Source organism: Pseudorca crassidens, chromosome 6 (assembly GCF_039906515.1).
Source record: "Pseudorca crassidens isolate mPseCra1 chromosome 6, mPseCra1.hap1, whole genome shotgun sequence".
Lineage (NCBI taxonomy): Eukaryota > Metazoa > Chordata > Mammalia > Artiodactyla > Delphinidae > Pseudorca > Pseudorca crassidens.
Window position 1 is genome coordinate 107,469,419 of NC_090301.1, and position 72,089 is coordinate 107,541,507.

Consider the following 72,089-nt stretch of genomic DNA (forward strand, 5'->3'; position numbering starts at 1 on the left):
ATGAAATCTATGTCATCAGGCCCATAGCAGCATAATGAGTGGATTCAGGTACGATGATTCTAACTGAAATAAGTCACACAGAAAAAGAAACATCATAAGATATCAGTAATACACGGAATGTAAACTTGGCTACACAGGAACTGAATTACAGAACAGAACAGGGTCTCAAATTTAGAAAACCAACTTATGCTTGTTTAAGGGGAAAGGTGATTTGGGGTGCTGCATGAATCCAGAGATTGAAATGAGCACAGATAAAGTTCCTTAAGCCAAATATGGAATAGACAAGAGCTACTCCTTGCTCAACGAAATGGACTCAACACCCCATATTAAACGCCTAAGAATGTACCTGACTAGTAAGTATCTTAAAACCTATGGATTGCTATGTCTCCGAAAGAGAATCAAGCATGTGTACAGGGGCATAAACGCAGCAGTGATAGGATTGGAGAGGTTCGGTGAGCAAATGAAGACCCTTTGAAGTCATATTGCATGGTACCCATTCCACGGGTTTCAACTACCCAGGTTTAAGGTATTCTTCCTTCAGCTAAAACATGCATGTGGAACCTAGAGTATGATCAACCGTGTGATCGGGAGACGTGTTCAAATATGTCTCAGTTTTCGTACCCTGGTACTCGGGTGCAACATTCCAGACGCTTTACTAACACTCTCCCGACATGGAGAGTCAGTCCCTTTAACCTCCTGTTTGGCCCAGTTTGCAATTTCTGCGGAAGATGAACAGGAATAGCGAGAACCAATGAGAGACTAGCTGGAGGTGTCTGGACGGGCAAATTTAACTCTCATTTCCCACCAGGAAGACGAAATAACCAAAGGTTCAGCGAGCCGTGCCGGAACCAGATTAGGGCCTGAAGCCATCCTGCGGTGTTGCGGCCAGCTCACAAGAAAGCGAGTTGAAGAAAGGAGCTCAGGGGCACTGTAATTCACAAACCTGCAGAGTTATAAATGACAGCTATCGTCCAAAAATATACTGAAGTAAGGCTGCCAAGAGGACTTGAAAGCGGGGCAGAATTGCAGGAAACCGATTTCAGGAGGTAGACTGGAATTGCATTGAAAGCATAGGAAAAGAGACAGAACGTCCACAATGATGCACTTGGCCAAAAAGGGTGTATGCGTTTTTTCCTGAATATATTCAGGAAAAAACGCATACGCCCTTTTTGGCCAACCAAGCAAGCTTGCAAAGGAAATCTGCACTACAATGAAGTCTCACTTCCCCCCGGTCAAAAGGGCCATCTGAAAAAAGTGTAAACTCCAGAAAGGCATTACTGGCCATGGAGAACTGGGAGGCTTGTTATGCTGACGGGCGGGATGTAAATTGCCAACAGACACTCAGGAGAAGTGTATGGTGTTTCCTGAAACATCTAAAAAACAAAGCAACAGAGCCTAGGGCACTTCCACTTATGGTCCTATAGCTTAGGGAAATTAAAATCAAAAAGACACAGCCACCCCCAAGTTTGGAATGGCTCTGTTTACAAGAACCTCATTTACAGTACAAGTTCAACATCGCAGAAATTGAAAAATGGATAAAGAAGTTGTGGTATTTACTTACAAAGCAATATCACTCAGCAATGAAATCTATGTCATCAGGCCCTTAGCAGCCCAATGCGTGGATTCAGGTATGATGATTCTAACGGAAATAAGTCACACAGAAAAAGAAACATCATAAGATATCACTAATACACGGAATGTAAACTTGGCTACACAGGAACTGAATTACAGAACAGAACAGGGTCTCAAATTTAGAAAACCAACTTATGCTTGCTTAAGGGTAAAGGTGAGTTGGGGTGCTGCATAAAACCAGAGATTGAAATGAGCACAGATAAAGTTCCTTAAGCCAAATATGGAATAGACAAGAGCTACTCCTTGCTCAATGAAATGGACTCAACACCCCATATTAAACGCCTAAGAATGTACCTGACTAGTAAGTATCTTAAAACCTATGGATTGCTATGTCTCCGAAAGAGAATCAAGCATGTGTACAGGGGCATAAACGCAGCAGTGATAGGATTGGAGAGGTTCGGTGAGCTAATGAAGACCCTTTGAAGTCATATTGCATGGTACCCATTCCACGGGTTTCAACTACCCAGGTTTAAGGTATTCTTCCTGCAGCTAAAACATGCATGTGGAACCTAGAGTATGATCAACCATGTGATCGGGAGATGTGTTCAAATATGTCTCAGTTTTCGTACCCTGGTACTCGGGTGCAACATTCCAGACGCTTTACTAACACTCTCCCGACTTGGAGAGTCAGTCCCTTTAACCTCCTGTTTGGCCCAGTTTCCAATTTCTGTGGAAGATGAACAGGAATAGCGAGAACCAATGAGAGACTAGCTGGAGGTGTCTGGACGGGCAAATTTAACTCTCATTTCCCACCAGGAAGAGGAATTAACCAAAGGCTCAGCGTGCCGTGCCGGAACCAGATTAGGGCCTGAAGCCATCCTGCGGTGTTGCGGCCAGCTCACAAGAAAGCGAGTTGAAGAAAGGAGCTCAGGGGTACTGTAATTCACAAACCTGCAGAGTTATAAATGACAGCTATCGTCCAAAAATATACTGAAGTAAGGCTGCCAAGAGGACTTGAAAGCGGGGCAGAATTGCAGGAAACCGATTTCAGGAGGTAGACTGGAATTGCATTGAAAGCATAGGAAAAGAGGCAGAACGTCCACAATGATGCACTTGGCCAAAAAGGGCGTATGCGTTTTTTCCTTAATATATTCAGGAAAAAACGCATACGCCCTTTTTGGCCAACCAAGCAAGCTTGCAAAGGAAATCTGCACTACAATGAAGTCTCACTTCCTCCCGGTCAAAAGGGCCATCTGAAAAAAGTGTAAAATCCAGAAAGGCAGGACAGGCCATGGAGAACTGGGAGCATTGTTATGCTGATGGGCGGGATGTAAATTGCCAACAGACACTCGGGAGAAGTGTATGGTGTTTCCTGAAACATCTAAAAAACAAAGCAACAGAGCCTAGGGCACTTCCACTTATGGTCCTATAGCTTAGGGAAATTAAAATCAAAAAGACACAGCCACCCCAAAGTTTGGAATGGCTCTGTTTACAAGAACCTCGTTTACAGTACAAGTTCAACATCGCAGAAAGTGAAAAATGGATAAAGAAGTTGTGGTATTTACTTACAAAGCAATATCACTCAGCAATGAAATCTATGTCATCAGGCCCTTAGCAGCACAATGAGTGGATTCAGGTATGATGATTCTAACGGAAATAAGTCAGACAGAAAAAGAAACATCATAAGATATCAGTAATACACGGAATGTAAACTTGGTTACACAGGAACTGAATTACAGAACAGAACAGGGTCTCAAATTTAGAAAACCAACTTATGCTTGCTTAAGGGTAAAGGTGAGTTGGGGTGCTGCATAAAACCAGAGATTGAAATGAGCACAGATAAAGTTCCTTAAGCCAAATATGGAATAGACAAGAGCTACTCCTTGCTCAACGAAATGGACTCAACACCCCATATTAAACGCCTAAGAATGTACCTGACTAGTAAGTATCTTAAAACCTATGGATTGCTATGTCTCCGAAAGAGAATCAAGCATGTGTACAGGGGCATAAACGCAGCAGTGATAGGATTGGAGAGGTTCGGTGAGCAAATGAAGACCCTTTGAAGTCATATTGCATGGTACCCATTCCACGGGTTTCAACTACCCAGGTTTAAGGTATTCTTCCTTCAGCTAAAACATGCATGTGGAACCTAGAGTATGATCAACCGTGTGATCGGGAGACGTGTTCAAATATGTCTCAGTTTTCGTACCCTGGTACTCGGGTGCAACATTCCAGACGCTTTACTAACACTCTCCCGACATGGAGAGTCAGTCCCTTTAACCTCCTGTTTGGCCCAGTTTGCAATTTCTGCGGAAGATGAACAGGAATAGCGAGAACCAATGAGAGACTAGCTGGAGGTGTCTGGACGGGCAAATTTAACTCTCATTTCCCACCAGGAAGACGAAATAACCAAAGGTTCAGCGAGCCGTGCCGGAACCAGATTAGGGCCTGAAGCCATCCTGCGGTGTTGCGGCCAGCTCACAAGAAAGCGAGTTGAAGAAAGGAGCTCAGGGGCACTGTAATTCACAAACCTGCAGAGTTATAAATGACAGCTATCGTCCAAAAATATACTGAAGTAAGGCTGCCAAGAGGACTTGAAAGCGGGGCAGAATTGCAGGAAACCGATTTCAGGAGGTAGACTGGAATTGCATTGAAAGCATAGGAAAAGAGACAGAACGTCCACAATGATGCACTTGGCCAAAAAGGGCGTATGCGTTTTTTCCTGAATATATTCAGGAAAAAACGCATACGCCCTTTTTGGCCAACCAAGCAAGCTTGCAAAGGAAATCTGCACTACAATGAAGTCTCACTTCCCCCCGGTCAATAGGGCCATCTGAAAAAAGTGTAAAATCCAGAAAGGCATTACTGGCCATGGAGAACTGGGAGGCTTGTTATGCTGACGGGCGGGATGTAAATTGCCAACAGACACTCAGGAGAAGTGTATGGTGTTTCCTGAAACATCTAAAAAACAAAGCAACAGAGCCTAGGGCACTTCCACTTATGGTCCTATAGCTTAGGGAAATTAAAATCAAAAAGACACAGCCACCCCCAAGTTTGGAATGGCTCTGTTTACAAGAACCTCATTTACAGTACAAGTTCAACATCGCAGAAATTGAAAAATGGATAAAGAAGTTGTGGTATTTACTTACAAAGCAATATCACTCAGCAATGAAATCTATGTCATCAGGCCCTTAGCAGCCCAATGCGTGGATTCAGGTATGATGATTCTAACGGAAATAAGTCACACAGAAAAAGAAACATCATAAGATATCACTAATACACGGAATGTAAACTTGGCTACACAGGAACTGAATTACAGAACAGAACAGGGTCTCAAATTTAGAAAACCAACTTATGCTTGCTTAAGGGTAAAGGTGAGTTGGGGTGCTGCATAAAACCAGAGATTGAAATGAGCACAGATAAAGTTCCTTAAGCCAAATATGGAATAGACAAGAGCTACTCCTTGCTCAATGAAATGGACTCAACACCCCATATTAAACGCCTAAGAATGTACCTGACTAGTAAGTATCTTAAAACCTATGGATTGCTATGTCTCCGAAAGAGAATCAAGCATGTGTACAGGGGCATAAACGCAGCAGTGATAGGATTGGAGAGGTTCGGTGAGCTAATGAAGACCCTTTGAAGTCATATTGCATGGTACGCATTCCACGGGTTTCAACTACCCAAGTTTAAGGTATTCTTCCTGCAGATAAAACATGCATGTGGAACCTAGAGTATGATCAACCATGTGATCGGGAGACGTGTTCAAATATGTCTCAGTTTTCGTACCTGGTACTCGGGTGCAACATTCCAGACGCTTTACTAACACTCTCCCCACTTGGAGAGTCAGTCCCTTTAACCTCCTGTTTGGCCCAGTTTGCAATTTCTGCGGAAGATGAACAGGAATAGGGAGAACCAATGAGAGACTAGCTGGAGGAGTCTGGACGGGCAAATTTAACTCTCATTTCCCACCAGGAAGAGGAATTAACCAAAGGCTCAGCGTGCCGTGCCGGAACCAGATTAGGGCCTGAAGCCATCCTGCGGTGCTGTGGCCAGCTCACAAGAAAGCGAGTTGAAGAAAGGAGCTCAGGGGCACTGTAATTCACAAACCTGCAGAGTTATAAATGACAGCTATCGTCCAAAAATATACCGAAGTAAGGCTGCCAAGAGGACTTGAAAGCGGGGCAGAATTGCAGGAAACCCATTTCAGGAGGTAGACTGGAATTGCGATGAAAGAATAGGAAAAGAGGCAGAACGTCCTCAATGATGCACTTGGCCAAAAAGGGCGTATGCGTTTTTTCCTGAATATATTCAGGAAAAAACGCATACGCCCTTTTTGGTCAACCAAGCAAACTTGCAAAGGAAATCTGCACTACAATGAAGTCTCACTTCCCCCCGGTCAAAAGGGCCATCTGAAAAAAGTGTAAAATCCAGAAAGGCAGGACAGGCCATGGAGAACTGGGAGCCTTGTTATGCTGATGGGCGGGATGTAAATTGCCAACAGACACTCGGGAGAAGTGTATGGTGTTTCCTGAAACATCTAAAAAACAAAGCAACAGAGCCTAGGGCACTTCCACTTATGGTCCTATAGCTTAGGGAAATTAAAATCAAAAAGACACAGCCACCCCAAAGTTTGGGACGCCTCTGTTTACAAGAACCTCGTTTACCGTACAAGTTCAGTATCACAGAAAGTGAAAAATGGATAAAGAACTTGTGGTACTTACGTACAATGCAGTATCACTCAGCAATGAAATCTATGTCATCAGGCCCATAGCAGCATAATGAGTGGATTCAGGTACGATGATTCTAACTGAAATAAGTCACACAGAAAAAGAAACATCATAAGATATCAGTAATACACGGAATGTAAACTTGGCTACACAGGAACTGAATTACAGAACAGAACAGGGTCTCAAATTTAGAAAACCAACTTATGCTTGTTTAAGGGGAAAGGTGATTTGGGGTGCTGCATGAATCCAGAGATTGAAATGAGCACAGATAAAGTTCCTTAAGCCAAATATGGAATAGACAAGAGCTACTCCTTGCTCAACGAAATGGACTCAACACCCCATATTAAACGCCTAAGAATGTACCTGACTAGTAAGTATCTTAAAACCTATGGATTGCTATGTCTCCGAAAGAGAATCAAGCATGTGTACAGGGGCATAAACGCAGCAGTGATAGGATTGGAGAGGTTCGGTGAGCAAATGAAGACCCTTTGAAGTCATATTGCATGGTACCCATTCCACGGGTTTCAACTACCCAGGTTTAAGGTATTCTTCCTTCAGCTAAAACATGCATGTGGAACCTAGAGTATGATCAACCGTGTGATCGGGAGACGTGTTCAAATATGTCTCAGTTTTCGTACCCTGGTACTCGGGTGCAACATTCCAGACGCTTTACTAACACTCTCCCGACATGGAGAGTCAGTCCCTTTAACCTCCTGTTTGGCCCAGTTTGCAATTTCTGCGGAAGATGAACAGGAATAGCGAGAACCAATGAGAGACTAGCTGGAGGTGTCTGGACGGGCAAATTTAACTCTCATTTCCCACCAGGAAGACGAAATAACCAAAGGTTCAGCGAGCCGTGCCGGAACCAGATTAGGGCCTGAAGCCATCCTGCGGTGTTGCGGCCAGCTCACAAGAAAGCGAGTTGAAGAAAGGAGCTCAGGGGCACTGTAATTCACAAACCTGCAGAGTTATAAATGACAGCTATCGTCCAAAAATATACTGAAGTAAGGCTGCCAAGAGGACTTGAAAGCGGGGCAGAATTGCAGGAAACCGATTTCAGGAGGTAGACTGGAATTGCATTGAAAGCATAGGAAAAGAGACAGAACGTCCACAATGATGCACTTGGCCAAAAAGGGCGTATGCGTTTTTTCCTGAATATATTCAGGAAAAAACGCATACGCCCTTTTTGGCCAACCAAGCAAGCTTGCAAAGGAAATCTGCACTACAATGAAGTCTCACTTCCCCTCAGTCAAAAGGGCCATCTGAAAAAAGTGTAAAATCCAGAAAGGCAGGACAGGCCATGGAGAACTGGGAGCCTTGTTATGCTGATGGGCGGGATGTAAATTGCCAACAGACACTCGGGAGAAGTGTATGGTGTTTCCTGAAACATCTAAAAAACAAAGCAACAGAGCCTAGGGCACTTCCACTTATGGTCCTATAGCTTAGGGAAATTAAAATCAAAAAGACACAGCCACCCCAAAGTTTGGGACGCCTCTGTTTACAAGAACCTCGTTTACCGTACAAGTTCAGTATCACAGAAAGTGAAAAATGGATAAAGAACTTGTGGTACTTATGTACAATGCAGTATCACTCAGCAATGAAATCTATGTCATCAGGCCCGTAGCAGCATAATGAGTGGATTCAGGTACGATGATTCTAACTGAAATAAGTCACACAGAAAAAGAAACATCATAAGATATCACTAATACATGGAATGTAAACTTGGCTACACAGGAACTGAATTCCAAAACAGAACAGGGTCTCAAATTTAGAAAACCAACTTATGCTTGCTTAAGGGGAAAGGTGAGTTGGGGTGCTGCATAAAACCAGAGATTGAAATGAGCACAGATAAAGTTCCTTAAGCCAAATATGGAATAGAAAAGAGCTACTCCTTGCTCAACGAAATGGACTCAACACCCCATATTAAACGCCTAAGAATGTACCTGACTAGTAAGTATCTTAAAACCTATGGATTGCTATGTCTCCAAAAGAGAATCAAGCGTGTGTACAGGGGCATAAACGCAGCAGTGATAGGATTGGAGAGGTTCGGTGAGCAAATGAAGACCCTTTGAAGTCATATTGCATGGTACCCATTCCACGGGTCTCAACTACCCAGGTTTAAGGTATTCTTCCTTCAGCAAAAACATGCATGTGGAACCCAGAGTATGATCAACCGTGTGAACGGGAGACGTGTTCAAATATGTCTCAGTTTTCCTCCCCTGGTACTCGGGTGCAACATTCCAGGCGCTTTACTAACACTCTCCCCACTTGGAGAGTCAGCGCCTTTAACCTCCTGTTTGGCCCAGTTTGCAATTTCTGCGGAAGATGAACAGGAATAGGGAGAACCAATGAGAGACTAGCTGGATGTGTCTGGACGGGCAAATTTAACTCTCATTTCCCACCAGGAAGAGGAAATAACCAAAGGCTCAGCGTGCCGTGCCGGAACCAGATTAGGGCCTGAAGCCATCCTGCGGTGTTGCGGCCAGCTCACAAGAAAGCGAGTTGAAGAAAGGAGCTCAGGGGCACTGTAATTCACAAACCTGCAGAGTTATAAATGACAGCTATCGTCCAAAAATATACTGAAGTAAGGCTGCCAAGAGGACTTGAAAGCGGGGCAGAATTGCAGGAAACTGGTTTCAGGAGGTAGAGTGGAATTGCATTGAAAGCATAGGAAAAGAGGCAGAACGTCCACAATGATGCACTTGGCCAAAAAGGGCGTATGCGTTTTTTCCTGAATATATTCAGGAAAAAACGCATACGCCCTTTTTGGCCAACCAAGCAAGCTTGCAAAGGAAATCTGCACTACAATGAAGTCTCACTTCCCCCTGGTCAAAAGGGCCATCTGAAAAAAGTGTAAAATCCAGAAAGGCAGGACAGGCCATGGAGAACTGGGAGCCTTGTTATGCTGATGGGCGGGATATAAATTGCCAACAGACACTCGGGACAAGTGTATGGTGTTTCCTGAAACATCTAAAAAACAAAGCAACAGAGCCTAGGGCACTTCCACTTATGGTCCTATAGCTTAGGGAAATTAAAATCAAAAAGACACAGCCACCCCAAAGTTTGGGACGGCTCTGTTTACAAGAACCTCGTTTACAGTACAAGTTCCCCATTGCAGAAAGTGAAAAATGGATAAAGAAGTTGTGGTATTTACTTACAAAGAAATATCACTCAGCAATGAAATCTATGTCATCAGGCCCTTAGCCGCACAATGAGTGGATTCAGGTATGATGATTCTAACTGAAATAAGTCACACAGAAAAAGAAACATCATAAGATATCAGTAATACACGGAATATAAACTTGGCTACACAGGAACTGAATTACAGAACAGAACAGTGTCTCAAATTTAGAAAACCAACTTATGCTTGCTTAAGGGGAAAGGTGATTTGGGGTGCTGCATGAATCCAGAGATTGAAATGAGCACAGATAAAGTTCCTTAAGCCAAATATGGAATAGACAAGAGCTACTCCTTGCTCAACGAAATGGACTCAACACCCCATATTAAACGCCTAAGAATGTACCTGACTAGTAAGTATCTTAAAACCTATGGATTGCTATGTCTCCAAAAGAGAATCAAGCATGTGTACAGGGGCATAAACGCAGCAGTGATAGGATTGGAGAGGTTCGGTGAGCAAATGAAGACCCTTTGAAGTCATATTGCATGGTACCCATTCCACGGGTTTCAACTACCCAGGTTTAAGGTATTCTTCCTTCAGCTAAAACATGCATGTGGAACCTAGAGTATGATCAACCGTGTGATCGGGAGACGTGTTCAAATATGTCTCAGTTTTCGTACCCTGGTACTCGGGTGCAACATTCCAGACGCTTTACTAACACTCTCCCGACTTGGAGAGTCAGTCCCTTTAACCTCCTGTTTGGCCCAGTTTGCAATTTCTGCGGAAGATGAACAGGAATAGCGAGAACCAATGAGAGACTAGCTGGAGGTGTCTGGACGGGCAAATTTAACTCTCATTTCCCACCAGGAAGAGGAATTAACCAAAGGCTCAGCGTGCCGTGCCGGAACCAGATTAGGGCCTGAAGCCATCCTGCGGTGTTGCGGCCAGCTCACAAGAAAGCGAGTTGAAGAAAGGAGCTCAGGGGCACTGTAATGCACAAACCTGCAGAGTTATAAATGACAGCTATCGTCCAAAAATATACTGAAGTAAGGCTGCCAAGAGGACTTGAAAGCGGGGCAGAATTGCAGGAAACCGATTTCAGGAGGTAGAGTGGAATTGCATTGAAAGCATAGGAAAAGAGGCAGAACGTCCACAATGATGCACTTGGCCAAAAAGGGCGTATGCGTTTTTTCCTGAATATATTCAGGAAAAAACGCATACGCCCTTTTTGGCCAACCAAGCAAGCTTGCAAAGGAAATCTGCACTACAATGAAGTCTCACTTCCCCCCGGTCAAAAGGGCCATCTGAAAAAAGTGTAAAATCCAGAAAGGCAGGACAGGCCATGGAGAACTGGGAGCCTTGTTATGCTGATGGGCGGGATGTAAATTGCCAACAGACACTCGGGAGAAGTGTATGGTGTTTCCTGAAACATCTAAAAAACAAAGCAACAGAGCCTAGGGCACTTCCACTTATGGTCCTATAGCTTAGGGAAATTAAAATCAAAAAGACACAGCCACCCCAAAGTTTGGGATGCCTCTGTTTACAGGAACCTCGTTTACAGTACAAGTTCAACATCGCAGAAAGTGAAAAATGGATAAAGAAGTTGTGGTATTTACTTACAAAGCAATATCACTCAGCAATGAAATCTATGTCATCAGGCCATTAGTAGCACAATGAGTGAATTCAGGTATGATGATTCTAACTGAAATAAGTCACACAGAAAAAGAAACATCATAAGATATCAGTAATACACGGAATGTAAACTTGGCTACACAGGAACTGAATTACAGAACAGAACAGGGTCTCAAATTTAGAAAACCAACTTATGCTTGCTTAAGGGGAAAGGTGAGTTGGGGTGCTGCATAAAACCAGAGATTGAAATGAGCACAGATAAAGTTCCTTAAGCCAAATATGGAATAGAAAAGAGCTACTCCTTGCTCAACGAAATGGACTCAACACCCCATATTAAACGCCTAAGAATGTACCTGACTAGTAAGTATCTTAAAACCTATGGATTGCTATGTCTCCAAAAGAGAATCAAGCGTGTGTACAGGGGCATAAACGCAGCAGTGATACGATTGGAGCGGTTCGCTGAGCAAATGAAGACCCTTTGAAGTCATATTGCATGGTACCCATTCCACGGGTCTCAAATCTCAAGGTTTAAGGTATTCTTCCTTCAGCAAAAACATGCATGTGGAACCCAGAGTATGATCAACCGTGTGAACGGGAGACGTGTTCAAATATGTCTCAGTTTTCCTCCCCTGGTACTCGGGTGCAACATTCCAGACGCTTAACTAACACTCTCCCCACTTGGAGAGTCAGCGCCTTTAACCTCCTGTTTGGCCCAGTTTGCAATTTCTGTGCAAGATGAACAGGAATAGGGAGAACCAATGAGAGACTAGCTGGAGGTGTCTGGACGGGCAAATTTAACTCTCATTTCCCACCAGGAAGAGGAAATAACCAAGGGCTCAGCGAGCCATGCCGGAACCAGATTAGGGCCTGAAGCCATCCTGCGGTGTTGCGGCCAGCTCACAAGAAAGCGAGTTGAAGAAAGGAGCTCAGGGGCACTGTAATTCACAAACCTGCAGAGTTATAAATGACAGCTATCGTCAAAAGAAATATACTGAAGTAAGGCTGCCAAGAGGACTTGAAAGCGGGGCAGAATTGCAGGAAACCGATTTCAGGAGGTAGACTGGAATTGCATTGAAAGCATAGGAAAAGAGGCAGAACGTCCACAATGATGCACTTGGCCAAAAAGGGCGTATGCGTTTTTTCCTGAATATATTCAGGAAAAAACGCATACGCCCTTTTTGGCCAACCAAGCAAGCTTGCAAAGGAAATCTGCACTACAATGAAGTCTCACTTCTCCCCGGTCAAAAGGGCCATCTGAAAAAAGTGTAAAATCCAGAAAGGCAGGACAGGCCATGGAGAACTGGGAGCCTTGTTATGCTGATGGGCGGGATGTAAATTGCCAACAGACACTCGGGAGAAGTGTATGTTGTTTCCTGAAACATCTAAAATACAAAGCAACAGAGCCTAGGGCACTTCCACTTATGGTCCTATAGCTTAGGGAAATTAAAATCAAAAAGAAACAGCCACCCCAAAGTATGGAATGGCTCTGTTTACAACAACCTAGTTTACAGTACAAGTTCAACATCGCAGAAAGTGAAAAATGGATAAAGAAGTTGTGGTATTTACTTACAAAGCAATATCACTCAGCAATGAAATCTATGTCATCAGGCCCTTAGCAGCACAATGAGTGGATTCAGGTATGATGATTCTAACTGAAATAAGTCACACAGAAAAAGAAACATCATAAGATATCAGTAATACACGGAATGTAAACTTGGCTACACAGGAACTGAATTACAGAACAGAACAGGGTCTCAAATTTAGAAAACCAACTTATGCTTGCTTAAGGGGAAAGGTGAGTTGGGGTGCTGCATAAAACCAGAGATTGAAATGAGCACAGATAAAGTTCCTTAAGCCAAATACGGAATACACAAGAGCTACTCCTTGCTCAACGAAATGGACTCAACACCGCATATTAAACCCCTAAGAATGTACCTGACTAGTAAGTATCTTAAAACCTATGGATTGCTATGTCTCCGAAAGAGAATCAAGCATGTGTACAGGGGCATAAACGCAGCAGTGATAGGATTGGAGAGGTTCGGTGAGCAAATGAAGACCCTTTGAAGTCATATTGCATGGTACCCATTCCACGGGTCTCAACTCTCCAGGTTTAAGGTATTCTTCCTTCAGCTAAAACATGCATGTGGAACCAAGAGTATGATCAACCGTGTGAACGGGAGACGTGTTCAAATATGTCTCAGTTTTCCTCCCCTGGTACTCGGGTGCAACATTCCAGACGCTTTACTAACACTCTCCCCACTTGGAGAGTCAGCGCCTTTAACCTCCTGTTTGGCCCAGTTTGCAATTTCTGCGGAAGATGAACAGGAATAGGGAGAACCAATGAGAGACTAGCTGGAGGTGTCTGGACGGGCAAATTTAACTCTCATTTCCCACCAGGAAGAGGAAATAACCAAAGGCTCAGCGTGCCGTGCCGGAATCAGATTAGGGCCTGAAGCCATCCTGCGGTGTTGCGGCCAGCTCACAAGAAAGCGAGTTAAAGAAAGGAGCTCAGGGGCACTGTAATTCACAAACCTGCAGAGTTATAAATGACAGCTATCGTCCAAAAATATACCGAAGTAAGGCTGCCAAGAGGACTTGAAAGCGGGGCAGAATTGCAGGAAACCAATTTCAGGAGGTAGACTGGAATTGCATTGAAAGCATAGGAAAAGAGGCAGAACGTCCACAATGATGCACTTGGCCAAAAAGGGCGTATGCGTTTTTTCCTGAATATATTCAGGAAAAAACGCATACGCCCTTTTAGGCCAACAAAGCAAGCTTGCAAAGGAAATCTGCACTACAATGAAGTCTCACTTCCCCCTGGTCAAAAGGGCCATCTGAAAAAAGTGTAAAATCCAGAAAGGCAGGACAGGCCATGGAGAACTGGGAGCCTTGTTATGCTGATGGGCGGGATGTAAATTGCCAACAGACACTTGGGAGAAGTGTATGGTGTTTCCTGAAACATCTAAAATACAAAGCAACAGAGCCTAGGGCACTTCCACTTATGGTCCTATAGCTTAGGGAAATTAAAATCAAAAAGACACAGCCACCCCAAAGTTTGGTACGCCTTTGTTTACAAGAACCTCGTTTACAGTACAAGTTCAGTATCACAGAAAGTGAAAAATGGATAAAGAACATGTGGTACTTACGTACAATGCAGTATCACTCAGCAATGAAATCTATGTCATCAGGCCCATAGCAGCATAATGAGTGGATTCAGGTACGATGATTCTAAATGAAATAAGTCACACAGAAAAAGAAACATCATAAGATATCAGTAATACACAGAATGTAAACCTGGCTACACAGGAAATGAATTCCAAAACAGAAGAGGGTCTCAAATTTAGAAAACCAACTTATGCTTGCTTAAGGGGAAAGGTGAGTTGGGGTGCTGCATAAAACCAGAGATTGAAATGAGCACAGATAAAGTTCCTTAAGCCAAATATGGAATAGACAAGATCTACTCCTTGCTCAACGAAATGGACTCAACACCGCATATTAAACACCTAAGAATGTACCTGACTAGTAAGTATCTTAAAACCTATGGATTGCTATGTCTCCAAAAGAGAATCAAGCATGTGTACAGGGGCATAAACGCAGCAGTGATAGGATTGGAGAGGTTCGGTGAGCAAATGAAGACCCTTTGGAGTCATATTGCATGGTACCCATTACACGGGTCTCAACTACCCAGGTTTAAGGTATTCTTCCTTCAGCTAAAACATGCATGTGGAACCCAGAGTATGATCAACCGTGTGAACGGGAGACGTGTTCAAATATGTCTCAGTTTTCCTCCCCTGGTACTCGGGTGCAACATTCCAGACGCTTTACTAACACTCTCCCCACTTGGAGAGTCAGCGCCTTTAACCTCCTGTTTGGCCCAGTTTGCAATTTCTGCGGAAGATGAACAGGAATAGGGAGAACCAATGAGAGACTAGCTGGAGGTGTCTGGACGGGCAAATTTAACTCTCATTTCCCACCAGGAAGAGGAAATAACCAAAGGCTCAGCGTGCCGTGCCGGAACCAGATTAGGGCCTGAAGCCATCCTGCGGTGTTGCGGCCAGCTCACAAGAAAGCGAGTTGAAGAAAGGAGCTCAGGGGCACTGTAATTCACAAACCTGCAGAGTTATAAATGACAGCTATCGTCCAAAAATATACTGAAGTAAGGCTGCCAAGAGGACTTGAAAGGGGGCAGAATTGCAGGAAACCGATTTCAGGAGGTAGACTAAAATTGCATTGAAAGCATAGGAAAAGAGGCAGAACGTCCACAATGATGCACTTGGCCAAAAAGGGCGTATGCGTTTTTTCCTGAATATATTCAGGAAAAAACGCATACGCCCTTTTTGGCCAACCAAGCAAGCTTGCAAAGGAAATCTGCACTACAATGAAGTCTCACTTCCCCTCAGTCAAAAGGGCCATCTGAAAAAAGTGTAAAATCCAGAAAGGCAGGACAGGCCATGGAGAACTGGGAGCCTTGTTATGCTGATGGGCGGGATGTAAATTGCCAACAGACACTCGGGAGAAGTGTATGGTGTTTCCTGAAACATCTAAAAAACAAAGCAACAGAGCCTAGGGCACTTCCACTTATGGTCCTATAGCTTAGGGAAATTAAAATCAAAAAGACACAGCCACCCCAAAGTTTGGGACGCCTCTGTTTACAAGAACCTCGTTTACCGTACAAGTTCAGTATCACAGAAAGTGAAAAATGGATAAAGAACTTGTGGTACTTATGTACAATGCAGTATCACTCAGCAATGAAATCTATGTCATCAGGCCCGTAGCAGCATAATGAGTGAATTCAGGTACGATGATTCTAACTGAAATAAGTCACACAGAAAAAGAAACATCATAAGATATCAGTAATACACGGAAAGAAAACTTGGCTACACAGGACCTGAATTACAGAACAGAACAGGGTCTCAAATTTAGAAAACCAAGTTATGCTTGCTTAAGGGGAAAGGTGAGTTGGGGTGCTGCATAAAACCAGAGATTGAAATGAGCACAGATAAAGTTCCTTAAGCCAAATATGGAATAGACAAGAGCTACTCCTTGCTCAACGATATGGCCTCAACACCCCATATTAAACGCCTAACAATGTACCTGACTAGTAAGTATCTTAAAACCTATGGATTGCTATGTCTCCAAAAGAGAATCAAGCGTGTGTACAGGGGCATAAACGCAGCAGTGATAGGATTGGAGAGGTTCGGTGCGCAAATGAAGACCCTTTGAAGTCATATTGCATGGTACCCATTACACGGGTCTCAACTCTCCAGGTTTAAATTATTCTTCCTTCAGCTAAAACATGCATGTGGAACCCAGAGTATGATCAACCGTGTGAACGGGAGACGTGTTCAAGTATGTCTCAGTTTTCCTCCCCTGGTACTCGGGTGCAACATTCCAGACGCTTTACTAACACTCTCCCGACTTGGAGAGTCAGCGCCTTTAACCTCCTGTTTGGCCCAGTTTGCAATTTCTGCGGAAGATGAACAGGAATAGCGAGAACCAATGAGAGACTAGCTGGAGGTGTCTGGACGGGCAAATTTTACTCTCATTTCCCACCAGGAAGAGGAAATAACCAAAGGCTCAGCGTGCCGTGCCGGAACCAGATTAGGGCCTGAAGCCATGCTGCGGTGTTGCGGCCAGGTCAAAAGAATGCGAGTTGAAGAAAGGAGCTCAGGGGCACTGTAATTCACAAACCTGCAGAGTTATAAATGACAGCTATCGTCCAAAAATATACTGAAGTAAGGCTGCCAAGAGGACTTGAAAGCGGGGCAGAATTGCAGGAAACCGATTTCAGGAGGTAGACTGGAATTGCATTGAAAGCATAGGAAAAGAGGCAGAACGTCCACAATGATGCACTTGGCCAAAAAGGGCGTATGCGTTTTTTCCTGAATATATTCAGGAAAAAACGCATACGCACTTTTTGGCCAACCAAGCAAGCTTGCAAAGGAAATCTGCACTACAATGAAGTCTCACTTCCCCCCAGTCAAAAGGGCCATCTGAAAAAAGTGTAAAATCCAGAAAGGCAGGACAGGCCATGGAGAACTGGGAGCCTTGTTATGCTGATGGGCGGGATGTAAATTGCCAACAGACACTCGGGAGAAGTGTATGGTGTTTCCTGAAACATCTAAAAAACAAAGCAACAGAGCCTAGGGCACTTCCACTTATGGTCCTATAGCTTACGGAAATTAAAATCAAAAAGACACAGCCACCCCAAAGTTTGGGATGCCTCTGTTTACAAGAACCTAGTTTACCATACAAGTTCAACATCACAGAAAGTGAAAAATGGATAAAGAACTTGTGGTACGTACGTACAATGCAGTATCACTCAGCAATGAAATCTATGTCTTCAGGCTCGTAGCAGCATAATGAGTGGATTCAGGTACGATGATTCTAACTGAAATAAGTCACACAGAAAAAGAAACATCATAAGATATCACTAATACACGGAATGTAAACTTGGCTACACAGGAACTGAATTCCAAAACAAAACAGGGTCTCAAATTTAGAAAACCAACTTATGCTTGCTTAAGGGGAAAGGTGAGTTGGGGTGCTGCATAAAACCAGAGATTGAAATGAGCACAGATAAAGTTCCTTAAGCCAAATATGGAATAGACAAGAGCTACTCCTTGCTCAACGAAATGGACTCAACACCCCATATTAAACGCCTAAGAATGTACCTGACTAGTAAGTATCTTAAAACCTATGGATTGCTATGTCTCCAAAAGAGAATCAAGCGTGTGTACAGGGGCATAAACGCAGCAGTGATAGGATTGGAGAGGTTCGGTGAGCAAATGAAGACCCTTTGAAGTCATATTGCATGGTACCCATTCCACGGGTCTCAACTCTCCAGGTTTAAGTTATTCTTCCTTCAGCTAAAACATGCATGTGGAACCCAGAGTATGATCAACCGTGTGAACGGGAGACGTGTTCAAATATGTCTCAGTTTTCCTCCCCTGGTACTCGGGTGCAACATTCCAGACGCTTTACTAACACTCTCCAAACTTGGAGAGTCAGCGCCTTTAACCTCCTGTTTGGCCCAGTTTGCAATTTCTGCGGAAGATGAACAGGAATAGCGAGAATCAATGAGAGACTAGCTGGAGGTGTCTGGACGGGCAAATTTAACTCTCATTTCCCACCAGGAAGAGGAATTAACCAAAGGCTCAGCGTGCCGTGCCGGAACCAGATTAGGGCCTGAAGCCATGCTGCGGTGTTACGGCCAGGTCACAAGAATGCGAGTTGAAGAAAGGAGCTCAGGGGCACTGTAATTCACAAACCTGCAGAGTTATAAATGACAGCTATCGTCCAAAAATATACTGAAGTAAGGCTGCCAAGAGGACTTGAAAGCGGGGCAGAATTGCAGGAAACCGATTTCAGGAGGTAGACTGGAATTGCATTGAAAGCATAGGAAAAGAGGCAGAACGTCCACAATGATGCACTTGGCCAAAAAGGGCGTATGCGTTTTTTCCTGAATATATTCAGGAAAAAACACATACGCCCTTTTTGGCCAACCAAGCAAGCTTGCAAAGGAAATCTGCACTACAATGAAGTCTCACTTCCCCCCGGTCAAAAGGGCCATCTGAAAAAAGTGTAAAATCCAGAAAGGCAGGACAGGCCATGGAGAACTAGGAGCCTTGTTATGCTGATGGGCGGCATGTATATTGCCAACAGAAACTTGGGAGAAGTGTATGGTGTTTCCTGAAACATCTAAAAAACAAAGCAACAGAGCCTAGGGCACTTCCACTTATGGTCCTATAGCTTAGGGAAATTAAAATCAAAAAGACACAGCCACCCCAAAGTTTGGGACGCCTCTGTTTACAAGAACCTCGTTTACCGTACAAGTTCAGTATCACAGAAAGTGAAAAATGGATAAAGAACTTGTGGTACTTATGTACAATGCAGTATCACTCAGCAATGAAATCTATGTCATCAGGCCCGTAGCAGCATAATGAGTGGATTCAGGTACGATGATTCTAACTGAAATAAGTCACACAGAAAAAGAAACATCATAAGATATCAGTAATACACAGAATGTAAACTTGGCTACACAGGAACTGAATTCCAAAACAGAAGAGGGTCTCAAATTTAGAAAACCAACTTATGCTTGCTTAAGGGGAAAGGTGAGTTGGGGTGCTGCATAAAACCAGAGATTGAAATGAGCACAGATAAAGTTCCTTAAGCCAAATATGGAATAGACAAGAGCTACTCCTTGCTCAACGAAATGGACTCAACACCCCATATTAAACGCCTAAGAATGTACCTGACTAGTAAGGATCTTAAAACCTATGGATTGCTATGTCTCCAAAAGAGAATCAAGCGTGTGTACAGGGGCATAAACGCAGCAGTGATAGGATTGGAGAGGTTCGGTGAGAAAATGAAGACCCTTTGAAGTCATATTGCATGGTACCCATTCCACGGGTCTCAACTCTCCAGGTTTAAGGTATTCTTCCTTCAGCTAAAACATGCATGTGGAACCCAGAGTATGATCAACCGTGTGAACGGGAGATGTGTTCAAATATGTCTCAGTTTTCCTCCCCTGGTACTCGGGTGCAACATTCCAGACGCTTTACTAACACTCTCCCCACTTGGAGAGTCAGAGCCTTTAACCTCCTGTTTGGCCCAGTTTGCAATTTCTGCGGAAGATGAACAGGAATAGGGAGAAACAATGAGAGACTAGCTGGAGGTGTCTGGACGGGCAAATTTAACTCTCATTTCCCACCAGGAAGAGGAAATAACCAAAGGCTCAGCGTGCCGTGCCGGAACCAGATTAGGGCCTGAAGCCATCCTGCGGTGTTGCGGCCAGCTCACAAGAAAGCGAGTTGAAGAAAGGAGCTCAGGGGCACTGTAATTCACAAACCTGCAGAGTTATAAATGACAGCTATTGTCCAAAAATATACTGGAGTAAGGCTGCCAAGAGGACTTGAAAGCGGGGCAGAATTGCAGGAAACCGATTTCAGGAGGTAGACTGGAATTGCATTGAAAGCATAGGAAAAGAGGCAGAACGTCCACAATGATGCACTTGGCCAAAAAGTGCGTATGCGTTTTTTCCTGAATATATTCAGGAAAAAACGCATACGCCCTTTTTGGCCAACCAAGCAAGCTTGCAAAGGAAATCTGCACTACAATGAAGTCTCACTTCCCCCCGGTCAAAAGGGCCATCTGAAAAAAGTGTAAAATCCAGAAAGGCAGGACAGGCCATGGAGAACTGGGAGCCTTGTTATGCTGATGGGCGGGATGTAAATTGCCAACAGACACTCGGGAGATGTGTATGGTGTTTCCTGAAACATCTAAAAAACAAAGCAACAGAGCCTAGGGCACTTCCACTTATGGTCCTATAGCTTACGGAAATTAAAAACAAAAAGACACAGCCACCCCAAAGTTTGGGACGCCTCTGTTTACAAGAACCTCGTTTACTGTACAAGTTCAGTATCACAGAAAGTGAAAAATGGATAAAGAACTTGTGGTACTTACGTACAATGCAGTATCACTCAGCAATGAAATCTATGTCATCAGGCTCGTAGCAGCATAATGAGTGGATTCAGGTACGATGATTCTAACTGAAATAAGTCACACAGAAAAAGAAACATCATAAGATATCACTAATACACGGAATGTAAACTTGGCTACACAGGAACTGAATTGCAAAACAAAACAGGGTCTCAAATTTAGAAAACCAACTTATGCTTGCTTAAGGGGAAAGGTGAGTTGGGGTGCTGCATAAAACCAGAGATTGAAATGAGCACAGATAAAGTTCCTTAAGCCAAATATGGAATAGACAAGAGCTACTCCTTGCTCAACGAAATGGACTCAACACCCCATATTAAACGCCTAAGAATGTACCTGACTAGTAAGTATCTTAAAACCTATGGATTGCTATGTCTCTGAAAGAGAATCAAGCATGTGTACAGGGGCATAAACGCAGCAGTGATAGGATTGGAGAGGTTCGGTGAGCAAATGAAGACCCTTTGAAGTCATATTGCATGGTACCCATTCCACGGGTTTCAACTCTCCAGGTTTAAGGTATTCTTCCTTCAGCTAAAACATGCATGTGGAACCTAGAGTATGATCAACCGTGTGATCGGGAGACATGTTCAAATATGTCTCAGTTTTCGTACGCTGATACTCGGGTGCAACATTCCAGACGCTTTACTAACACTCTCCCGACTTGGAGAGTCAGTCCCTTTAACCTCCTGTTTGGCCCAGTTTGCAATTTCTGCGGAAGATGAACAGGAATAGCGAGAACCAATGAGAGACTAGCTGGAGGTGTCTGGACGGGAAAATTTAACTCTCATTTCCCACCAGGAAGAGGAATTAACCAAAGGCTCAGCGTGCCGTGCCAGAACGAGATTAGGGCCGGAAGCCATCCTGCGGTGTTGCGGCCAGGTCACAAGAAAGCGAGTTGAAGAAAGGAGCTCAGGGGCACTGTAATTCACAAACCTGCAGAGTTATAAATGACAGCTATCGTCCAAAAATATACTGAAGTAAGGCTGCCAAGAGGACTTGAAAGCAGGGCAGAATTGCAGGAAACCGATTTCAGGAGGTAGACTGGAATTGCATTGAAAGCATAGGAAAAGAGGCAGAACGTCCACAATGATGCACTTGGCCAAAAAGGGTGTATGCGTTTTTTCCTGAATATATTCAAGAAAAAACGCATACGCCCTTTTTGGCCAACCAAGCAAGCTTGCAAAGGAAATCTGCACTACAATGAAGTCTCACTTCCCCCCGGTCAAAAGGGCCATCTGAAAAAAGTGTAAAATCCAGAAAGGCAGGACAGGCCATGGAGAACTGGGAGCCTTGTTATGCTGATGGGCGGGATGTAAATTGCCAACAGACACTCGGGAGAAGTGTATGGTGTTTCCTGAAACATCTAAAAAACAAAGCAACAGAGCCTAGGGCACTTCCACTTATGGTCCTATAGCTTACGGAAATTAAAATCAAAAAGACACAGCCACCCCAAAGTTTGGGACGCCTCTGTTTACAAGAACCTCCTTTACCGTACAAGTTCAACATCACAGAAAGTGAAAAATGGATAAAGAACTTGTGGTACTTACGTACAATGCAGTATCACTCAGCAATGAAATCTATGTCATCAGGCCCGTAGCAGCATAATGAGTGGATTCAGGTACGATGATTCTAACTGAAATAAGTCACACAGAAAAAGAAACATCATAAGATATCAGTAATACACGGAATGTAAACTTGGCTACACAGGAACTGAATTCCAAAACAGAACAGGGTCTCAAATTTAGAAAACCAACTTATGCTTGCTTAAGGGGAAAGGTGAGTTGGGGTGCTGCATAAAACCAGAGATTGAAATGAGCACAGATAAAGTTCCTTAAGCCAAATATGGAATAGACAAGAGCTACTCCTTTATCAAAGAAATGGACTCAACACCCCATATTAAAAGCCTAAGAATGTACCTGACTAGTAAGTATCTCAAAACCTATGGATTGCTATGTCTCCAAAAGAGAATCAAGCGTGTGTACAGGGGCATAAACGCAGCAGTGATAGGATTGGAGAGGTTCGGTGAGAAAATGAAGACCCTTTGAAGTCATATTGCATGGTACCCATTCCACGGGTCTCAACTCTCCAGGTTTAAGGTATTCTTCCTTCAGCTAAAACATGCATGTGGAACCCAGAGTATGATCAACCGTGTGAACGGGAGATGTGTTCAAATATGTCTCAGTTTTCCTCCCCTGGTACTCGGGTGCAACATTCCAGACGCTGTACTAACACTCTCCCCACTTGGAGAGTCAGAGCCTTTAACCTCCTGTTTGGCCCAGTTTGCAATTTCTGCGGAAGATGAACAGGAATAGGGAGAAACAATGAGAGACTAGCTGGAGGTGTCTGGACGGGCAAATTTAACTCTCATTTCCCACCAGGAAGAGGAAATAACCAAAGGCTCAGCGTGCCGTGCCGGAACCAGATTAGGGCCTGAAGCCATCCTGCGGTGTTGCGGCCAGCTCACAAGAAAGCGAGTTGAAGAAAGGAGCTCAGGGGCACTGTAATTCACAAACCTGCAGAGTTATAAATGACAGCTATCGTCCAAAAATATACTGGAGTAAGGCTGCCAAGAGGACTTGAAAGCGGGGCAGAATTGCAGGAAACCGATTTCAGGAGGTAGACTGGAATTGCATTGAAAGCATAGGAAAAGAGGCAGAACGTCCACAATGATGCACTTGGCCAAAAAGGGCGTATGCGTTTTTTCCTGAATATATTCAGGAAAAAACGCATACGCCCTTTTTGGCCAACCAAGCAAGCTTGCAAACGAAATCTGCACTACAATGAAGTCTCACTTCCCCCCGGTCAAAAGGGCCATCTGAAAAAAGTGTAAAATCCAGAAAGGCAGGACAGGCCATGGAGAACTGGGAGCCTTGTTATGCTGATGGGCGGGATGTAAATTGCCAACAGACACTCGGGAGATGTGTATGGTGTTTCCTGAAACATCTAAAAAACAAAGCAACAGAGCCTAGGGCACTTCCACTTATGGTCCTATAGCTTAGGGAAATTAAAATCAAAAAGACACAGCCACCCCAAAGTTTGGGACGCCTCTGTTTACAAGAACCTCGTTTACCGTACAAGTTCAGTATCACAGAAAGTGAAAAATGGATAAAGAACTTGTGGTACTTACGTACAATGCAGTATCACTCAGCAATGAAATCTATGTCATCAGGCTCGTAGCAGCATAATGAGTGGATTCAGGTACGATGATTCTAACTGAAATAAGTCACACAGAAAAAGAAACATCATAAGATATCACTAATACACGGAATGTAAACTTGGCTACACAGGAACTGAATTGCAAAACAAAACAGGGTCTCAAATTTAGAAAACCAACTTATGCTTGCTTAAGGGGAAAGGTGAGTTGGGGTGCTGCATAAAACCAGAGATTGAAATGAGCACAGATAAAGTTCCTTAAGCCAAATATGGAATAGACAAGAGCTACTCCTTGCTCAACGAAATGGACTCAACACCCCATATTAAACGCCTAAGAATGTACCTGACTAGTAAGTATCTTAAAACCTATGGATTGCTATGTCTCTGAAAGAGAATCAAGCATGTGTACAGGGGCATAAACGCAGCAGTGATAGGATTGGAGAGGTTCGGTGAGCAAATGAAGACCCTTTGAAGTCATATTGCATGGTACCCATTCCACGGGTTTCAAATCTCCAGGTTTAAGGTATTCTTCCTTCAGCTAAAACATGCATGTGGAACCTAGAGTAAGATCAACCGTGTGATCGGGAGACATGTTCAAATATGTCTCAGTTTTCGTACGCTGATACTCGGGTGCAACATTCCAGACGCTTTACTAACACTCTCCCGACTTGGAGAGTCAGTCCCTTTAACCTCCTGTTTGGCCCAGTTTGCAATTTCTGCGGAAGATGAACAGGAATAGCGAGAACCAATGAGAGACTAGCTGGAGGTGTCTGGACGGGAAAATTTAACTCTCATTTCCCACCAGGAAGAGGAATTAACCAAAGGCTCAGCGTGCCGTGCCAGAACGAGATTAGGGCCGGAAGCCATCCTGCGGTGTTGCGGCCAGGTCACAAGAAAGCGAGTTGAAGAAAGGAGCTCAGGGGCACTGTAATTCACAAACCTGCAGAGTTATAAATGACAGCTATCGTCCAAAAATATACTGAAGTAAGGCTGCCAAGAGGACTTGAAAGCGGGGCAGAATTGCAGGAAACCGATTTCAGGAGGTAGACTGGAATTGCATAGAAAGCATAGGAAAAGAGGCAGAACGTCCACAATGATGCACTTGGCCAAAAAGGGCGTATGCGTTTTTTCCTGAATATATTCAGGAAAAAACGCATACGCCCTTTTTGGCCAACCAAGCAAGCTTGCAAAGGAAATCTGCACTACAATGAAGTCTCACTTCCCCCCGGTCAAAAGGGCCATCTGAAAAAAGTGTAAAATCCAGAAAGGCAGGACAGGCCATGGAGAACTGGGAGCCTTGTTATGCTGATGGGCGGGATGTAAATTGCCAACAGACACTCGGGAGAAGTGTATGGTGTTTCCTGAAACATCTAAAAAACAAAGCAACAGAGCCTAGGGCACTTCCACTTATGGTCCTATAGCTTAGGGAAATTAAAATCAAAAAGACACAGCCACCCCAAAGTTTGGGACGCCTCTGTTTACAAGAACCTCGTTTACCATACAAGTTCAATATCACAGAAAGTGAAAAATGGATAAAGAACTTGTGGTACTTACGTACAATGCAGTATCACTCAGCAATGAAATCTATGTCATCAGGCCCGTAGCAGCATAATGAGTGGATTCAGGTACGATGATTCTAACTGAAATAAGTAACACAGAAAAAGAAACATCATAAGATATCAGTAATACACGGAATGTAAACTTGGCTACACAGGAACTGAATTCCAAAACAGAACAGGGTCTCAAATTTAGAAAACCAACTTATGCTTGCTTAAGGGGAAAGGTGAGTTGGGGTGCTGCATAAAACCAGAGATTGAAATGAGCACAGATAAAGTTCCTTAAGCCAAATATGGAATAGACAAGAGCTACTCCTTTATCAAAGAAATGGACTCAACACCCCATATTAAAAGCCTAAGAATGTACCTGACTAGTAAGTATCTCAAAACCTATGGATTGCTATGTCTCCAAAAGAGAATCAAGCGTGTGTACAGGGGCATAAACGCAGCAGTGATAGGATTGGAGAGGTTCGGTGAGAAAATGAAGACCCTTTGAAGTCATATTGCATGGTACCCATTCCACGGGTCTCAACTCTCCAGGTTTAAGGTATTCTTCCTTCAGCTAAAATATGCATGTGGAACCCAGAGTATGATCAACCGTGTGAACGGGAGATGTGTTCAAATATGTCTCAGTTTTCCTCCCCTGGTACTCGGGTGCAACATTCCAGACGCTTTACTAACACTCTCCCCACTTGGAGAGTCAGAGCCTTTAACCTCCTGTTTGGCCCAGTTTGCAATTTCTGCGGAAGATGAACAGGAATAGCGAGAACCAATGAGAGACTAGCTGGAGGTGTCTGGACGGGAAAATTTAACTCTCATTTCCCACCAGGAAGAGGAATTAACCAAAGGCTCAGCGTGCCGTGCCAGAACGAGATTAGGGCCGGAAGCCATCCTGCGGTGTTGCGGCCAGGTCACAAGAAAACGAGTTGAAGAAAGGAGCTCAGGGGCACTGTAATTCACAAACCTGCAGAGTTATAAATGACAGCTATCGTCCAAAAATATACTGAAGTAAGGCTGCCAAGAGGACTTGAAAGCGGGGCAGAATTGCAGGAAACCGATTTCAGGAGGTAGACTGGAATTGCATTGAAAGCATAGGAAAAGAGGCAGAACGTCCACAATGATGCACTTGGCCAAAAAGGGCGTATGCGTTTTTTCCTGAATATATTCAGGAAAAAACGCATACGCCCTTTTTGGCCAACCAAGCAAGCTTGCAAAGGAAATCTGCACTACAATGAAGTCTCACTTCCCCCCGGTCAAAAGGGCCATCTGAAAAAAGTGTAAAATCCAGAAAGGCAGGACAGGCCATGGAGAACTGGGAGCCTTGTTATGCTGATGGGCGGGATGTAAATTGCCAACAGACACTCGGGAGAAGTGTATGGTGTTTCCTGAAACATCTAAAAAACAAAGCAACAGAGCCTAGGGCACTTCCACTTATGGTCCTATAGCTTACGGAAATTAAAATCAAAAAGACACAGCCACCCCAAAGTTTGGGACGCCTCTGTTTACAAGAACCTCCTTTACCGTACAAGTTCAACATCACAGAAAGTGAAAAATGGATAAAGAACTTGTGGTACTTACGTACAATGCAGTATCACTCAGCAATGAAATCTATGTCATCAGGCCCGTAGCAGCATAATGAGTGGATTCAGGTACGATGATTCTAACTGAAATAAGTCACACAGAAAAAGAAACATCATAAGATATCAGTAATACACGGAATGTAAACTTGGCTACACAGGAACTGAATTCCAAAACAGAACAGGGTCTCAAATTTAGAAAACCAACTTATGCTTGCTTAAGGGGAAAGGTGAGTTGGGGTGCTGCATAAAACCAGAGATTGAAATGAGCACAGATAAAGTTCCTTAAGCCAAATATGGAATAGACAAGAGCTACTCCTTTATCAAAGAAATGGACTCAACACCCCATATTAAAAGCCTAAGAATGTACCTGACTAGTAAGTATCTCAAAACCTATGGATTGCTATGTCTCTGAAAGAGAATCAAGCATGTGTACAGGGGCATAAACGCAGCAGTGATAGGATTGGAGAGGTTCGGTGAGCAAATGAAGACCCTTTGAAGTCATATTGCATGGTACCCATTCCACGGGTTTCAACTACCCAGGTTTAAGGTATTCTTCCTTCATCTAAAACATGCATGTGGAACCTAGAGTATGATCAACCGTGTGATCGGGAGACGTGTTCAAATATGTCTCAGTTTTCGTACCCTGGTACTCGGGTGCAACATTCCAGACGCTTTACTAACACTCTCCCGACTTGGAGAGTCAGTCCCTTTAACCTCCTGTTTGGCCCAGTTTGCAATTTCTGCGGAAGATGAACAGGAATAGAGAGAACCAATGAGAGACTAGCTGGAGGTGTCTGGACGGGCAAATTTAACTCTCATTTCCCACCAGGAAGAGGAATTAACCAAAGGCTCAGCGTGCCGTGCCGGAACGAGATTAGGGCCTGAAGCCATCCTGCGGTGTTGCGGCCAGCTCACAAGAAAGCGAGTTGAAGAAAGGAGCTCAGGGGCACTGTAATTCACAAACCTGCAGAGTTATAAATGACAGCTATCGTCCAAAAATATACTGAAGTAAGGCTGCCAAGAGGACTTGAAAGCGGGGCAGAATTGCAGGAAACCCATTTCAGGAGGTAGACTGGAATTGCATTGAAAGCATAGGAAAAGAGGCAGAACGTCCACAATGATGCACTTGGCCAAAAAGGGCGTATGCGTTTTTTCCTGAATATATTCAGGAAAAAACGCATACGCCCTTTTTGGCCAACCAAGCAAGCTTGCAAAGGAAATCTGCACTACAATGAAGTCTCACTTCCCCCCGGTCAAAAGGGCCATCTGAAAAAAGTGTAAAATCCAGAAAGGCAGGACAGGCCATGGAGAACTGGGAGCCTTGTTATGCTGATGGGCGGGATGTAAATTGCCAACAGACACTCGGGAGAAGTGTATGGTGTTTCCTGAAACATCTAAAAAACAAAGCAACAGAGCCTAGGGCACTTCCACTTATGGTCCTATAGCTTAGGGAAATTAAAATCAAAAAGACACAGCCACCCCAAAATTTGGGATGCCTCTGTTTACAAGAACCTCGTTTACCATAGAAGTTCAGTATCACAGAAAGTGAAAAATGGATAAAGAAGTTGTGGTATTTACTTACAAAGCAATATCACTCAGCAATGAAATCTATGTCATCAGGCCCTTAGCAGCACAATGAGTGGATTCAGGTATGATGATTCTAACTGAAATAAGTCACACAGAAAAAGAAACATCATAAGATATCAGTAATACACGGAATGTAAACTTGGCTACACAGGAACTGAATTACAGAACAGAACAGGGTCTCAAATTTAGAAAACCAACTTATGCTTGCTTAAGGGGAAAGGTGAGTTGGGGTGCTGCATAAAACCAGAGATTGAAATGAGCACAGATAAAGTTCCTTAAGCCAAATATGGAATAGACAAGAGCTACTCCTTGCTCAACGAAATGGACTCAACACCGCATATTAAACGCCTAAGAATGTACCTGACTAGTAAGTATCTTAAAACCTATGGAATGCTATGTCTCCAAAAGAGAATCAAGCATGTGTACAGGGGCACAAACGCAGCAGTGATAGGATTGGAGAGGTTCGGTGAGCAAATGAAGACCCTTTGAAGTCATATTGCATGGTACCCATTCCACGGGTCTCAACTCTCCAGGTTTAAGGTATTCTTCCTTCAGCTAAAACATGCATGTGGAACCCAGAGTATGATCAACCGTGTGATCGGGAGACGTGTTCAAATATGTCTCAGTTTTTGTACCCTGGTACTCGGGTGCAACATTCCAGACGCTTTACTAACACTCTCCCGACTTGGAGAGTCAGTCCCTTTAACCTCCTGTTTGGCCCAGTTTGCAATTTCTGCGGAAGATGAACAGGAATAGTGAGAACCAATGAGAGACTAGCTGGAGGTGTCTGGACGGGCAAATTTAACTCTCATTTCCCACCAGGAAGAGGAAATAACCAAAGGCTCAGCGTGCCGTGCCGGAACCAGATTAGGACCTGAAGCCATCCTGCGGTGTTGCGGCCAGCTCAAAAGAAAGCGAGTTGAAGAAAGGAGCTCAGGGGCACTGTAATTCACAAACCTGCAGAGTTATAAATGACAGCTATCGTCCAAAAATATACTGAAGTAAGGCTGCCAAGAGGACTTGAAAGCGGGGCAGAATTGCAGGAAACCGATTTCAGGAGGTAGACTGGAATTGCATTGAAAGCATAGGAAAAGAGGCAGAACGTCCACAATGATGCACTTGGCCATAAAGGGCGTATGCGTTTTTTCCTGAATATATTCAGGAAAAAACGCATACGCCCTTTTTGGCCAACCAAGCAAGCTTGCAAACGAAATCTGCACTACAATGAAGTCTCACTTCCCCCCGGTCAAAAGGACCATCTGAAAAAAGTGTAAAATCCAGAAAGGCAGGACAGGCCATGGAGAACTGGGAGCATTGTTATGCTGATGGGAGGGATGTAAATTGCCAACAGACACTCCGGAGAAGTGTATGGTGTTTCCTGAAACATCTAAAAAACAAAGCAACAGAGCCTAGGGCACTTCTACTTATGGTCCTATAGCTTAGGGAAATTAAAATCAAAAAGACACAGCCACCCCAAAATTTGGGACGCCTCTGTTTACAAGAACCTCGTTTACCATACAAGTTCAGTATCACAGAAAGTGAAAAATGGATAAAGAACTTGTGGTACTTACATACAATGCAGTATCACTCAGCAATGAAATCTATGTCATCAGGCCCGTAGCAGCATAATGAATGGATTCAGGTACGATGACTCTAACTGAAATAAGTCACACAGAAAAAGAAACATCATAAGATATCAGTAATACACGGAATGTAAACTTGGCTACACAGGAACTGAATTACAGAACAGAACAGGGTCTCAAATTTAGAAAACCAACTTATTCTTGCTTAAGGGGAAAGGTGAGTTGGGGTGCTGCATAAAACCAGAGATTGAAATGAGCACAGATAAAGTTCCTTAAGCCAAATATGGAATAGACAAGAGCTACTCCTTGCTCAATGAAATGGACTCAACACACCATATTAAATGCCTAAGAATGTACCTGACTAGTAAGTATCTTAAAACCGATGGATTGCTATGTCTCCAAAAGAGAATCAAGCGTGTGTACAGGGGCATAAACGCAGCAGTGATAGGATTGGAGAGGTTCGGTGAGCAAATGAAGACCCTTTGAAGTCATATTGCATGATACCCATTCCACGGGTCTCAACTCTCCAGGTTTAAGGTATTCTTCCTTCAGCTAAAACATGCATGTGGAACCCAGAGTATGATCAACCGTGTGAACGGGAGACGTGTTCAAATATGTCTCAGTTTTCCTCCCCTGGTACTCGGGTGCAACATTCCAGACGCTTTACTAACACTCTCCCCACTTGGAGAGTCAGCGCCTTTAACCTCCTGTTTGGCCCAGTTTGCAATTTCTGCGGAAGATGAACAGGAATAGCGAGAACCAATTAGAGACTAGCTGGAGGTGTCTGGACGGGAAAATTTAACTCTCATTTCCCACCAGGAAGAGGAATTAACCAAAGGCTCAGCGTGCCGTGCCGGAACGAGATTAGGGCCGGAAGCCATCCTGCGGTGTTGCGGCCAGGTCACAAGAAAGCGAGTTGAAGAAAGGAGCTCAGGGGCACTGTAATTCACAAACCTGCAGAGTTATAAATGACAGCTATCGTCCAAAAATATACTGAAGTAAGGCTGCCAAGAGGACTTGAAAGCGGGGCAGAATTGCAGGAAACCGATTTCAGGAGGTAGACTGGAATTGCATTGAAAGCATAGGAAAAGAGGCAGAACGTCCACAATGATGCACTTGGCCAAAAAGGGCGTATGCGTTTTTTCCTGAATATATTCAGGAAAAAACGCATACGCCCTTTTTGGCCAACCAAGCAAGCTTGCAAAGGAAATCTGCACTACAATGAAGTCTCACTTCCCCCCGGTCAAAAGGGCCATCTGAAAAAAGTGTAAAATCCAGAAAGGCAGGACAGGCCATGGAGAACTGGGAGCCTTGTTATGCTGATGGGCGGGATGTAAATTGCCAACAGACACTCAGGAGAAGTGTATGGTGTTTCTTGAAACATCTAAAATACAAAGCAACAGAGCCTAGGGCACTTCCACTTATGGTCCTATAGCTTAGGGAAATTAAAATCAAAAAGACACAGCCACCCCAAAGTTTGGGACGACTCTGTTTACAAGAACCTCGTTTACCGTACAAGTTCAATATCACAGAAAGTGAAAAATGGATAAAGAACTTGTGGTACTTACGTACAATGCAGTATCACTCTAAAATGAAATCTATGTCATCAGGCCCGTAGCAGCATAATGAGTGGATTCAGGTACGATGATTCTAACTGAAATAAGTCACACAGAAAAAGAAACATCATAAGATATCAGTAATACACAGAATGTAAACTTGGCTACACAGGAACTGAATTCCAAAACAAAACAGGGTCTCAAATTTAGAAAACCAACTTATGCTTGCTTAAGGGGAAAGGTGAGTTGGGGTGCTGCATAAAACCAGAGATTGAAATGAGCACAGATAAAGTTCCTTAAGCCAAATATGGAATAGACAAGAGCTACTCCTTGCTCAACGAAATGGACTCAACACCCCATATTAAACGCCTAAGAATGTACCTGACTAGTAAGTATCTTAAAACCTATGGATTGCTATGTCTCCAAAAGAGAATCAAGCGTGTGTACAGGGGCATAAACGCAGCAGTGATAGGATTGGAGAGGTTCGGTGAGCAAATGAAGATCCTTTGAAGTCATATTGCATGGTACCCATTCCACGGATCTCAACTACCCAGGTTTAAGGTATTCTTCCTTCAGCTAAAACATGCATGTGGAACCCAGAGTATGATCAACCGTGTGAACGGGAGACGTGTTCAAATATGTCTCAGTTTTCCTCCCCTGGTACTCGGGTGCAACATTCCAGACGCTTTACTAACACTCTCCCCACTTGGAGAGTCAGCGCCTTTAACCTCCTGTTTGGCCCAGTTTGCAATTTCTGCGGAAGATGAACAGGAATAGGGAGAACCAATGAGAGACTAGCTGGAGGTGTCTGGACGGGCAAATTTAACTCTCATTTCCCACCAGGAAGAGGAATTAACCAAAGGCTCAGCATGCCGTGCCGGAACCACATTAGGGCCTGAAGCCATCCTGCGGTGTTGCGGCCAGCTCACAAGAAAGCGAGTTGAAGAAAGGAGCTCAGGGGCACTGTAATTCACAAACCTGCAGAGTTATAAATGACAGCTATCGTCAAAAGAAATATACTGAAGTAAGGCTGCCAAGAGGACTTGAAAGCGGGGCAGAATTGCAGGAAACCGATTTCAGGAGGTAGACTGGAATTGCATTGAAAGCATAGGAAAAGAGGCAGAACGTCCACAATGATGCACTTGGCCAAAAAGGGCGTATGCGTTTTTTCCTGAATATATTCAGGAAAAAACGCATACGCCCTTTTTGGCCAACCAAGCAAGCTTGCAAAGGAAATCTGCACTACAATGAAGTCTCACTTCCCCCCGGTCAAAAGGGCCATCTGAAAAAAGTGTAAAATCCAGAAAGGCAGGACAGGCCATGGAGAACTGGGAGCCTTGTTATGCTGATGGGCGGGATGTAAATTGCCAACAGACACTCGGGAGAAGTGTATGGTGTTTCCTGAAACATCTAAAAAACAAAGCAACAGAGCCTAGGGCACTTCCACTTATGGTCCTATAGCTTAGGGAAATTAAAATCAAAAAGACACAGCCACCCCAAAGTTTGGGACGCCTCTGTTTACAAGAACCTCGTTTACCGTACAAGTTCAGTATCACAGAAAGTGAAAAATGGATAAAGAACTTGTGGTACTTATGTACAATGCAGTATCACTCAGCAATGATATCTATGTCATCAGGCCCGTAGCAGCATAATGAGTGGATTCAGGTACGATGATTCTAACTGAAATAAGTCACACAGAAAAAGAAACATCATAAGATATCAGTAATACACAGAATGTAAACTTGGCTACACAGGAACTGAATTCCAAAACAGAACAGGGTCTCAAATTTAGAAAACCAACTTATGCTTGCTTAAGGGGAAAGGTGAGTTGGGGTGCTGCATAAAACCAGAGATTGAAATGAGCACAGATAAAGTTCCTTAAGCCAAATATGGAATAGACAAGAGCTACTCCTTGCTCAACGAAATGGACTCAACACCCCATATTAAACGCCTAAGAATGTACCTGACTAGTAAGTATCTTAAAACCTATGGATTGCTATGTCTCCAAAAGACAATCAAGCGTGTGTACAGGGGCATAAACGCAGCAGTGATAGGATTGGAGAGGTTCGGTGAGCAAATGAAGATCCTTTGAAGTCATATTGCATGGTACCCATTCCACGGATCTCAACTACCCAGGTTTAAGGTATTCTTCCTTCAGCTAAAACATGCATGTGGAACCCAGAGTATGATCAACCGTGTGAACGGGAGACGTGTTCAAATATGTCTCAGTTTTCCTCCCCTGGTACTCGGGTGCAACATTCCAGACGCTTTACTAACACTCTCCCCACTTGGAGAGTCAGCGCCTTTAACCTCCTGTTTGGCCCAGTTTGCAATTTCTGCGGAAGATGAACAGGAATAGGGAGAACCAATGAGAGACTAGCTGGAGGTGTCTGGACGGGCAAATTTAACTCTCATTTCCCACCAGGAAGAGGAATTAACCAAAGGCTCAGCATGCCGTGCCGGAACCACATTAGGGCCTGAAGCCATCCTGCGGTGTTGCGGCCAGCTCACAAGAAAGCGAGTTGAAGAAAGGAGCTCAGGGGCACTGTAATTCACAAACCTGCAGAGTTATAAATGACAGCTATCGTCAAAAGAAATATACTGAAGTAAGGCTGCCAAGAGGACTTGAAAGTGGGGCAGAATTGCAGGAAACCGATTTCAGGAGGTAGACTGGAATTGCATTGAAAGCATAGGAAAAGAGGCAGAAGGTCCACAATGATGCACTTGGCCAAAAAGGGCGTATGCGTTTTTTCCTGAATATATTCAGGAAAAAACGCATACGCCCTTTTTGGCCAACCAAGCAAGCTTGCAAAGGAAATCTGCACTACAATGAAGTCTCACTTCTCCCCGGTCAAAAGGGCCATCTGAAAAAAGTGTAAAATCCAGAAAGGCAGGACAGGCCATGGAGAACTGGGAGCCTTGTTATGCTGATGGGCGGGATGTAAATTGCCAACAGACACTCGGGATAAGTGTATGGTGTTTCTTGAAACATCTAAAATACAAAGCAACAGAGCCTAGGGCACTTCCACTTATGGTCCTATAGCTTAGGGAAATTAAAATCAAAAAGAAACAGCCACCCCAAAGTATGGAATGGCTCTGTTTACAACAACCTAGTTTACAGTACAAGTTCAACATCGCAGAAAGTGAAAAATGGATAAAGAAGTTGTGGTATTTACTTACAAAGCAATATCACTCAGCAATGAAATCTATGTCATCAGGCCCTTAGCAGCACAATGAGTGGATTCAGGTATGATGATTCTAACTGAAATAAGTCACACAGAAAAAGAAACATCATAAGATATCAGTAATAAACGGAATGTAAACTTGGCTACACAGGAACTGAATTACAGAACAGAACAGGGTCTCAAATTTAGAAAACCAACTTATGCTTGCTTAAGGGGAAAGGTGAGTTGGGGTGCTGCATAAAACCAGAGATTGAAATGAGCACAGATAAAGTTCCTTAAGCCAAATATGGAATAGACAAGAGCTACTCCTTGCTCAACGAAATGGAATCAACACCGCATATTAAACGCCTAAGAATGTACCTGACTAGTAAGTATCTTAAAACCTATGGATTGCTATGTCTCCGAAAGAGAATCAAGCATTTGTACAGGGGCATAAACGCAGCAGTGATAGGATTGGAGAGGTTCGGTGAGCAAATGAAGACCCTTTGAAGTCATATTGCTTGGTACCCATTCCACGGGTCTCAACTCTCCAGGTTTAAGGTATTCTTCCTTCAGCTAAAACATGCATGTGGAACCCAGAGTATGATCAACCGTGTGAACGGGAGACGTGTTCAAATATGTCTCAGTTTTCCTCCCCTGGTACTCGGGTGCAACATTCCAGACGCTTTACTAACACTCTCCCCACTTGGAGAGTCAGCGCCTTTAACCTCCTGTTTGGCCCAGTTTGCAATTTCTGCGGAAGATGAACAGGAATAGGGAGAACCAATGAGAGACTAGCTGGAGGTGTCTGGACGGGCAAATTTAACTCTCATTTCCCACCAGGAAGACGAAATAACCAAAGGCTCAGCGAGCCGTGCCGGAACCAGATTAGGGCCTGAAGCCATCCTGTGGTGTTGCGGCCAGCTCACAAGAAAGCGAGTTGAAGAAAGGAGCTCAGGGGCACTGTAATTCACAAACCTGCAGAGTTATAAATGACAGCTATCGTCCAAAAATATACTGAAGTAAGGCTGCCAAGAGGACTTGAAAGCGGGGCAGAATTGCAGGAAACCGATTTCAGGAGGTAGACTGGAATTGCATTGAAAGCATAGGAAAAGAGACAGAACGTCCACAATGATGCACTTGGCCAAAAAGGGCGTATGCGTTTTTTCCTGAATATATTCAGGAAAAAACGCATACGCCCTTTTTGGCCAACCAAGCAAGCTTGCAAAGGAAATCTGCACTACAATGAAGTCTCACTTCCCCCCAGTCAAAAGGGCCATCTGAAAAAAGTGTAAAATCCAGAAAGGCAGGACAGGCCATGGAGAACTGGGAGCCTTTTTATGCTGATGGGCGGGATGTAAATTGCCAACAGACACTCGGGAGAAGTGTATGGTGTTTCCTGAAACATCTAAAAAACAAAGCAACAGAGCCTAGGGCACTTCCACTTATGGTCCTATAGCTTAGGGAAATTAAAATCAAAAAGACACAGCCACCCCAAAGTTTGGGACGCCTCTGTTTACAAGAACCTCGTTTACCGTACAAGTTCAGTATCACAGAAAGTGAAAAATGGATAAAGAACTTGTGGTACTTATGTACAATGCAGTATCACTCAGCAATGAAATCTATGTCATCAGGCCCGTAGCAGCATAATGAGTGGATTCAGGTACGATGATTCTAACTGAAATAAGTCACACAGAAAAAGAAACATCATAAGATATCAGTAATACACAGAATGTAAACTTGGCTACACAGGAAATGAATTCCAAAACAGAAGAGGGTCTCAAATTTAGAAAACCAACTTATGCTTGCTTAAGGGGAAAGGTGAGTTGGGGTGCTGCATAAAACCAGAGATTGAAATGAGCACAGATAAAGTTCCTTAAGCCAAATATGGAATAGAAAAGAGCTACTCCTTGCTCAACGAAATGGACTCAACACCCCATATTAAACGCCTAAGAATGTACCTGACTAGTAAGTATCTTAAAACCTATGGATTGCTATGTCTCCAAAAGAGAATCAAGCGTGTGTACAGGGGCATAAACGCAGCAGTGATACGATTGGAGCGGTTCGCTGAGCAAATGAAGACCCTTTGAAGTCATATTGCATGGTACCCATTCCACGGGTCTCAACTCTCCAGGTTTAAGGTATTCTTCCTTCAGCAAAAACATGCTTGTGGAACCCAGAGTATGATCAACCGTGTGAACGGGAGACGTGTTCAAATATGTCTCAGTTTTCCTCCCCTGGTACTCGGGTGCAACATTCCAGACGCTTTACTAACACTCTCCCCACTTGGAGAGTCAGCGCCTTTAACCTCCTGTTTGGCCCAGTTTGCAATTTCTGCGCAAGATGAACAGGAATAGGGAGAACCAATGAGAGACTAGCTGGAGGTGTCTGGACGGGCAAATTTAACTCTCATTTCCCACCAGGAAGAGGAAATAACCAAGGGCTCAGCGAGCCATGCCGGAACCAGATTATGGCCGGAAGCCATCCTGCGGTGTTGCGGCCAGCTCACAAGAAAGCGAGTTGAAGAAAGGAGCTCAGGGGCACTGTAATTCACAAACCTGCAGAGTTATAAATGACAGCTATCGTCCAAAAATATACTGAAGTAAGGCTGCCAAGAGGAGTTGAATGCGGGGCAGAATTGCAGGAAACCGATTTCAGGAGGTAGACTGGAATTGCATTGAAAGCATAGGAAAAGAGACAGAACGTCCACAATGATGCACTTGGCCAAAAAGGGTGTATGCGTTTTTTCCTGAATATATTCAGGAAAAAACGCATACGCACTTTTTGGCCAACCAAGCAAACTTGCAAAGGAAATCTGCACTACAATGAAGTCTCACTTCCCTCCGGTCAAAAGGGCCATCTGAAAAAAGTGTAAAATCCAGAAAGGCAGGACAGGCCATGGAGAACTGGGAGCCTTGTTATGCTGATGGGCGGGATGTAAATTGCCAACAGACACTCGGGAGAAGTGTATGGTGTTTCCTGAAACATCTAAAAAACAAAGCAACAGAGCCTAGGGCACTTCCACTTATGGTCCTATAGCTTAGGGAAATTAAAATCAAAAAGACACAGCCACCCCAAAGTTTGGGACGCCTCTGTTTACAAGAACCTCGTTTACCGTACAAGTTCAGTATCACAGAAAGTGAAAAATGGATAAAGAACTTGTGGTACTTATGTACAATGCAGTATCACTCAGCAATGAAATCTATGTCATCAGGCCCGTAGCAGCATAATGAGTGGATTCAGGTACGATGATTCTAACTGAAATAAGTCACACAGAAAAAGAAACATCATAAGATATCAGTAATACACAGAATGTAAACTTGGCTACACAGGAACTGAATTCCAAAACAGAACAGGGTCTCAAATTTAGAAAACCAACTTATGCTTGCTTAAGGGGAAAGGTGAGTTGGGGTGCTGCATAAAACCAGAGATTGAAATGAGCACAGATAAAGTTCCTTAAGCCAAATATGGAATAGACAAGAGCTACTCCTTGCTCAACGAAATGGACTCAACACCGTATATTAAACGCCTAAGAATGTACCTGACTAGTAAGTATCTTAAAACCTATGGATTGCTATGTCTCCGAAAGAGAATCAAGCATTTGTACAGGGGCATAAACGCAGCAGTGATAGGATTGGAGAGGTTCGGTGAGCAAATGAAGATCCTTTGAAGTCATATTGCATGGTACCCATTCCACGGATCTCAACTACCCAGGTTTAAGGTATTCTTCCTTCAGCTAAAAGATGCATGTGGAACCCAGAGCATGATCAACCGTGTGAACGGGAGACGTGTTCAAATATGGCTCAGTTTTCCTCCCCTGGTACTCGGGTGCAACATTCCAGACGCTTTACTAACACTCTCCCCACTTGGAGAGTCAGTGCCTTTAACCTCCTGTTTGGCCCAGTTTGCAATTTCTGCGGAAGATGAACAGGAATAGGGAGAACCAATGAGAGACTAGCTGGAGGTGTCTGGACGGGAAAATTTAACTCTCATTTCCCACCAGGAAGAGGAATTAACCAAAGGCTCAGCATGCCGTGCCGGAACCAGATTAGGGCCTGAAGCCATCCTGCGGTGTTGCGGCCAGCTCACAAGAAAGCGAGTTGAAGAAAGGAGCTCAGGGGCACTGTAATTCACAAACCTGCAGAGTTATAAATGACCTCTATCGTCAAAAGAAATATACTGAAGTAAGGATGCCAAGAGGACTTGAAAGCGGGGCAGAATTGCAGGAAACCGATTTCAGGAGGTAGACTGGAATTGCATTGAAAGCATAGGAAAAGAGGCAGAACGTCCACAATGATGCACTTGGCCAAAAAGGGCGTATGCGTTTTTTCCTGAATATATTCAGGAAAAAACGCATACGCCCTTTTTGGCCAACCAAGCAAGCTTGCAAAGGAAATCTGCACTACAATGAAGTCTCACTTCCCCCCGGTCAAAAGGGCCATCTGAAAAAAGTGTAAAATCCAGAAAGGCAGGACAGGCCATGGAGAACTGGGAGCCTTGTTATGCTGATGGGCGGGATGTAAATTGCCAACAGACACTCGGGATAAGTGTATGGTGTTTCCTGAAACATCTAAAAAACAAAGCAACAGAGCCTAGGGCACTTCCACTTATGGTCCTATAGCTTAGGGAAATTAAAATCAAAAAGACACAGCCACCCCAAAGTTTGGGACGCCTCTGTTTACAAGAACCTCGTTTACCGTACAAGTTCAGTATCACAGAAAGTGAAAAATGGATAAAGAACTTGTGGTACTTACGTACAATGCAGTATCACTCAGCAATGAAATCTATGTCATCAGGCCCGTAGCAGCATAATGAGTGGATTCAGGTACGATGATTCTAACTGAAATAAGTCACACAGAAAAAGAAACATCATAAGATATCAGTAATAAACAGAATGTAAACTTGGCTACACAGGAAATGAATTCCAAAACAGAAGAGGGTCTCAAATTTAGAAAACCAACTTATGCTTGCTTAAGGGGAAAGGTGAGTTGGGGTGCTGCATAAAACCAGAGATTGAAATGAGCACAGATAAAATTCCTTAAGCCAAATATGGAATACAAAAGAGCTACTCATTGCTCAACGAAATGGACTCAACACCCAATATTAAACGCCTAAGAATGTACCTGACTAGTAAGTATCTTAAAACCTATGGATTGCTATGTCTCCAAAAGAGAATCAAGCGTGTGTACAGGGGCATAAACGCAGCAGTGATACGATTGGAGCGGTTCGCTGAGCAAATGAAGACCCTTTGAAGTCATATTGCATGGTACCCATTCCACGGGTCTCAACTCTCCAGGTTTAAGGTATTCTTCCTTCAGCAAAAACATGCATGTGGAACCCAGAGTATGATCAACCGTGTGAACGGGAGACGTGTTCAAATATGTCTCAGTTTTCCTCCCCTGGTACTCGGGTGCAACATTCCAGACGCTTTACTAACACTCTCCCCACTTGGAGAGTCAGCGCCTTTAACCTCCTGTTTGGCCCAGTTTGCAATTTCTGCGCAAGATGAACAGGAATAGGGAGAACCAATGAGAGACTAGCTGGAGGTGTCTGGACGGGCAAATTTAACTCTCATTTCCCACCAGGAAGAGGAAATAACCAAGGGCTCAGCGAGCCATGCCGGAACCAGATTATGGCCGGAAGCCATCCTGCGGTGTTGCGGCCAGCTCACAAGAAAGCGAGTTGAAGAAAGGAGCTCAGGGGCACTGTAATTCACAAACCTGCAGAGTTATAAATGACAGCTATCGTCCAAAAATATACTGAAGTAAGGCTGCCAAGAGGACTTGAATGCGGGGCAGAATTGCAGGAAACCGATTTCAGGAGGTAGACTGGAATTGCATTGAAAGCATAGGAAAAGAGACAGAACGTCCACAATGATGCACTTGGCCAAAAAGGGCGTATGCGTTTTTTCCTGAATATATTCAGGAAAAAACGCATACGCCCTTTTTGGCAAACCAAGCAAACTTGCAAAGGAAATCTGCACTACAATGAAGTCTCACTTCCCCCCGGTCAAAAGGGCCATCTGAAAAAAGTGTAAAATCCAGAAAGGCAGGACAGGCCATGGAGAACTGGGAGCCTTGTTATGCTGATGGGCGGGATGTAAATTGCCAACAGACACTCGGGAGAAGTGTATGGTGTTTCCTGAAACATCTAAAAAACAAAGCAACAGAGCCTAGGGCACTTCCACTTATGGTCCTATAGCTTAGGGAAATTAAAATCAAAAAGACACAGCCACCCCAAAGTTTGGGACGCCTCTGTTTACAAGAACCTCGTTTACCGTACAAGTTCAGTATCACAGAAAGTGAAAAATGGATAAAGAACTTGTGGTACTTATGTACAATGCAGTATCACTCAGCAATGAAATCTATGTCATCAGGCCCGTAGCAGCATAATGAGTGGATTCAGGTACGATGATTCTAACTGAAATAAGTCACACAGAAAAAGAAACATCATAAGATATCAGTAATACACAGAATGTAAACTTGGCTACACAGGAACTGAATTCCAAAACAGAACAGGGTCTCAAATTTAGAAAACCAACTTATGCTTGCTTAAGGGGAAAGGTGAGTTGGGGTGCTGCATAAAACCAGAGATTGAAATGAGCACAGATAAAGTTCCTTAAGCCAAATATGGAATAGACAAGAGCTACTCCTTGCTCAACGAAATGGACTCAACACCCCATATTAAACGCCTAAGAATGTACCTGACTAGTAAGTATCTTAAAACCTATGGATTGCTATGTCTCCAAAAGAGAATCAAGCGTGTGTACAGGGGCATAAACGCAGCAGTGATAGGATTGGAGAGGTTCGGTGAGCAAATGAAGATCCTTTGAAGTCATATTGCATGGTACCCATTCCACGGATCTCAACTACCCAGGTTTAAGGTATTCTTCCTTCAGCTAAAACATGCATGTGGAACCCAGAGTATGATCAACCGTGTGAACGGGAGACGTGTTCAAATATGTCTCAGTTTTCCTCCCCTGGTACTCGGGTGCAACATTCCAGACGCTTTACTAACACTCTCCCCACTTGGAGAGTCAGCGCCTTTAACCTCCTGTTTGGCCCAGTTTGCAAATTCTGCGCAAGATGAACAGGAATAGGGAGAACCAATGAGAGACTAGCTGGAGGTGTCTGGACGGGCAAATTTAACTCTCATTTCCCACCAGGAAGAGGAATTAACCAAAGGCTCAGCATGCCGTGCCGGAACCACATTAGGGCCTGAAGCCATCCTGCGGTGTTGCGGCCAGCTCACAAGAAAGCGAGTTGAAGAAAGGAGCTCAGGGGCACTGTAATTCACAAACCTGCAGAGTTATAAATGACAGCTATCGTCAAAAGAAATATACTGAAGTAAGGCTGCCAAGAGGACTTGAAAGCGGGGCAGAATTGCAGGAAACCGATTTCAGGAGGTAGACTGGAATTGCATTGAAAGCATAGGAAAAGAGGCAGAACGTCCACAATGATGCACTTGGCCAAAAAAGGCGTATGCGTTTTTTCCTGAATATATTCAGGAAAAAACGCATACGCCCTTTTTGGCCAACCAAGCAAGCTTGCAAAGGAAATCTGCACTACAATGAAGTCTCACTTCTCCCCGGTCAAAAGGGCCATCTGAAAAAAGTGTAAAATCCAGAAAGGCAGGACAGGCCATGGAGAACTGGGAGCCTTGTTATGCTGATGGGCGGGATGTAAATTGCCAACAGACACTCGGGATAAGTGTATGGTGTTTCTTGAAACATCTAAAATACAAAGCAACAGAGCCTAGGGCACTTCCACTTATGGTCCTATAGCTTAGGGAAATTAAAATCAAAAAGAAACAGCCACCCCAAAGTATGGAATGGCTCTGTTTACAACAACCTAGTTTACAGTACAAGTTCAACATCGCAGAAAGTGAAAAATGGATAAAGAAGTTGTGGTATTTACTTACAAAGCAATATCACTCAGCAATGAAATCTATGTCATCAGGCCCTTAGCAGCACAATGAGTGGATTCAGGTATGATGATTCTAACTGAAATAAGTCACACAGAAAAAGAAACATCATAAGATATCAGTAATAAACGGAATGTAAACTTGGCTACACAGGAACTGAATTACAGAACAGAACAGGGTCTCAAATTTAGAAAACCAACTTATGCTTGCTTAAGGGGAAAGGTGAGTTGGGGTGCTGCATAAAACCAGAGATTGAAATGAGCACAGATAAAGTTCCTTAAGCCAAATATGGAATAGACAAGAGCTACTCCTTGCTCAACGAAATGGACTCAACACCGCATATTAAACGCCTAAGAATGTACCTGACTAGTAAGTATCTTAAAACCTATGGATTGCTATGTCTCCGAAAGAGAATCAAGCATGTGTACAGGGGCATAAACGCAGCAGTGATAGGATTGGAGAGGTTCGGTGAGCAAATGAAGACCCTTTGAAGTCATATTGCATGGTACCCATTCCACGGGTCTCAACTCTCCAGGTTTAAGGTATTCTTCCTTCAGCTAAAACATGCATGTGGAACCCAGAGTATGATCAACCGTGTGAACGGGAGACGTGTTCAAATATGTCTCAGTTTTCCTCCCCTGGTACTCGGGTGCAACATTCCAGATGCTTTACTAACACTCTCCCCACTTGGAGAGTCAGCGCCTTTAACCTCCTGTTTGGCCCAGTTTGCAATTTCTGCGGAAGATGAACAGGAATAGGGAGAACCAATGAGAGACTAGCTGGAGGTGTCTGGACGGGCAAATTTAACTCTCATTTCCCACCAGGAAGAGGAAATAACCAAAGGCTCAGCGTGCCGTGCCGGAATCAGATTAGGGCCTGAAGCCATCCTGCGGTGTTGCGGCCAGCTCACAAGAAAGCGAGTTGAAGAAAGGAGCTCAGGGGCACTGTAATTCACAAACCTGCAGAGTTATAAATGACAGCTATCGTCCAAAAATATACTGAAGTAAGGCTGCCAAGAGGACTTGAAAGCGGGGCAGAATTGCAGGAAACCGATTTCAGGAGGTAGACTGGAATTGCATTGAAAGCATAGGAAAAGAGGCAGAACGTCCACAATGATGCACTTGGCCAAAAAGGGCGTATGCGTTTTTTCCTGAATATATTCAGGAAAAAACGCATACGCCCTTTTTGGCCAACCAAGCAAGCTTGCAAAGGAAATCTGCACTACAATGAAGTCTCACTTCCCCCTGGTCAAAAGGGCCATCTGAAAAAAGTGTAAAATCCAGAAAGGCAGGACAGGCCATGGAGAACTGGGAGCCTTGTTATGCTGATGGGCGGGATGTAAATTGCCAACAGACACTCGGGAGAAGTGTATGGTGTTTCCTGAAACATCTAAAAAAAAAAGCAACAGAGCCTAGGGCACTTCCACTTATGGTCCTATAGCTTAGGGAAATTAAAATCAAAAAGACACAGCCACCCCAATGTATGGAACGGCTCTGTTTACAAGAACCTCGTTTACAGTACAAGTTCAACATTGCAGAAAGTGAAAAATGGATAAAGAAGTTGTGGTATTTACTTACAAAGCAATATCACTCAGCAATGAAATCTATGTCATCAGGCCCTTAGCAGCACAATGAGTGGATTCAGGTATGATGATTCTAACTGAAATAAGTCACACAGAAAAAGAAACATCATAAGATATCAGTAATACACGGAATGTAAACTTGGCTACACAGGAACTGAATTACAGAACAGAACAGGGTCTCAAATTTAGAAAACCAACTTATGCTTGCTTAAGGGTAAAGGTGAGTTGGGGTGCTGCATAAAACCAGAGATTGAAATGAGCACAGATAAAGTTCCTTAAGCCAAATATGGAATAGACAAGAGCTACTCCTTGCTCAACGAAATGGACTCAACACCGCATATTAAACGCCTAAGAATGTACCTGACTAGTAAGTATCTTAAAACCTATGGATTGCTATGTCTCCGAAAGAGAATCAAGCATGTGCACAGGGGCATAAACGCAGCAGTGATAGGATTGGAGAGGTTCGGTGAGCAAATGAAGACCCTTTGAAGTCATTTTGCATGGTACCCATTCCACGGGTTTCAACTACCCAGGTTTAAGGTATTCTTCCTTCAGCTAAAATATGCATGTGGAACCTAGAGTATGATCAACCGTGTGATCGGGAGACGTGTTCAAATATGTCTCAGTTTTCGTACCCTGGTACTCGGGTGCAACATTCCAGACGCTTTACTAACACTCTCCCGACTTGGAGAGTCAGTCCCTTTAACCTCCTGTTTGGCCCAGTTTGCAATTTCTGCGGAAGATGAACAGGAATAGCGAGAACCAATGAGAGACTAGCTGGAGGTGTCTGGACGGGCAAATTTAACTCTCATTTCCCACCAGGAAGAGGAAATAACCAAAGGCTCAGCGTGCTGTGCCGGAACCAGATTAGGGCCTGAAGCCATCCTGCGGTGTTGCGGCCAGCTCACAAGAAAGCGAGTTGAAGAAAGGAGCTCAGGGGCACTGTAATTCACAAACCTGCAGAGTTATAAATGACAGCTATCGTCCAAAAATATACTGAAGTAAGGCTGCCAAGAGGACTTGAAAGCGGGGCAGAATTGCAGGAAACCGATTTCAGGAGGTAGACTGGAATTGCATTGAAAGCATAGAAAAAGAGGCAGAACGTCCACAATGATGCACTTGGCCAAAAAGGGCGTATGCGTTTTTTCCTGAATATATTCAGGAAAAAACGCATACGCCCTTTTTGGCCAACCAAGCAAGCTTGCAAAGGAAATCTGCACTACAATGAAGTCTCACTTCCCCCCGGTCAAAAGGGCCATCTGAAAAAAGTGTAAAATCCAGAAAGGCAGGACAGGCCATGGAGAACTGGGAGCCTTGTTATGCTGATGGGCGGGATGTAAATTGCCAACAGACACTCGGGAGAAGTGTATGGTGTTTCCTGAAACATCTAAAAAACAAAGCAACAGAGCCTAGGGCACTTCCACTTATGGTCCTATAGCTTAGGGAAATTAAAATCAAAAAGACACAGCCACCCCAAAGTTTGGGACGCCTCTGTTTACAAGAACCTCGTTTACCGTGCAAGTTCAGTATCACAGAAAGTGAAAAATGGATAAAGAACTTGTGGTACTTATGTAAAATGCAGTATCACTCAGCAATGAAATCTATGTCATCAGGCCCGTAGCCGCATAATGACTGGATTCAGGTACGATGATTCTAACTGAAATAATTCACACAGAAAAAGAAACATCATAAGATATCAGTAATACACGGAATGTAAACTTGGCTACACAGGAACTGAATTCCAAAACAGAACAGGGTCTCAAATTTAGAAAACCAACTTATGCTTGCTTAAGGGGAAAGGTGAGTTGGGGTGCTGCATAAAACCAGAGATTGAAATGAGCACAGATAAAGTTCCTTAAGCCAAATATGGAATAGACAAGAGCTACTCGTTGCTCAACGAAATGGACTCAACACCCCATATTAAACGCCTAAGAATGTACCTGACTAGTAAGTATCTTAAAACCTATGGATTGCTATGTCTCCAAAAGAGAATCAAGCATGTGTACAGGGGCATAAACGCAGCAGTGATAGGATTGGAGAGGTTCGGTGAGCAAATGAAGATACTTTGAAGTCATATTGCTTGTTACCCATTCCACGGGTCTCAACTCTCCAGGTTTAAGGTATTCTTCCTTCAGCTAAAACATGCATGTGGAACCCAGAGTATGATCAACCGTGTGAACGGGAGACGTGTTCAAATATGTCTCAGTTTTCCTCCCCTGGTACTCGGGTGCAACATTCCAGACGCTTTACTAACACTCTCCCCACTTACAGAGTCAGAGCCTTTAACCTCTTGTTTGGCCCAGTTTGCAATTTCTGCGGAAGATGAACAGGAATAGGGAGAACCAATGAGAGACTAGCTGGAGGTGTCTGGACGGGCAAATTTAACTCTCATTTCCACCAGTAAGAGGAAATAACCAAAGGCTCAGCGTGCCGTGCCGGAATCAGATTAGGGCCTGAAGCCATCCTGCGGTGTTGCGGCCAGCTCACAAGAAAGCGAGTTGAAGAAAAGAGCTCAGGGGCACTGTAATTCACAAACCTGCAGAGTTATAAATGACAGCTATCGTCCAAAAATATACTGAAGTAAGGCTGCCAAGAGGACTTGAAAGCGGGGCAGAATTGCAGGAAACCGATTTCAGGAGGTAGACTGGAATTGCATTGAAAGCATAGGAAAAGAGGCAGAACGTCCACAATGATGCACTTGGCCAAAAAGGGCGTATGCGTTTTTTCCTGAATATATTCAGGAAAAAACGCATACGCCCTTTTTGGCCAACCAAGCAAGCTTGCAAAGGAAATCTGCACTACAATGAAGTCTCACTTCCCCCCGGTCAAAAGGGCCATCTGAAAAAAGTGTAAAATCCAGAAAGGCAGGACAGGCCATGGAGAACTGGGAGCCTTGTTATGCTGATGGGCGGGATGTAAATTGCCAACAGACACTCGGGAGAAGTGTATGGTGTTTCCTGAAACATCTAAAAAACAAAGCAACAGAGCCTAGGGCACTTCCACTTATGGTCCTATAGCTTAGGGAAATTAAAATCAAAAAGACACAGCCACCCCAAAGTTTGGGACGCCTCTGTTTACAAGAACCTCATTTACCGTACAAGTTCAGTATCACAGAAAGTGAAAAATGGATAAAGAACTTGTGGTACTTATGTACAATGCAGTATCACTCAGCAATGAAATCTATGTCATCAGGCCCGTAGCAGCATAATGAGTAGATTCAGGTACGATGATTCTAACTGAAATAAGTCACACAGAAAAAGAAACATCATAAGATATCAGTAATACACAGAATGTAAACTTGGCTACACAGGAACTGAATTCCAAAACAGAAGAGGGTCTCAAATTTAGAAAACCAACTTATGCTTGCTTAAGGGGAAAGGTGAGTTGGGGTGCTGCATAAAACCAGAGATTGAAATGAGCACAGATAAAGTTCCTTAAGCCAAATATGGAATAGACAAGAGCTACTCCTTGCTCAACGAAATGGACTCAACACCCCATATTAAACGCCTAAGAATGTACCTGACTAGTAAGTATCTTAAAACCTATGGATTGCTATGTCTCCAAAAGAGAATCAAGCGTGTGTACAGGGGCATAAACGCAGCAGTGATAGGATTGGAGAGGTTCGGTGAGCAAATGAAGATCCTTTGAAGTCATATTGCATGGTACCCATTCCACGGATCTCAACTACCCAGGTTTAAGGTATTCTTCCTTCAGCTAAAACATGCATGTGGAACCCAGAGTATGATCAACCGTGTGAACGGGAGACGTGTTCAAATATGTCTCAGTTTTCCTCCCCTGGTACTCGGGTGCAACATTCCAGACGCTTTACTAACACTCTCCCCACTTGGAGAGTCAGCGCCTTTAACCTCCTGTTTGGCCCAGTTTGCAATTTCTGCGGAAGATGAACAGGAATAGGGAGAACCAATGAGAGACTAGCTGGAGGTGTCTGGACGGGCAAATTTAACTCTCATTTCCCACCAGGAAGAGGAATTAACCAAAGGCTCAGCGTGCCGTGCCGGAACCAGATTAGGGCCTGAAGCCATCCTGCGGTGTTGCGGCCAGCTCACAAGAAAGCGAGTTGAAGAAAGGAGCTCAGGGGCACTGTAATTCACAAACCTGCAGAGTTATAAATGACAGCTATCGTCCAAAAATATACTGAAGTAAGGCTGCCAAGAGGACTTGAAAGTGGGGCAGAATTGCAGGAAACCGATTTCAGGAGGTAGACTGGAATTGCATTGAAAGCATAGGAAAAGAGGCAGAACGTCCACAATGATGCACTTGGCCAAAAAGGGCGTATGCGTTTTTTCCTGAATATATTCAGGAAAAAACGCATACGCCCTTTTTGGACAACCAAGCAAACTTGCAAAGGAAATCTGCACTACAATGAAGTCTCACTTCCCCATGGTCAAAAGGGCCATCTGAAAAAAGTGTAAAATCCAGAAAGGCAGGACAGGCCATGGAGAACTGGGAGCCTTGTTATGCTGATGGGCGGGATGTAAATTGCCAACAGACACTCGGGAGAAGTGTATGTTGTTTCCTGAAACATCTAAAAAACAAAGCAACAGAGCCTAGGGCACTTCCACTTATGGTCCTATAGCTTAGGGAAATTAAAATCAAAAAGACACAGCCACCCCAAAGTTTGGGACGCCTCTGTTTACAAGAACCTCGTTTACCGTACAAGTTCAGTATCACAGAAAGTGAAAAATGGATAAAGCACTTGTGGTACTTATGTAAAATGCAGTATCACTCAGCAATGAAATCTATGTCATCAGGCCCGTAGCCGCATAATGACTGGATTCAGGTACGATGATTCTAACTGAAATAATTCACACAGAAAAAGAAACATCATAAGATATCAGTAATACACGGAATGTAAACTTGGCTACACAGGAACTGAATTCCAAAACAGAACAGGGTCTCAAATTTAGAAAACCAACTTATGCTTGCTTAAGGGGAAAGGTGAGTTGGGGTGCTGCATAAAACCAGAGATTGAAATGAGCACAGATAAAGTTCCTTAAGCCAAATATGGAATAGACAAGAGCTACTCCTTGCTCAACGAAATGGACTCAACGCCCCATATTAAACGCCTAAGAATGTACCTGACTAGTAAGTATCTTAAAACCTATGGATTGCTATGTCTCCAAAAGAGAATCAAGCATGTGTACAGGGGCATAAACGCAGCAGTGATAGGATTGGAGAGGTTCGGTGAGCAAATGAAGATCCTTTGAAGTCATATTGCTTGGTACCCATTCCACGGGTCTCAACTCTCCAGGTTTAAGGTATTCTTCCTTCAGCTAAAACATGCATGTGGAACCCAGAGTATGATCAACCGTGTGAACGGGAGACGTGTTCAAATATGTCTCAGTTTTCCTCCCCTGGTACTCGGGTGCAACATTCCAGACGCTTTACTAACACTCTCCCCACTTGGAGAGTCAGCGCCTTTAACCTCCTGTTTGGCCCAGTTTGCAATTTCTGTGCAAGATGAACAGGAATAGGGAGAACCAATGAGAGACTAGCTGGAGGTGTCTGGACGGGCAAATTTAACTCTCATTTCCCACCAGGAAGAGGAAATAACCAAAGGCTCAGCGAGCCGTGCCGGAACCAGATTAGGGCCTGAAGCCATCCTGTGGTGTTGCGGCCAGCTCACAAGAAAGCGAGTTGAAGAAAGGAGCTCAGGGGCACTGTAATTCACAAACCTGCAGAGTTATAAATGACAGCTATAGTCAAAAGAAATATACTGAAGTAAGGCTGCCAAGAGGACTTGAAAGCGGGGCAGAATTGCAGGAAACCGATTTCAGGAGGTAGAGTGGAATTGCATTGAAAGCATAGGAAAAGAGGCAGAACGTCCACAATGATGCACTTGGCCAAAAAGGGCGTATGCGTTTTTTCCTGAATATATTCAGGAAAAAACGCATACGCCCTTTTTGGCCAACCAAGCAAGCTTGCAAAGGAAATCTGCACTACAATGAAGTCTCACTTCCCCCCGGTCAAAAGGGCCATCTGAAAAAAGTGTAAAATCCAGAAAGGCAGGACAGGCCATGGAGAACTGGGAGCCTTGTTATGCTGATGGGCGGGATGTAAATTGCCAACAGACACTCGGGAGAAGTGTATGGTGTTTCCTGAAACATCTAAAAAACAAAGCAACAGAGCCTAGGGCACTTCCACTTATGGTCCTATAGCTTAGGGAAATTAAAATCAAAAAGACACAGCCACCCCAAAGTTTGGGACGCCTCTGTTTACAAGAACCTCGTTTACCGTACAAGTTCAGTATCACAGAAAGTGAAAAATGGATAAAGAACTTGTGGTACTTATGTACAATGCAGTATCACTCAGCAATGAAATCTATGTCATCAGGCCCGTAGCAGCATAATGAGTGGATTCAGGTACGATGATTCTAACTGAAATAAGTCACACAGAAAAAGAAACATCATAAGATATCAGTAATACACAGAATGTAAACTTGGCTACACAGGAACTGAATTCCAAAACAGAAGAGGGTCTCAAATTTAGAAAACCAACTTATGCTTGCTTAAGGGGAAAGGTGAGTTGGGGTGCTGCATAAAACCAGAGATTGAAATGAGCACAGATAAAGTTCCTTAAGCCAAATATGGAATAGACAAGAGCTACTCCTTGCTCAACGAAATGGACTCAACACCCCATATTAAACGCCTAAGAATGTACCTGACTAGTAAGTATCTTAAAACCTATGGATTGCTATGTCTCCAAAAGAGAATCAAGCGTGTGTACAGGGGCATAAACGCAGCAGTGATAGGATTGGAGAGGTTCGGTGAGCAAATGAAGATCCTTTGAAGTCATATTGCATGGTACCCATTCCACGGATCTCAACTACCCAGGTTTAAGGTATTCTTCCTTCAGCTAAAACATGCATGTGGAACCCAGAGTATGATTAACCGTGTGAACGGGAGACGTGTTCAAATATGTCTCAGTTTTCCTCCCCTGGTACTCGGGTGCAACATTCCAGACGCTTTACTAACACTCTCCCCACTTGGAGAGTCAGCGCCTTTAACCTCCTGTTTGGCCCAGTTTGCAATTTCTGCGGAAGATGAACAGGAATAGGGAGAACCAATGAGAGACTAGCTGGAGGTGTCTGGACGGGCAAATTTAACTCTCATTTCCCACCAGGAAGAGGAATTAACCAAAGGCTCAGCATGCCATGCCGGAACCAGATTAGGGCCTGAAGCCATCCTGCGGTGTTGCGGCCAGCTCACAAGAAAGCGAGTTGAAGAAAGGAGCTCAGGGGCACTGTAATTCACAAACCTGCAGAGTTATAAATGACAGCTATAGTCAAAAGAAATATACTGAAGTAAGGCTGCCAAGAGGACTTGAAAGCGGGGCAGAATTGCAGGAAACCGATTTCAGGAGGTAGAGTGGAATTGCATTGAAAGCATAGGAAAAGAGGCAGAACGTCCACAATGATGCACTTGGCCAAAAAGGGCGTATGCGTTTTTTCCTGAATATATTCAGGAAAAAACGCATACGCCCTTTTTGGCCAACCAAGCAAGCTTGCAAAGGAAATCTGCACTACAATGAAGTCTCACTTCCCCCCGGTCAAAAGGGCCATCTGAAAAAAGTGTAAAATCCAGAAAGGCAGGACAGGCCATGGAGAACTGGGAGCCTTGTTATGCTGATGGGCGGGATGTAAATTGCCAACAGACACTCGGGAGAAGTGTATGTTGTTTCCTGAAACATCTAAAAAACAAAGCAACAGAGCCTAGGGCACTTCCACTTATGGTCCTATAGCTTAGGGAAATTAAAATCAAAAAGACACAGCCACCCCAAAGTTTGGGACGCCTCTGTTTACAAGAACCTCGTTTACCGTACAAGTTCAGTATCACAGAAAGTGAAAAATGGATAAAGAACTTGTGGTACTTATGTACAATGCAGTATCACTCAGCAATGAAATCTATGTCATCAGGCCCGTAGCTGCATAATGAGTGGATTCAGGTACGATGATTCTAACTGAAATAAGTCACACAGAAAAAGAAACATCATAAGATATCAGTAATACACAGAATGTAAACTTGGCTACACAGGAAATGAATTCCAAAACAGAAGAGGGTCTCAAATTTAGAAAACCAACTTATGCTTGCTTAAGGGGAAAGGTGAGTTGGGGTGCTGCATAAAACCAGAGATTGAAATGAGCACAGATAAAGTTCCTTAAGCCAAATATGGAATAGACAAGAGCTACTCCTTGCTCAACGAAATGGACTCAACACCCCATATTAAACGCCTAAGAATGTACCTGACTAGTAAGTATCTTAAAACCTATGGATTGCTATGTCTCCGAAAGAGAATCAAGCATTTGTACAGGGGCATAAACGCAGCAGTGATAGGATTGGAGAGGTTCGGTGAGCAAATGAAGACCCTTTGAAGTCATATTGCATGGTACCCATTCCACGGGTTTCAACTACCCAGGTTTAAGGTATTCTTCCTTCAGCTAAAACATGCATGTGGAACCCAGAGTATGATCAACCGTGTGATCGGGAGACGTGTTCAAATATGTCTCAGTTTTCGTACCCTGGTACTCGGGTGCAACATTCCAGACGCTTTACTAACACTCTCCCGACTTGGAGAGTCAGTCCATTTAACCTCCTGTTTGGCCCAGTTTGCCATTTCTGCGGAAGATGAACAGGAATAGGGAGAACCAATGAGAGACTAGCTGGAGGTGTCTGGACGGGAAAATTTAACTCTCATTTCCCACCAGGAAGAGGAATTAACCAAAGGCTCAGCATGCCGTGCCAGAACTAGATTAGGGCCTGAAGCCATCCTGCGGTGTTGAGGCCAGGTCACAAGAAAGTGAGTTGAAGAAAGGAGCTCAGGGGCACTGTAATGCACAAACCTGCAGAGTTATAAATGACAGCTATCGTCCAAAAATATACTGAAGTAAGGCTGCCAAGAGGACTTGAAAGCGGGGCAGAATTGCAGGAAACCGATTTCAGGAGGTAGACTGGAATTGCATTGAAAGCATAGGAAAAGAGGCAGAACGTCCACAATGATGCACTTGGCCAAAAAGGGCGTATGCGTTTTTTCCTGAATATATTCAGGAAAAAACGCATACGCCCTTTTTGGCCAACCAAGCAAACTTGCAAAGGAAATCTGCACTACAATGAAGTCTCACTTCCCCCCGGTCAAAAGGGCCATCTGAAAAAAGTGTAAAATCCAGAAAGGCAGGACAGGCCATGGAGAACTGGGAGCCTTGTTATGCTGATGGGCGGGATGTAAATTGCCAACAGACACTCGGGAGAAGTGTATGGTGTTTCCTGAAACATCTAAAAAACAAAGCAACAGAGCCTAGGGCACTTCCACTTATGGTCCTATAGCTTAGGGAAATTAAAATCAAAAAGACACAGCCACCCCAAAGTTTGGGACGCCTCTGTTTACAAGAACCTCGTTTACCGTACAAGTTCAATATCACAGAAAGTGAAAAATGGATAAAGAACTTGTGGTACTTACGTACAATGCAGTATCACTCAGCAATGAAATCTATGTCATCAGGCCCATAGCAGCATAATGAGTGGATTCAGGTACGATGATTCTAACAGAAATAAGTCACACAGAAAAAGAAACATCATAAGATATCACTAATACACGGAATGTAAACTTGGCTACACAGGAACTGAATTCCAAAACAGAACAGGGTCTCAAATTTAGAAAACCAACTTATGCTTGCTTAAGGGTAAAGGTGAGTTGGGGTGCTGCATAAAACCAGAGATTGAAATGAGCACAGAAAAAGTTCCTTAAGCCAAATATGGAATAGACAAGAGCTACTCCTTGCTCAACGAAATGGACTCAACACCCCATATTAAATGCCTAAGAATGTACCTGACTAGTAAGTATCTTAAAACCTATGGATTGCTATGTCTCCAAAAGAGAATCAAGCATGTGTACAGGGGCATAAACGCAGCAGTGATAGGACTGGAGAGGTTCGGTGAGCAAATGAAGACCCTTTGAAGTCATATTGCATGGTACCCAACCACGGGTCTCAACTCTCCAGGATTAAGGTATTCTTCCTTCAGCTAAAATATGCATGTGGAACCCAGAGTATGATCAACCGTGTGATCGGGAGACGTGTTCAAATATGTCTCAGTTTTCGTCCCCTGGTACTCGGGTGCAACATTCCAGACGCTTTACTAACACTCTCCCGACTTGGAGAGTCAGTGCCTTTAAACTCCTGTTTGGCCCAGTTTGTAATTTCTGCGGAAGATGAAAAGGAATAGGGAGAACCAATGACAGACTAGCTGGAGGTGTCTGGACGGGCAAATTTAACTCTCATTTCCCACCAGGAAGAGGAATTAACCAAAGGCTCAGCGTGCCATGCCGGAACCAGATTAGGGCCTGAAGCAATCCTGCGGTGTTGCGGCCAGCTCACAAGAAAGCGAGTTGAAGAAAGGAGCTCAGGGGCACTGTAATTCACAAACCTGCAGAGTTATAAATGACAGCTATCATCCAAAAATATACTGAAGTAAGGCTGCCAAGAGGACTTGAAAGGGGGCAGAATTGCAGGAAACTGATTTCAGTAGGTAGACGGGAATTCATTGAAAGCATAGGAAAAGAGGCAGAACGTCCACAATGATGCACTTGGCCAAAAATGGCATATGTGTTTTTTCCTGAATATATTCAGGAAAAAAGGCATATGCCCTTTTTGGCCAACCAAGCAAGCTTGCAAAGGAAATCTGCACTACAATGAAGTCTCACTTCCCCCCGGTCAAAAGGGCCATCTGAAAAAAGTGTAAAATCCAGAAAGGCAGAACAGGCCATGGAGAACTGGGAGCCTTGTTATGCTGATGGGCGGGATGTAAACAGCCAACAGACACTCGGGAGAAGTGTATGGTGTTTCCTGAAACATCTATAAAACAAAGCAACAGAGCCTAGGGCACTTCCACTTATGGTCCTATAGCTTACGGAAATTAAAATCAAAAAGACACAGCCACCCAAAAGTTTGGGACGGCTCTGTTTACCAGAAACTCATTTATGGTACAAGTTCAATATCGCAGAAAGTGAAAAAGGGATAAAGAAGTTGTGGTACTTACGTACAATGCAATATCACTCAGCAATGAAATCTATGTCATCAGGCCCGTAGCAGCATAATGAGTGGATTCAGGTATGATGATTCTAACTGAAATAAGTCACACAGAAAAAGAAACATCATAAGGTATCAGTAATACACGGAATGTAAACTTGGCTACACAGGAACTGAATTACAGAACAGAACATGGTCTCAAATTTAGAAAACCAACTTATGCTTCCTTAGGGGGAAAGGTGAGTTGGGGTGCTGCATAAAACCAGAGATTGAAATGAGCACAGATAAAGTTCCTTAATCCAAATATGGAATAGACAAGAGCTACTCCTTGCTCAACGAAATGAACTCAACACCCCATATTAAACGCCTAAGAATATACCTGACTAGTAAGAATCTTAAAACGTATGGATGGCTATGTCTGAAAGAGAATCAAGCGTGTGTACAGGGGCATAAACACAGCTGTGACAGGATTGGAGAGGTTCAGTGAGCAAATGAAGACCCTTTGAAGTCATATTGCATGGTACCCAACCACGGGTCTCAACTCTCCAGTTTTAAGGTATTCCTCCTTCAGCTAAAATATGCATGTGGAACCCAAAGTATGATCAACCGTGTGATCGTGAGACGTGTTCAAATATGTCTCAGTTTTCGTCCCCTGGTACTCGGGTGCAACATTCCAGACGCTTTACTAACACTCTCCCGACTTGGAGAGTCAGTGCCTTTAACCTCCTGTTTGGCCCAGTTTGCAATTTCTGTGGAAGATGAACAGGAATAGGGAGAACCAATGAGAGACTAGCTTGAGGTGTCTGGACGGGCAAATTTAACTCTCATTTCCCACCAGGAAGAGGAATTAACCAAAGACTCAGTGTGCCGTGCCGGAACCAGATTAGGGCCTGAAGCCATCCTGTTGTGTTGGGGCCAGCTCACAAGAAAGCGAGTTGAAGAAAGGAGCTCAGGGGCACTGTAATTCACAAACCTGCAGAGTTATAAATGAAAGCTATCGTCCGAAAATATACAGAAGTAAGGCTGCCAAGAGGACTTGAAAGCGGGGCAGAATTGCAGGAAACCGATTTCAGGAGGTAGACTGGAATTGCATTGAAAGCATAGGAAAAGAGGCAGAACGTCCACAATGATGCACTTGGCCAAAATGGCGTATGCGTTTTTTCCTGAATATATTCAGGAAAAAACACATACGCACTTTTTGGCCAACCAAGCAAGCTTGCAAAGGAAATCTGCACTACAATGAAGTCTCACTTCCCCCCGGTCAAATGGCCCATCTGAAAAAAGTGTAAAATCCAGAAAGGCAGGACAGGCCATGGAGAACTGGGAGCCTTGTTATGCTGATGGGCGGGATGTAAATTGCCAACAGACACTAGGGAGAAGTGTATGGTGTTTCCTGAAACATCTAAAAAACAAAGCAACAGAGCCTAGGGCACTTCCACTTATGGTCCTATAGCTTAGGGAAATTAAAATCAAAAAGACACAGCCACCCCAAAGTTTGGGACGGCTCTGTTTACAAGAACCTCGTTTTCAGTTCAAGTTTAACATTGCAGAAAGCGAAAAATGGATAAAGAAGTTGTGGTATTTACTTACAAAGCAATATCACTCAGCAATGAAATCTATGTCATCAGGCCCTTAGCAGCACAATGAGTGGATTCAGGTATGATGATTCTAACTGAAATAAGTCACACAGAAAAAGAAACATCATAAGGTATCAGTAATACACGGAATGTAAACTTGGCTACACAGGAACTGAATTACAGAACAGAACAGGGTCTCAAATTTAGAAAACCAACTTATGCTTGCTTAAGGGGAAAGGTGAGTTGGGGTGCTGCATAAAACCAGAGATTGAAATGAGCACAGATAAAATTCCTTAAGCCAAATATGGAATAGACAAGAGCTACTCCTTGTTCAACGAAATGGACTCAACACCGTATATTAAACGCCTAAGAATGTACCTGACTAGTAAGTATCTTAAAACCTATGGATTGCTATGTCTCCGAAAGACAATCAAGCTTTTGTACAGGGGCATAAACGCAGCAGTGATAGGATTGGAGAGGTTCAGTGAGCCAATGAAGACCCTTTGAAGTCATATTGCATGGTACCCATTCCACGGGTTTCAACTACCCAGGTTTAAGGTATTTTTCCTTCAGCTAAAACATGCATGTGGAACCCAGAGTATGATCAACAGTGTGATTGGGAGACGTGTTCAAATATGTCTCAGTTCTCGTCCCCTTGTACTCGGGTGCAACATTCAGATGCTTTACTGACACTCTCCCGACTTGGAGAGTCAGTGCCTTTAACCTCCTGTTTGGCCCAGTTTGCAAAATCTGTGGAAGATGAACAGGAATAGCGAGAACCAATGTGAGACTAGCTGGAGGTGTCTGGACGGGCAAATTTAACTCTCATTTCCCACCAGGAAGAGGAATTAACCAAAGGCTCAGCATGCCGTGCCGGAACCAGATTAGGGCCTGAAGCCATCCTGCGGTGTTGCGGCCAGCTCACAAGAAAGCGAGTTGAAGAAAGGAGCTCAGGGGCACTGTAATTCAGAAACCTGCAGAGTTATACATGACAGCTATCGTCCAAAAATATACTGAAGTAAGGCTGCCAGGAAGACTTGAAAGCGGTGCAGAATTGCACGAAACCGATTTCAGGAGGTAGACTGGAATTGCATTGAAAGCATAGGAAAAGAGGCAGAACGTCCACAATGATGCACTTGGCCAAAAAGGGCGTATGCGTTTTTTCTTGAATATATTCAGGAAAAAACACATACGCACTTTTTGGCCAACCAAGCAAGCTTGCAAAGGAAATCTGCACTATAATGAAGTCTCACTTCCCCCCGGTCATATGGCCCATCTGAAAAAAGTGTAAAATCCAGAAAGGCAGGACAGGCCATGGAGAACTGGGAGCCTTGTTATGCTGATGGGCGGGATGTAAATTGCCAACAGACACTCGGGAGAAGTGTATGGTGTTTCCTGAAACACCTAAAAAACAAAGAAACAGAGCTTACGGCACTTCCACTTATGGTCCTATAGCTTAGGGAAATTAAAATCAAAAAGACACAGCCACCCCAAAGTTTGGGACGCCTCTGTTTTATAGAACCTAATTTTAGGTACAACTTCAATATCGCAGAAAGTGAAAAATGGATAAAGAAGTTGTGGTACTTACGTACAATGCAATATCACTCAGCAAAGAAATCTATGTCTTCAGGGCCATAGCAGCATAATGATTGGATTCAGGTATGAGGATTCTAACTGAAATAAGTCACACAGGAAAAGAAACATCATAAGATATCACTAACACACGGAATGTAAACTTGGCTACACAGGACCTGAATTACATAACAGAACAGGGTCTCAAATTTAGAAAAGCAACTTATGCTTGCTTAAGGGGAAAGGTGAGTTGGGGTGCTGCATAAAACCAGAGATTGAAATGAGCACAGATAAAGTTCCTTAAGCCAAATATGGAATAGACAAGAGCTACTCCTTGCTCAACGAAATGGACTCAACACCCCATATTAAACGCCTAAGAATGTACCTGACTAGTAAGTATCTTAAAACCTATGGATTGCTATGTCTCCGAAAGAGATTCAAGCGTGTGTGCAGGGGCATAAACGCAGCAGTGATAGGATTGGAGAGGTTTGGTGAGCAAACGAAGACCCTTTGAAGTCATATTGCATGGTACCCATTCCACGGGTCTCAACTCTCCATGTTAAAGGTATTCTTCCTTCAGCTAAAACATGCATGTGGAACCCAGAGTATGATCAACTGTGTGATCGGGAGACGTGTTCAAATATGTCTCAGTTTTGGTCCCCTGGTACTCGGGTGCAATATTCCAGACGCTTTACTAACACTCTCCCGACTTGGAGAGTAAGTGCCTTTAACCTCCTGTTTGGCCCAGTTTGCAATTTCTGCGGAAGATGAACAGGAATAGGGAGAACCAATGAGAGACTAGCTGGAGGTGTCTGGACGGGCAAATTTAACTCTCATTTCCCACCAGGAAGAGGAATTAACCAAAGACTCAGTGTGCTGTGCCGGAACCAGATTAGGGCCTGAAGCAATCCTGTTGTGTTGGGGCCAGCTCACAAGAAAACGAGTTGAAGAAACGAGCTCAGGGGCACTGTAATTCACAAACCTGCAGAGTTATAAATGACAGCTATCGTCCGAAAATATACAGAAGTAAGGCTGCCAAGAGGACTTGAAAGCGGGGCAGAATTGCAGGAAACCGATTTCAGGAGGTAGACTGGAATTGCATTGAAAGCATAGGAAAAGAGGCAGAACGTCCACAATGATGCACTTGGCCAAAATGGCGTATGCGTTTTTTCCTGAATATATTCAGGAAAAAACGCATACGCCCTTTTTGGCCAACCAAGCAAGCTTGCAAAGGAAATCTGCACTACAATGAAGTCTCACTTCCCCCCGGTAAAAAAGGCCATCTGAAAAAACTGTAAAATCCAGAAAGGCAGGACAGGCCATGGAGAACTGGGAGCCTTGTTATGCTGATGGGCGGGATGTAAATTGCCAACAGACACTCGGGAGAAGTGTATGGTGTTTCCTGAAACATCTAAAAAACAAAGCAACAGAGCCTAGGGCACTTCCACTTATGGTCCTATAGCTTAGGGAAATTAAAATAAAAAAGACACAGCCACCCCAAAGTTTGGGACGCCTCTGTTTACAAGAACCAAGTTTACCGTTCAAGTTCAATATCACAGAAAGTGAAAAACGGATAAAGAACTTGTGGTACTTACGTACAATGCAGTATCACTCAGCAATGAAATCTATGTCATCAGGCCCGTAGCAGCATAATGAGTGGATTCAGGTACGATGATTCTAACTGAAATAAGTCACACAGAAAAAGAAACATCATAAGGTATCAGTAATACAATGAATGTAAACTTGGCTACACAGGAACTGAATTACAGAACAGAACACGGTCTCAAATTTAGAAAACCAACTTATGCTTGCTTAAGGGGAAAGGTGAGTTGGGGTGCTGCATAAAACCAGAGATTGAAATGAGCACAGATAAAGTTCCTTAAGCCAAATGTGGAATAGACAAGAGCTACTCCTTGCTCAACGAAATGGACTCAACACCCCATATTAAACGCCTAAGAATGTACCTGACTAGTAAGTATCTTAAAACCTATGGATTGCTATGTCTCCGAAAGAGAATCAAGCATGTGTACAGGGGCATAAACGCAGCAGTGATAGGATTGGAGAGGTTTGGTGAGCAAATGAAGACCCTTTGAAGTCATATTGCATGGTACCCATTCCACGGGTTTCAGCTACTCAGGTTTAAGGTATGCTTCCTTCAGCTAAAACATGCATGTGGAACCTAGAGTATGATCAACCATGTAATCGGGAGACGTGTTCAAATATGTCTCAGTTTTCGTACCCTGGTACTAGGGTGCAGCATTCCAGACGCTTTACTAACACTCTCCCGACTTGGAGAGTCAGTCCCTTTAACTTCCTGTTTGGCGCAGTTTGCAATTTCTGCGGAAGATGAACAGGAATAGCGAGAACCAATGAGAGACTAGCTTGAGGTGTCTGGACTCGCAAATTTAACTCTCATTTCCCACCAGGAAGAGGAATTAACCAAAGGCTCAGCGTGCCGTGCCTGAACCAGATTAGGGCCTGAAGCCATCCTGCGGTGTTGCGGCCAGCTCAAAAGAAAGCGAGTTGAAGAAAGGAGCTCAGGGGCACTGTAATTCACAAACCTGCAGAGTTATAAATGACAGGCTATCATCCAAAAATATACTGAAGTAAGGCTGCCAAGAGGACTTGAAAGCGGGGCAGAATTGCAGGAAACCGATTTCAGGAGGTAGACTGGAATTGCATTGAAAGCATAGGAAAAGAGGCAGAACGTCCACAATGATGCACTTGGCCAAAAAGCGCGTATGCGTTTTTTCCTGAATATATTCAGGAAAAAACACATACACCCTTTTTGGCCAACCAAGCAAGCTTGCAAAGGAAATCTGCACTACAATGAAGTCTCACTTCCCCCCGGTCAAAAGGGCCATCTGAAAAAAGTGTAAAATCCAGAAAGGCAGGACAGGCCATGGAGAACTGGGAGCCTTGTTATGCTGATGGGCGGGATGTAAATTGCCAACAGACACTCGGGAGAAGTGTATGGTGTTTCCTGAGACATCTAAAAAACAAAGCAACAGAGCCTAGGGCACTTCCACTTATGGTCCTATAGCTTAGGGAAATTAAAATCAAAAAGACACAGCCACCCCAAAGTTTGGGACGCCTCTGTTTACAAGAACCTCGTTTACAGTACAAGTTCAACATCGCAGAAAGTGAAAAATGGATAAAGAAGTTGTGGTATTTACTTACAAAGCAATATCACTCAGCAATGAAATCTATGTCATCAGGCCTTTAGCAGCACAATGAGTGGATTCAGGTATGATGATTCTAACTGAAATAAGTCACACAGAAAAAGAAACATCATAAGATATCAGTAATACACGGAATGTAAACTTGGCTACACAGGAACTGAATTACAGAACAGAACAGGGTCTCAAATTTAGAAAACCAACTTATGCTTGCTTAAGGTAAAGGTGAGTTGGGGTGCTGCATAAAACCAGAGATTGAAATGAGCACAGATAAAGTTCCTTAAGCCAAATATGGAATAGACAAGAGCTACTCCTTGCTCAACGAAATGGACTCAACACCCCATATTAAACGCCTAAGAATGTACCTGACTAGTAAGTATCTTAAAACCTATGGATTACTATGTCTCCGAAAGAGAATCAAGCATGTGTACAGGGGCATAAACGCAGCAGTGATAGGATTGGAGAGGTTCGGTGAGCAAATGAAGACCCTTTGAAGTCATATTGCATGGTACCCATTCCACGGGTTTCAACTACCCATGTTTAAGGTATTCGTCCTTCAGCTAAAACATGCATGTGGAACCTAGAGTATGATCAACCATGTGATCGGGAGACGTGTTCAAATATGTCTCAGGTTTCGTACCCTGGTACTCGGGTGCAACATTCCAGACGCTTTACTAACACTCTCCCCACTTGGAGAGTCAGTCCCTTTAACCTCCTGTTTGGCCCAGTTTGCAATTTCTGCGGAAGATGAACAGGAATAGGGAGAACCAATGAGAGACTAGCTGGAGGTGTCTGGACGGGCAAATTTAACTCTCATTTCCCACCAGGAAGAGGAATTAACCAAAGGCTCAGCGTGCCGTGCCGGAACCAGATTAGGGCCTGAAGCCATCCTGCGGTGTTGCGGCCAGCTCAAAAGAAAGCGAGTTGAAGAAAGGAGCTCAGGGGCACTGTAATGCACAAACCTGCAGAGTTATAAATGACAGCTATCGTCCAAAAATATACTGAAGTAAGGCTGCCAAGAGGACTTGAAAGCGGGGCAGAATTGCAGGAAACCGAGTTCAGGAGGTAGACTGGAATTGCATTGAAAGCATAGGAAAAGAGGCAGAACGTCCACAATGATGCACTTGGCCAAAGAGGGCATATGCGTTTTTTCCTGAATATATTCAGGAAAAAACGCATACGCCCTTTTTGGCCAACCAAGCAACCTTGCAAAGGAAATCTGCACTACAATGAACTCTCACTTCCCCCCGGTCAAAAGGGCCATCTGAAAAAAGTGTAAAATCCAGAAAGGCAGGACAGGCCATGGAGAACTGGGAGCCTTGTTATGCTGATGGGCGGGATGTAAATTGCCAACAGACACTCGGGAGAAGTGTATGGTGTTTCCTGAAACATCTAAAAAACAAAGCAACAGAGCCTAGGGCACTTCCACTTATGGTCCTATAGCTTAGGGAAATTAAAATCAAAAAGACACAGCCACCCCAAAGTTTTGAACGCCTCGTTTAAAAGAACCTCGTTTACAGTACAAGTTCAACATGGCAGAAAGTGAAAAATGGATAAAAAAGTTGTGGTATTTACTTACAAAGCAATATCACTCAACAATGAAATCTATGTCATCAGGCCCTTAGCAGCACAATGAGTGGATTCAGGTACGATGATTCTAACTGAAATAAGTCACACAGAAAAAGAAACATCATAAGATATCAGTAATACACGGAATGTAAACTTGGTTACACAGGAACTGAATTACAGAACAGAACAGGGTCTCAAATTTAGAAAACCAACTTATGCTTGCTTAAGGGTAAAGGTGAGTTGGGGTGCTGCATAAAACCAGAGATTGAAATGAGCACAGATAAAGTTCCTTAAGCCAAATATGGAATAGACAAGAGCTACTCCTTGCTCAACGAAATGGACTCAACACCCCATATTAAACGCCTAAGAATGTACCTGACTAGTAAGTATCTGAAAACCTATGGATTGCTATGTCTCCGAAAGAGAATCAAGCATGTGTACAGGGGCATAAACGCAGCAGTGATAGGATTGGAGAGGTTCGGTGAGCAAATGAAGACCCTTTGAAGTCATATTGCATGGTACCCATTCCACGGGTCTCAACTATCCAGGTTTAAGGTATTCTTCCTGCAGCTAAAACATGCATGTGGAACCTAGAGTATGATCAACCATGTGATCGGGAGACGTGTTCAAATATGTCACAGTTTTCGTCCCCTGGTACTCGGGTGCAACATTCCAGACGCTTTACTAACACTCTCCCGACTTGGAGAGTCAGTCCCTTTAACCTCCTGTTTGGCCCAGTTTGCAATTTCTGCGGAAGATGAACAGGAATAGCGAGAACCAATGAGAGACTAGCTGGAGGTGTCTGGACGGGCAAATTTAACTCTCATTTCCCACCAGGAAGAGGAATTAACCAAAGGCTCAGCGTGCCGTGCCGGAACCAGATTAGGGCCTGAAGCCATCCTGCGGTGTTGCGGCCAGCTCACAAGAAAGCGAGTTGAAGAAAGGAGCTCAGGGGTACTGTAATGCACAAAACTGCAGAGTTATAAATGACAGCTATCGTCCAAAAATATACTGAAGTAAGGCTGCCAAGAGGACTTGAAAGCGGGGCAGAATTGCAGGAAACCGAGTTCAGGAGGTAGACTGGAATTGCATTGAAAGCATAGGAAAAGAGGCAGAACGTCCACAATGATGCACTTGGCCAAAAAGGGCGTATGCGTTTTTTCCTGAATATATTCAGGAAAAAACGCATACGCCCTTTTTGGCCAACCAAGCAAGCTTGCAAAGGAAATCTGCACTACAATGAAGTCTCACTTCCCCCCGGTCAAAAGGGCCATCTGAAAAAAGTGTAAAATCCAGAAAGGCAGGACAGGCCATGGAGAACTGGGAGCCTTGTTATGCTGATGGGCGGGATGTAAATTGCCAACAGACACTCGGGAGAAGTGTATGGTGTTTCCTGAAACATCTAAAAAACAAAGCAACAGAGCCTAGGGCACTTCCACTTATGGTCCTATAGCTTAGGGAAATTAAAATCAAAAAGACACAGCCACCCCAAAGTTTGCAACAGCTCTGTTTACAAGAACCTCGTTTACAGTACAAGTTCAACATCGCAGAAAGTGAAAAATGGATAAAGAAGTTGTGGTATTTACTTACAAAGCAATATCACTCAGCAATGAAATCTATGTCATCAGGCCCTTAGCAGCACAATGAGTGGATTCAGGTATGATGATTCTAACTGAAATAAGTCACACAGAAAAAGAAACATCATAAGATATCAGTAATACACGGAATGTAAACTTGGCTACACAGGAACTGAATTCCAAAACAGAACAGGGTCTCAAATTTAGAAAACCAACTTATGCTTGCTTAAGGGTAAAGGTGAGTTGGGGTGCTGCATAAAACCAGAGATTGAAATGAGCACAGATAAAGTTCCTTAAGCCAAATATGGAATAGACAAGAGCTACTCCTTGCTCAACGAAATGGACTCAACGCCGCATATTAAACGCCTAAGAATGTACCTGACTAGTAAGTATCTTAAAACCTATGGATTGCTATGTCTCCAAAAGAGAATCAAGCGTGTGTACAGGGGCATAAACGCAGCAGTGATAGGATTGGAGAGGTTCGGTGAGCAAATGAAGACCCTTTGAAGTCATATTGCATGGTACCCATTCCACGGGTTTCAACTACCCAGGTTTAAGGTATTCTTCCTTCAGCTAAAACATGCATGTGGAACCCAGAGTATGATCAACCATGTGAACGGGAGACGTGTTCAAATATGTCTCAGTTTTCCTCCCCTGGTACTCGGGTGCAACATTCCAGACGCTTTACTAACACTCTCCCCACTTGGAGAGTCAGCGCCTTTAACCTCCTGTTTGGCCCAGTTTGCAATTTCTGCGGAAGATGAACAGGAATAAGGAGAACCAATGAGAGACTAGCTGGAGGTGTCTGGACGGGCAAATTTAACTCTCATTTCCCACCAGGAAGAGGAAATAACCAAAGGCTCAGCGTGCCGTGCCGGAACCAGATTAGGGCCTGAAGCCATCCTGCTGTGTTGTGGCCAGCTCAAAAGAAAGCGAGTTGAAGAAAGGAGCTCAGGGGCACTGTAATTCACACACCTGCAGAGTTATAAATGACAGCTATCGTCCAAAAATATACTGAAGTAAGGCTGCCAAGAGGACTTGAAAGCGGGGCAGAATTGCAGGAAACCGAGTTCAGGAGGTAGACTGGAATTGCATTGAAAGCATAGGAAAAGAGGCAGAACGTCCACAATGATGCACTTGGCCAAAAAGGGCGTATGCGTTTTTTCCTGAATATATTCATGAAAAAACGCATACGCCCTTTTTGGCCAACCAAGCAAGCTTGCAAAGGAAATCTGCACTACAATGAAGTCTCACTTCCCCCCAGTCAAAAGGGCCATCTGAAAAAAGTGTAAAATCCAGAAAGTCAGGACAGGCCATGGAGAACTGGGAGCCTTGTTATGCTGATGGGCGGGATGTAAATTGCCAACAGACACTCGGGAGAAGTGTATGGTGTTTCCTGAAACATCTAAAAAACAAAGCAACAGAGCCTAGGGCACTTCCACTTATGGTCCTATAGCTTAGGGAAATTAAAATCAAAAAGACACAGCCATCCCAAAGTTTGCAACAGCTCTGTTTACAAGAACCTCGTTTACAGTACAAGTTCAACATCGCAGAAAGTGAAAAATGGATAAAGAAGTTGTGGTATTTACTTACAAAGCAATATCACTCAGCAATGAAATCTATGTCATCAGGCCGTTAGCAGCACAATGAGTGGATTCAGGTATGATGATTCTAACTGAAATAAGTCACACAGAAAAAGAAACATCATAAGATATCAGTAATACACGGAATGTAAACTTGGCTACACAGGAACTGAATTACAGAACAGAACAGGGTCTCAAATTTAGAAAACCAACTTATGCTTGCTTAAGGGTAAAGGTGAGTTGGGGTGCTGCATAAAACCAGAGATTGAAATGAGCACAGATACAGTTCCTTAAGCCAAATATGGAATAGACAAGAGCTACTCCTTGCTCAACGAAATGGACTCAACACCCCATATTAAACGCCTAAGAATGTACCTGACTAGTAAGTATCTTAAAACCTATGGATTGCTATGTCTCCAAAAGAGAATCAAGCGTGTGTACAGGGGCATAAACGCAGCAGTGATAGGATTGGAGAGGTTCGGTGAGCAAATGAAGACCCTTTGAAGTCATATTGCATGGTACCCATTCCACGGGTTTCAACTACCCAGGTTTAAGGTATTCTTCCTTCAGCTAAAACATGCATGTGGAACCCAGAGTATGATCAACCATGTGAACGGGAGACGTGTTCAAATATGTCTCAGTTTTCGTACCCTGGTACTCGGGTGCAACATTCCAGACGCTTTACTAACACTCTCCCCACTTGGAGAGTCAGCGCCTTTAACCTCCTGTTTGGCCCAGTTTGCAATTTCTGCGGAAGATGAACAGGAATAGCGAGAACCAATGAGAGACTAGCTGGAGGTGTCTGGACGGGCAAATTTAACTCTCATTTCCCACCAGGAAGAAGAAATAACCAAAGGCTCAGCGTGCCGTGCCGGAACCAGATTAGGGCCTGAAGCCATCCTGCTGTGTTGCGGCCATCTCAAAAGAAAGCGAGTTGAAGAAAGGAGCTCAGGGGCACTGTAATTCACAAACCTGCAGAGTTATAAATGACAGCTATCGTCCAAAAATATACTGAAGTAAGGCTGCCAAGAGGACTTGAAAGCGGGGCAGAATTGCAGGAAACCGATTTCAGGAGGTAGACTGGAATTGCATTGAAAGCATAGGAAAAGAGGCAGAACGTCCACAATGATGCACTTGGCCAAAAAGGGCGTATGCGTTTTTTCCTGAATATATTCAGGAAAAAACGCATACGCCCTTTTTGGCCAACCAAGCAAGCTTGCAAAGGAAATCTGCACTACAATGAAGTCTCACTTCCCCCCGGTCAAAAGGGCCACCTGAAAAAAGTGTAAAATCCAGAAAGGCAGGACAGGCCATGGAGAACTGGGAGCCTTGTTATGCTGATGGGCGGGATGTAAATTGCCAACAGACACTCGGGAGAAATGTATGGTGTTTCCTGAACCACCTAAAAAACAAAGCAACAGAGCCTAGGGCACTTCCACTTATGGTCCTATAGCTTAGGGAAATTAAAATCAAGTAGAAACAGCCACTCCAAAGTATGGAACGGCTCTGTTTACAAGAACCTCGTTTACAGTACAAGTTCAACATCGCAGAAAGTGAAAAATGGATAAAGAAGTTGTGGTATTTACTTACAAAGCAATATCACTCAGCAATGAAATCTATGTCATCAGGCCCTTAGCAGCACAATGAGTGGATTCAGGTATGATGATTCTAACTGAAATAAGTCACACAGAAAAAGAAACATCATAAGATATCAGTAATACACGGAATGTAAACTTGGCTACACAGGAACTGAATTACAGAACAGAACAGGGTCTCAAATTTAGAAAACCAACTTATGCTTGCTTAAGGGTAAAGGTGAGTTGGGGTGCTGCATAAAACCAGAGATTGAAATGAGCACAGATAAAGTTCCTTAAGCCAAATATGGAATAGACAAGAGGTACTCCTTGCTCAACGAAATGGACTCAACACCGCATATTAAACGCCTAAGAATGTACCTGACTAGTAAGTATCTTAAAACCTATGGATTGCTATGTCTCCGAAAGAGAATCAAGCATGTGTACAGGGCCATAAACGCAGCAGTGATAGGATTGGAGAGGTTCGGTGAGCAAATGAAGACCCTTTGAAGTCATATTGCATGGTACCCATTCCACGGGTTTCAACTACCCAGGTTTAAGGTATTCTTCCTGCAGCTGAAACATGCATGTGGAACCTAGAGTATGATCAACCATGTGATCGGGAGACGTGTTCAAATATGTCTCAGTTTTCGTACCCTGGTACTCGGGTGCAACATTCCAGACGCTTTACTAACACTCTCCCCACTTGGAGAGTCAGCGCCTTTAACCTCCTGTTTGGCCCAGTTTGCAATTTCTGCGGAAGATGAACAGGAATAGGGAGAACCAATGAGAGACTAGCTGGAGGTGTCTGGACGGGCAAATTTAACTCTCATTTCCCACCAGGAAGAGGAATTAACCAAAGGCTCAGCGTGCCGTGCCGGAACCAGATTAGGGCCTGAAGCCATCCTGCGGTGTTGCGGCCAGCTCACAAGAAAGCGAGTTGAAGAAAGGAGCTCAGGGGTACTGTAATTCACAAACCTGCAGAGTTATAAATGACAGCTATCGTCCAAAAATATACTGAAGTAAGGCTGCCAAGAGGACTTGAAAGCGGGGCAGAATTGCAGGAAACCGATTTCAGGAGGTAGACTGGAATTGCATTGAAAGCATAGGAAAAGAGGCAGAACGTCCACAATGATGCACTTGGCCAAAAAGGGCATATGCGTTTTTTCCTGAATATATTCAGGAAAAAACGCATACGCCCTTTTTGGCCAACCAAGCAAGCTTGCAAAGGAAATCTGCACTACAATGAAGTCTCACTTCCCCCCGGTCAAAAGGGCCACCTGAAAAAAGTGTAAAATCCAGAAAGGCAGGACAGGCCATGGAGAACTGGGAGCCTTGTTATGCTGATGGGCGGGATGTAAATTGCCAACAGACACTCGGGAGAAATGTATGGTGTTTCCTGAAACATCTAAAAAACAAAGCAACAGAGCCTAGGGCACTTCCACTTATGGTCCTATAGCTTAGGGAAATTAAAATCAAGTAGAAACAGCCACTCCAAAGTATGGAACGGCTCTGTTTACAAGAACCTCGTTTACAGTACAAGTTCAACATCGCAGAAAGTGAAAAATGGATAAAGAAGTTGTGGTATTTACTTACAAAGCAATATCACTCAGCAATGAAATCTATGTCATCAGGCCCTTAGTAGCACAATGAGTGGATTCAGGTATGATGATTCTAACTGAAATAAGTCACACAGAAAAAGAAACATCATAAGATATCAGTAATACACGGAATGTAAACTTGGCTACACAGGAACTGAATTACAGAACAGAACAGGGTCTCAAATTTAGAAAACCAACTTATGCTTGCTTAAGGGTAAAGGTGAGTTGGGGTGCTGCATAAAACCAGAGATTGAAATGAGCACAGATAAAGTTCCTTAAGCCAAATATGGAATAGACAAGAGGTACTCCTTGCTCAACGAAATGGACTCAACACCGCATATTAAACGCCTAAGAATGTACCTGACTAGTAAGTATCTTAAAACCTATGGATTTCTATGTCTCCAAAAGAGAATCAAGCGTGTGTACAGGGGCATAAACGCAGCAGTGATAGGATTGGAGAGGTTCGGTGAGCAAATGAAGACCCTTTGAAGTCATATTGCATGGTACCCATTCCACGGGTTTCAACTACCCAGGTTTAAGGTATTCTTCCTGCAGCTAAAACATGCATGTGGAACCCAGAGTATGATCAACCATGTGAACGGGAGACGTGTTCAAATATGTCTCAGTTTTCCTCCCTTGGTACTCGGGTGCAACATTCCAGACGCTTTACTAACACTCTCCCCACTTGGAGAGTCAGCGCCTTTAACCTCCTGTTTGGCCCAGTTTGCAATTTCTGCGGAAGATGAACAGGAATAGGGAGAACCAATGAGAGACTAGCTGGAGGTGTCTGGACGGGCAAATTTAACTCTCATTTCCCACCAGGAAGAGGAAATAACCAAAGGCTCAGCGTGCCGTGCCGGAACCAGATTAGGGCCTGAAGCCATCCTGCTGTGTTGCGGCCAGCTCACAAGAAAGCGAGTTGAAGAAAGGAGCTCAGGGGCACTGTAATTCACAAACCTGCAGAGTTATAAATGACAGCTATCGTCCAAAAATATACTGAAGTAAGGCTGCCAAGAGGACTTGAAAGCGGGGCAGAATTGCAGGAAACCGATTTCAGGAGGTAGACTGGAATTGCATTGAAAGCATAGGAAAAGAGGCAGAACGTCCACAATGATGCACTTGGCCAAAAAGGGCGTATGCATTTTTTCCTGAATATATTCAGGAAAAAACGCATACGCCCTTTTTGGCCAACCAAGCAAGCTTGCAAAGGAAATCTGCACTACAATGAAGTCTCACTTCCCCCCAGTCAAAAGGGCCATCTGAAAAAAGTGTAAAATCCAGAAAGGCAGGACAGGCCATGGAGAACTGGGAGCCTTGTTATGCTGATGGGCGGGATGTAAATTGCCAACAGACACTCAGGAGAAGTGTATGGTGTTTCCTGAAACATCTAAAAAACAAAGCAACAGAGCCTAGGGCACTTCCACTTATGGTCCTATAGCTTAGGGAAATTAAAATCAAAAAGACACAGCCACCCCAAAGTTTGGGACGCCTCTGTTTACAAGAACCTCGTTTACCGTACAAGTTCAACATCGCAGAAATTGAAAAATGGATAAAGAAGTTGTGGTATTTACTTACAAAGCAATATCACTCAGCAATGAAATCTATGTCATCAGGCCCTTAGCAGCACAATGAGTGGATTCAGGTATGATGATTCTAACGGAAATAAGTCACACAGAAAAAGAAACATCATAAGATATCACTAATACACGGAATGTAAACTTGGCTACACAGGAACTGAATTACAGAACAGAACAGGGTCTCAAATTTAGAAAATCAACTTATGCTTGCTTAAGGGGAAAGGTGAGTTGGGGTGCTGCATAAAACCAGAGATTGAAATGAGCACAGATAAAGTTCCTTAAGCCAAATATGGAATAGACAAGAGCTACTCCTTGCTCAATGAAATGGACTCAACACCCCATATTAAACGCCTAAGAATGTACCTGACTAGTAAGTATCTTAAAACCTATGGATTGCTATGTCTCCGAAAGAGAATCAAGCATGTGTACAGGGGCATAAACGCAGCAGTGATAGGATTGGAGAGGTTCGGTGAGCAAATGAAGACCCTTTGAAGTCATATTGCATGGTACCCATTCCACGGGTTTCAACTACCCAGGTTTAAGGTATTCTTCCTGCAGCTAAAACATGCATGTGGAACCTAGAGTATGATCAACCATGTGATCGGGAGACGTGTTCAAATATGTCTCAGTTTTCGTACCCTGGTACTCGGGTGCAACATTCCAGACGCTTTACTAACACTCTCCCGACTTGGAGAGTCAGTCCTTTTAACCTCCTGTTTGGCCCAGTTTGCAATTTCTGCGGAAGATGAACAGGAATAGCGAGAACCAATGAGAGACTAGCTGGAGGTGTCTGGACGGGCAAATTTAACTCTCATTTCCCACCAGGAAGAGGAATTAACCAAAGGCTCAGCGTGCCGTGCCGGAAGCAGATTAGGGCCTGAAGCCATCCTGCGGTGTTGCGGCCAGCTCACAAGAAAGCGAGTTGAAGAAAGGAGCTCAGGGGTACTGTAATTCACAAACCTGCAGAGTTATAAATGACAGCTATCGTCCAAAAATATACTGAAG